We start from the raw sequence: 71,460 nt of genomic DNA, 5'->3' as shown, positions 1-71,460 counted from the left end.
CAGGAGCAGGTGCAGATGTCACAGGATATTTAACTCTGCACAGTTCAATTGGGAAAGGTTTTGGCATGAGCTGCCAGAGAGGTGGGATTTGAAATCTGGACAACCTGCCCTATTGTGTGCAATTTAAAAAGCACAGTCTCCTTGGTGCGTCCAAGGAGTGATTTGATCTACCAGCACTTCAAGGGGAAGAGGGATTCCTGATATCAAAGAGCCCTTTAATCTGGCAGAAAAGGGGCATGATGAGGACCAGCTGCAGGGAGCTGAGGCTGGACAGCTTCAGGCTGTGAAGTCAAGGTGCACTTTTTTAACTGTGAAAATAATTAATCTGAGGAGTACATTACCCATAAGGGCAGCCAGTAAATTAGGACCAGATGTTTTTCTGGAAAAGATGATATCACCTAGCCAGGGAATGCTCAAACTGCAAGGGGAAGAGTCCCAGTGGTCTCTGGGACTCTGGCTGTAAAGCCCACACTCCTCGCAGGAATATGTTTTATATATATATATATATATACATGTGCACATGTATGTATAGCTATACACATACACAAAGCCCCAGTTGGTACAGGCCAGCGTCACCCCAAGCCAAAGCTCTAGTACAGCATGGCTTATTTACCCACCTCAGTTTTACAGCAGTGCACAAGTGTATGGTCTGGACTTGGATCCCTTTGGGAGTTCCAAAATATCTGCATCATCCCCTGCCTCAAAACGGCCATCTCATCAGCAAGGGATGCCACAGCCCTGCGAGTGCTTTTCTTCCAGCATTGCCCAGAGCCTCCATTGAGAATCACTGGGTTGGGCAAAATCCTGCATTCACCCTCCTTCCCCGCCCCCGGCTGCTCACCCAGACCTCACAAAAAAGAAAAAAAAAGGAGAGAAAACAACCCTCCACGCTGCCGACAACAGCAGCAACCAAGCTACAGGCCCTTTAATTGATGGCTGCAGCAGAGGGACCCCGCTTGTCTGGCTGACTCCCTCACCCCCAGCTCCTCCATTCTCCTCCTCCCTACCCTTTTCTTTTTTCTGGTAGTTGTGGCCTCATCCTCCATCATATTTATTCCCTTTCTCATGAAACAAGGATACTTAAAAAATTGTTTTTGCTATATGCATGTTGTTTATCTTTGGGTATGTCAGCATCTTTGCATGAGGGAACATGGACGGCTCACTGCCCAGAACAATGTCAATGCAGTGGGGAGAGGGGGGGTGAGTCACAGGGGGAATAATGTGAAAGGGAAACGCTGCCGCACACAGGGCAACACAGATGGACAAAGTGCAGCGAGGCAGCTTAGTTAAAGGGCTGCATTAAAATTAAACAGAGACAGTGCTCATTTTCCAAGGCGACAAGGCGTCTGCAGGAGGGCTTCCTGGCCCTCGCGTGCCTGGTGAAACAAAACCCAAGCAAACCTTTCCCCACCTTATGTCCCCAGAAAACCTCAACTGGGCAGCCCACTTTCTTCACTCCACCTAAGCCAGTGGAAGCTGGCACTGAGGGGATCCCAAACTCCCTCCCCTGCCATCAGCTCATGTCTGTGAAACAGAGGCCCTGGCACACACTGTCCCAAGAAGCTTTGGATGCCCCATCCCAGGAGGCATTCAAGGCCAGGCTGGATGAGGCCCTGGGTTACCTGAGCTGGTGGATGGCAGCCCTGCCCACAGCAGGGGGGGTTGGAACTCAGTGGGCTTAGAGGTCCCTTCCAACCGAAACCATGCTATTCTCAGGGGCTTTGCCAAACAGAGGCCTTGCACCTGAGGAGGGCAAATGAAAGATGTTACCAAAGTGGGCTGGAAGACGATCTCATTGGCAAGAAACCCTTTCAGAAGCTGTTCATGGTTCTGCCTTTAATGGAGATGAATGAAAATCTGCATGTCTTGATGCATAAAGATGGAGCCATCAGCCTGGTAGACTCTACATAGCTACCCAAGGAAGGACAAAGAGCTGTGGTCTTATTTTATGTATTTTATTGTTGGATCTATATCCATTCTGCATACTCCTAAATCACTAACCAAGCTGTCAATGCAGATCCAGAACATTTATACTGCTGTAAATATAATTTAACCAGGCTGTGTGGCTGGACTAGTAACTCTGAAGCCCAGCATGACGTCCTGTAGGAAGACTTCCAGACTAGCCAGGGTGTCTTGTTGGGCACTGCAGGGTGTGGTGCCACAACTAGGACGTGAGTGCTCATTCCAAACAGAGGCTAGAGGTCAAAGATTTCACTTCTCTTAATTCCCTTTGATTTACCAGGGTCGACATGATTTAGAATACATGCTAGAAACTCATTATGACAGACTTATGGATATTACCCATGCAGGGAACATAAATTATTGCACGTTTTCTAACTTTAGTATAAACAACTCTTTCAGCTCAGCTTAACAGTTCTTCATTTCTGGAGCAAAGTATATTCAAAAATGTATGTAACTTGGGCATGTAAGCAGAAAAGTCAGCAGACCAGCTCCAAGGGTTGTCCTCAGACACACGAGCCCCCCAAGCTCCTGCCTCACGTGATAGAGTTCTGCATGTGCATGGCAGGCTCATCAGCCGGGAGGAGCTGCAGCCACAGGGTGTGCAGAGGGGAAGGTAGCAGTGAACTACAAAACTGTCCAGATAAATCAGAGAATTAGTCTGAAATCAGTGGGATGGAAATCACAGAAGAGCAAGCACAGAATGCCACAGCAAGGTGCTAGGATGCCAGTGCAAAGCAGGAACAAATTGGATAAAGAGCACTGCTGAGGGACGTGCTCCCAGTACCACAGACAAAAACTTTGCCAATGCTGTCATACTGTTTCAAAACAGACAAGCCTCTTGATGGGATCCATGAATAAGAGATTCATAGGACAGACATGGGAGAAAACAACCATGCTACAGTTGGCACCGGAAGATGCTTCAGCTGGACGCTAGGCACAGCACTCTCCAAGGGTAAACAAACTGGAGAGCGCTCCGAAATGCAACAGCAAGCATGATAAAAGCTTTAGAAAATAGTCTTTCAGAGAAGACTGAAAGAATTGAGTTTGTTTAGTCTAGTGAAGAGACAACTAAGTGGGAACATAACAGTCTTTTAGTACATAAAGGCTAAGGACTACAGACTCTAAAGGAGAAGCATGAGGAGGACTGGGTTTGCAGCAAGTATGTAGGCCAACTGAGCTTTAATAGCGAGTCTTTGGAACTATGGATACTGCAGACTCTCCTTCAAAGGCACACTTTAGGAAGGGACATCTATGGACCACTACCAAGCACCCAGAGATGTGCTGCTTCCCTGCCCTGCTCCCCACGTGACCTTGCAGCTTTACTTATAGCCCCTCTCTGACTTCTAGCAAGGCAAGAGAATAAGGTGACCCCCAGAATTTGTTCATAAAGTGGTTGCCCATTGCCTTTGTCTCCTTGCTCTAACTCATCACCTCCCCAAGTCCCTCTGCACGCTTGGTTCTCAGAAGACTTCCAAAGCTGATTTGCACTCTCTATTTATCTGCAGCAGACTTGCAAGACCCTTGCAGTGAGATCCAGAGGAGGTCTCAAACTGCAATGCATGTACCAAATAACACCACCTGTCACAAAGAGCATCCTGTCTATATAGACAAGGTAGAGGAAAATTACTTCCCATGTCTTGGGGTTAGAGAGGACCTGTGACGCCAATGAGAGAAATGGACCTGGAACAGAGAAAGTTCAGGAGGACCTGCTTGCAGCCTTCAGTTACCTAAGGAGGCTGCAGGGAAGGCAAGAGGCAGGCTCCACTGGGAGGTGCAAGGTGAGGCAAGAGGCAACAGGCACAGGTTGCAACAAGAGAAATGCTTCTGGAATGGAGGAAAAAAATCCTGTCTGGTTCAGCATTGGCATACATTTCACAAAAAGACTGTGAAATCCCCAGCCTCGGAGGATTTTAGAACTCAGCTGAACAGAGACACTACAATCTGTTTTTGAAGGTAGCCTTGCATTTAGCAGGGGCCCAAGGGTAGAGCCCTGCTGAGGTCCTGTCTCATGTGACCAGGTATATTAAGATATTCCAAATGGCACCTATGCCATTGGCAACTGCAACTGCACCACGCCACTGATACTTCATGCGGAACCTTCTCCACCATGCCGGACTTTCTTCACATGGACATTTGCCCCATGAGCCTTTCTTTGGTCTTTATGTTCAGCAAAGCTGGATCCCCACTGCTTGCATCAGGCTCCAACCCATTGTAAAGCACTATGTAATAACAACATTTCTTGATCGTGATTCCCAACAATAGCTACCACCCAAGTTCTTGGCTCAGGGCACAGGCCAATATCTAACAGCATTCGGTTCAGCCCAATATTATCTGAATCCCCACCCCCTCTGACTCCAGCTCCACAGCTTGGCCAGCTCTGAGCCCAAGCTGCTCCTGCCTGCAAACCCCAGGCATTCTGAGCGCTGCTCAGAATGGAGGGGGAGTACTCAGAGATGAACTTTTGACAGTGCAAATTCGAGGGAAGGCTGAAGTCCCTGCTTGTCTGTCACTGATTTATTGATGCCTCCCTAATTGCGGAATGCCAACCATACATGGAGATCTGCAGAAGGAAAGGACTTGGCTTGATGGAAAGAGAGGTCATCGCAGGCAAATCAGACACAAGCAACAAGAAATGTTTTGTTGTTTTTTTTTTCTTTTCTACTGCTCTGAATTTAATAAATGTGCATCTGCTGCGTTGTTTCTACATACAGAGTTCTCCCTTGTTCCAGATTTGGCCTTAACTCTTGTTGGTAACCTTGATCAACTGTGAGCTGCCCGCCTGCTGAGGGTATGCATGTGTATGAATGAGAGGGAGAGCCAGTGCTCATTTCCAAAGCAGACATTTTTCATCCTCTGCCAGCCATTTTTTTGGACAGAGGTATTTTTTTCCTTTCTTTGGGGGGGAGGGGGGTCATAATGTAAGCATACATTTGAAAATCATCTGCAGAAGGAAGATTTAATAAGCTTACTCACATAGTAATGTGCCAAGGAGATAATAAAAAAAGCAAAAATCACAGACATTTTCTCTAGACCTTATCTACAAATATGTGCGGGGGTTTCATTTATAAGTTAATCTTTAGCAAACACTGGAGAACAACATATGTTCATTTCTGAGACAAAAATCTGCAATTGTTCCTCATGGACCACTCTTACCACACATCTCTGTGTACCCTCATCTCCAGTTCTCTCTGGTTCTATTCAGCAGCTGGCATCTGTCACTGATTACAGCAGCATAAGGTTTCACCTCTATGGAGCAGAGTGGGAACAGGCTGAGGCCCCTGCATCTAACTGCACGCATTTCTCTGCTGGAATTTCACTCCTCTTGTTGTCATTCCTTCCTTCTAGATCTGCTCTTCCAGGCACACATCAACCCTCCTCCCATTACCCTCTCACGTACACCATACCTGTGAGATGGATCCTGTGTTCTCATCCCAGCACCAGAGCTAAGGAGCATTGGTTAATGCCATAGTAGAGAAAATGTGCAGTCTACTTTACACGTTGGTTTAACCACACTGAGCACTTTGAATCTCCCTGCTGTGGCATGGCAGAACGTAGCATCTAAATTAGGCTCTGCAACAGATAAGCCATTTCTGGGCTGAGGCTTCCAAGTCAAGCTATGGAAGCAACACTCTTGGTAAAGCATTTTATTAATACTTTTGCTAGAGAAATTTAACAGCCTAAATATGGCACTGCTTATAATGGCATATTTCGCAGCATGGGGTTATTTTGTTGTCCTCATGTCAAGCTGCTCACCCCTGCCCTGCTTGGTTACCGCACTATAGCTTGGTTTACTGACAAAGGTTTTCACCAGTGCAGACACAATAGTTCAAGCCTCAGTTGTAGTTCAGATAGAGGCAAATGAGCTTACCAGAGTCAGATTAGGCAGAGAGAGCAAGTCAAAGGCTGACCAAAGCAGAGAGCCAACACAGCTTTGGCATGAGCACAGCCAGCACTGAGGAGGGAAGATCTGCTCACAAGGCTGGAACAAGGAGCTCCAGGCTGTGTGTGGCAAGGTCTGTGCTGCGCAGCACCTTCCTGCGCCAAGCCTGGACTCCACGCCTGGAAATTTCATGCATTCCCCTGGCAACAGATTCACTTTCCAAAACAAAATGAAGTAAAACAGAATCATTTCCTATGAACGAATTTGGGATGGAATATAAAGCACAGGCGAGGAAATATATATATGACATATTTGAAACAGCAGAGAGAAAGATTTCATCTAGCATCCAGCTAACTGCAAAAGAGAGTCAGCAGCCCCAAAAAGAAAGCCATAACACACAGACACATTTTATGCTGGCCAAGGTGATAAAGGAAGAGCTGTAGGTACAGGGGTGACAGCTACTTTAGGATCAAAGGAAAAGGCTGAGAGGAAACCGTAAAACTAACTTCAGATCTGGATGGGGGAGGCTGTGCGAAAGGGAAAAACTTAATTAAATGTGGCAAACAATGACTATTTTTTCTGGGAAAGGAACAGTGGTAATTCTACTTCCAACGTACTACACCTGAGCAAACATTATCCAAAGATGGCCTCAGTTAGGACTACATCACCAGTGTGGAAATGCAGATCTAGCCTTCACTTCAAAGGCTAAGAAAAGTAATTGCAGGGAAGGAATTGGCTTGCCATTGGTGCTCAGTATCAATTCCATCCCTTGCAGAGTACCTTGAATGGATAGCTGCTGGGCATTGCTGAAGATACAACCATTTCATTCCTCCATTTTTTAACCCCCAAAAAAAGAATTAAAAAAAAAAAAAGGAAGAAGCTAAGAATTGAGGTATCACCAATGCTGAGGTGGATGACCCAGATCACAGAATTACAGAATTGCAGGGGTTGGAAGGGACCTCAAGAGACCATGGAGTCCAACCCCCATACCCTACAATACATCACACAAGTAGGCATCTAGCTGAGTCTTGAATCTCCCCATAGAAGGAGATGTCACATCCTCTCTGGGCAACCTGTTCCAGTGCTCTGTCACCATAAAGTAGTTCTTCTGCATATTAGTATGGAACTTTCTGTGATCTGCTGGTCCTGCTCTTTTTAATGCACTCCCCTTCTTGGCCACAAGGACACACTGCTGACTCATGGCCAACCTGTTCTTCACTAGGACCCCGAGGTGCTTCCATGCGGAGCTTTTCTCCAGCAGGTCAGCCCCTAATGCATGCAGTTATTCCTCCCCAGGTGCAAGACTCTACACTTGCTCTTGTTACACCACATCAGGTTCATCCCTGCCCAACCCTCCGGTCTGTCCAGGAGAAAGACTGAATGGCAGCACAGCCTTCCAGTGTTATCAGCCAATCCTTCCAGCTTTGTATCATCAGCAAACTTGCTTCCAGGTCATTGATGAAGATGTTGAACAGGACTGGACTGAGCACCAACCCCTGGGGAACACAGCTAGTTACAGGCCTCCAACCACTGATGACAACCCTCTGAGCTCTGCCAGTCAGCCACTTCTCAATTCACCTCACTGTCTCCTCATCTATCCCACATTTTCTAAGTTTCATAACAAGGGTGTTGTGGGAGACAGTGTCAAACACCTTGCTGAAGTCAATGTATACAACGTCCACTGAACATCCACTGCTCTCCTCCCATCTACCAGCCAGTGATGACATCATAGAAGGCTATTAGGTTGGTCAAGTATGATTTCCCCTTGGGGAACACGTTGATTACTGATAACCTTCTTCTCTCCCAAATGCTTGGAGATGGCATCCAGAATATTTTGTTCCATCACCTTTCAGTTGTTTCAGCACCTTTCAGAGCATCTGCCAGGTGAAACACTGTCGTTAATATAACTCAGGGAGAAAACATGAGCATCAACAGTATAGGGTGATCCACAGGTCACTAGATGTAGGTTGCCCCCCATTGACAAGTAGCCTGCAAACCATCAAGCCAGGAAGCAACAGCAGATTCCAACCACAGCCCAGGGTTTTATAGTAAGAGGAGATTTTTTTGCAGCCATCTTGTTCCTGGGAGAAGAAAGTAGCAAGCTCTACATCAGTTGAGAGAAAGGAAAAGGAGTACAAGAAAAGGCCAGCTTGACTAGAATGCTATTGTTGGCCTCAAGAACAAGAAAGTTATGCATAAAGAGTGGAATCCAAGCTAGATTACTAAGAATTAGTATACAATTATAGCAAAAGCAAGGACAGCCAAAATCAGAAAGTTTATGGAAAAAAAAAAAAAAAAAGGAGCTGAGGAATTATAGACCAGTGAATTGAATTTCATTTACAGGAAATAATTCTGGAATGAATAATAAAAAATCTATTTGTAAGAAACTGGAATGTAACGGGATGAGCAAAAACCAATATTAGCTTCACAGTCTAGTCTTGACAAACCCATCTAATTTCCTTTTAAAACAAGGAGACAGACCTCATAGGCCAGTAAGAAGAAGCAGATGTTAGTATTTTTATTTGTTAAGTCTTTAGACACTAGCTTGCCTGAAATTCTCATAAACCAGCAAGGAATGCATGGTCTATTGATTGCAGAGCAAATAAAGTATTGGTACCCAGATGGTTGAGAATAGGACTTTGCTCTCCAGTACAGGAACACATTGAATAGACATCCACAGGTTTCTCTCTGAGTCTGACTCCCATCAGCTAGGGCTATGGACTCTGAACTGGAACAAAAATGATTAAATTCACCCAAAGCTGAAAGGATCTGCAAGTGCACTGAAGACAGGAACAGAACTTTTTTTTATAAAACAGCTTCATGAATTAGAGAGTCGGGAAGAAAAAAGAAAGGACACAGTAGGAATCCATGAAAGACTCTACACTAAGGAATAACTGACGACACAGATATGGGCATGGAACTACTGGAGCTGAGGTTTAGAGCAGATTAAAACCTGAGGTGTTTGTCATCATTGCTATACTCTTGGAAAAGACAAAAAAAAAAAAAAAAAAAAAAAAAGTGGCCTAATCAGATACAGTCTAGAAGAAAACAAGAATAATAATTAGAAATCTAGAGAATATAATCTGTGAGGAAAACCTGAAAGAACTGGTGAAGTTTAGCTTTAAGAAAATAAGACCAACAAGAATCACAAGATGTCTTAAGGTTGACACAAAGGGGGAAAGGTGCTGATCTGTTCAACTGGCCTATAATGGAAGTGTTAAGAAACCACAACAGGCTTAAACTGTAAGAAGGATTCAGGGTTGATGTTATGAAACTAAACAGGGGCAAATAGATGGAAGTAATGCATGAAGTATCCAGCTGTGAAGCCTCTGTGAGTGGAATGCTTGAAGAACAGGCTGGATAGCTGACAGGAATGACATAAGTGTCCAGCCTCAGGGATCTGGAGGGAGAACAGAGATTTCAGTGCCTCTTCTGGGGGAGGCTGAGGACAAGGGCTGGGAATGGTCGATCCAAAATGGAGGACCTTGCAACAACCATTCAGTGGGTCTGGCAGGTGGGGAAGTACACCAAGAAGTTTCTCTTTGCCCTTCCTCAGCCTGCACTCTGTAAACATCCTTCCCCCTCTGCACTTTCTCTCTGCATAGTCACATCACTGCAGTAGGTGCCTCTGACCTTTTTGCACATCTGAGGAGTGAGGAGAGCCAGTCCAGACTGCAGAGAGGAAAGGAGGCAAGAGCAGGCTGGAGAGCACTACAAAAGCTGAAAAGTAGGGCCTGCTGCTCCCAGTGCCATTGGGTATGATGGGGTGGGTGAAAAAGCTCTTGCTGCTGCAAAAAGAAGCTCCCTATAGTCAGAGCCACAAGTGGTGACAGAAGCAGTGATTTATGCCCACAGGAGGTGAGAAACCAGTGGCTTGCATTCACATTTTCTCAGTAACCAGCACCAATTTCCTCTGGATAAAGCAAGGGGAAAGGTGGCAAGTCTGGAACCCAAGGCAAGCATCTATGTTGTGTATGCATTACAGCATTGTGCAGATCCCAGTGTGAGGTGTTTGTTTTTATTTCTTTCTCACAACAGGCATTACAGTATATGTCAAAGACAATCTGCATCTCTAGTCTGATCTTTACAAGGTTCTTGCACTGGTTACAGGGCAGCAATGTAAACAGAGGATTACTGGTGACCATAAGGAGAGACAGGCAGAATAAACTAAGAGGCAGAGAACTAAAAGTTATCCTGGTCTGCATGCACTGCTGTGTTACTTCTGTTCCAAGAAATACCTACACTAATAAGTTCAGAATTGCACTCTGGGGAACCATGCTTTTAAGATTAAAACATATTATAAACCTGTGTATCATCCTTGGATGGCAGATTAGAGAGTGTTCAAATGCAAAGGTAAGTTGCAGGCATATCAGTGCAATCAGATGACCACCACTTTTTTTCTGTATCCCATCCCAAATGCAAACTGTAATCTATACTCCGCCCTGACAACCAAGCACTTCAGGACCTCTGAATTGTGCTTTCTGTTATTTGTGATCAAAAGGAAATTGTTCCCCACTGACGTGATAGCAGAGACTCAGCATTTCAGATGGTAAGTGATAGCTGAATCTCTGTGAACTGAGAGCTACAGCACACTCTTAAAAGAAAACAATAAACTCAACCCCAACATTAAATGAGAATCTAGCCCCTTAAACATTTAACATCAATAATGACCAACAGAAAATGTAGGGCAAGATGTTCAGCTCAACTAAATTTAGGTTTCAATGAAGGCAAAAGTACCGGCACATCAACTAAGAATGTATGTCAGCTAAGCAACCTGGCCCTACAAGCACACTGAGCTCCATCTGAATGACTTGCTTTCAATGGAAGAAAGATTAGTTTTAAGTGTTTTCCTGGCCTTCTGGGTGTTAATAGGTCATTCGTTGAATGGTAGTCTCACATTTGTTGCTAATTATTTCTACTAATAATTTTGCCTTGCATTAGCAACTCATCAGAAATGCACATGAAAGCACAAGCCTTCTATTTCCTTTCATGTTTCCATTGGCAAAAAACCACCATCTCTGAATATTTACTTTCATTTGACTGAACACTGGTGATGTGTACAGACCACGACAACCAGGAGACTTCACAACACATATGTGCAGCAGATTATATTCCTATAGCTCAAACCCTCTTCCAGCATTAACCAGCACTCCAGTTCCATAGCAGAGCAATGGTTTCACGTACGTAGGAGCTAGCTCAAATACCCTTTTTCTCCCACTTCTGCTTTATAGGCCACATCCAGAACACATCACAGTGCTGGACCTCCTGCTTCACCTTAGGCACGAGCACAGTACATTACATGCTGCATTACTACACAAGTTGTTGGCCTTGTCTCCTGTTGGGCCCTGTCTCCCCCGCAAGGATGCTCTCTGCCTATGTACCAAGTGTTCATGTAAACGAGCACATTCAGCCAAACTGCAGTGCATCCAGGGGGAAATGACAAATGCTCTCTTTGTAGCAGAAGTGGCCCCATTGTCAGAAATCAGAAGAATCATTTCCCGGTTACAGTAGCCTTCAGATACATTGTTGATCCAACTTCAACTCGCAAATAAAGACGCTGAGAGTGATATATTGGCTATTCTCTTTCACTGACTGACCACTTGAGAGCAAGAATGCAGCTCTTGGAGGCTAAACACAAGGGCTTGAAGAGCTCGGCTGTATTTTCTTCCACTTAAAACTGGAAGAGGTGAATAGCTGGTGAAAGTGGGGAGGAGATTGATGGCTTTGGAAACTGCAAGGCCCTCTCCCTACATGGGATAGCTTTGGTACAGCCAGCTAGCTTTGAGTCTGACCTTGCCCTCTCTGACTTGACAGCAACCTCAACCCTGACCTCGGAAAGACCAGCCTTCTCCCAGCAGAAGCACAGATTAGGGAATGAGGAAAAGAATCGAGTGGGGATCAGGTCAAGATAACTATTCCACAGGAGAGAACAGTCTTGAGGCATGTAGCACATGGGTGTCCTTCTCATGCTTTGGCACTCACTCATTATCTCCAGACACGGTCCGAGACTGACTGACTCATCACAATTGTGCTCAGTGCACCTTCTCACCTCCTCTGCTGAAAGCTCTTCACTGCACTGTGGATGTCGCGAGAGCAGTCAGACAACATCCCTGATGGAATGTTGAGCCCCTAATTCTCCAAAAGTCATAAAAAATCCCAAACAGGCTCTTTCCAGATCGAAATCTTTCAGTAGCATGGCCCCAAATCCATCTTGTAACTCTCTGCTTCCCCCTACAAGGAAACCAGCCCTTTTCCCAGGAATTCCTCTCCCCTGCTTTCCCTTTCCCATAACCAGCCATCCCTCACCCCCCTGTTTCTGTAAAACACTCAGCACACATGGCAGCTGGGGGGGAGGGACCGAGGGACTGGTGGAAGCCACTCAGATTTCACATTTATTTAATAGCCGTGGCTGTGCTTGTTTGATTTATCTTCACACATACGTTTGACAGATATGGTCTCATAAAAACTCCACAGAGTAAAAACACCAAAAAGGCCTGCAGCCATACTGTGTTAGCATGCAGTCTGGCTCTAACTCTGGAGCAAAGCAGAGATCAAGCTTGTTACAGCTGGCAGCAGTACAGAAACAGAAAAGCTTGGAGTCTGTAGCACCCAAAATGAAGCACGTTCAGCTATAGCTGGACATGGGCTCCTCAGGTGGTGTTAGTGTCTGCTCAGAAAACAGAATTCCCAATTCCCTCTTATCTTGGAATATCCCACTGTACTTTATATAAATTGCTTCATTCAAATAAACTTGCATTTTGGGGGGCTAATCTCATCCTTATAAACCTTGTGGGATACTGCTGTGTTCAGAATATCTCACAAAAGATTATGATACTTAATGCACTTCAAAAAAGCTTTCCCAAGCTACAGCATGGAAGTAGCTTGCTTTGCCCTTAACCTGTAAGGAACTTTGGAGCTTGCTGTATTTGAATTGTTCCAAAAATTCGTTTAAAAATTTAAGGTCTCATTTAGAAAGTTTCCTTCAAACTGACACAGTTCTGATAAATACATTTTCACTGGAGTGGAGCTGACTTCGTACAATTTGTGCACAGAGACTCTATTATATAGTTCAGGATACAGACTCTACAAAAGCACAACCTACTGTAAAATATGCATATTTCAGAGTATTTTTTGTTAAAGGGAAACACACCTGAAACTCTCCTTCCGAGCATCAAGAAAAGCAAAAGTAAAATAACTGTAAATGAAGTCACTGGAGTGTTACTGTTGCTCAAAGGTAGGATTCCAGGTGCATTCAGGTGGTGTTTTATTATGCATATAAATAACAGGCCCTACGCACCATGTCTGCAAGCTGGCAACACAGTCTGGAAGAAGGTGCTCAGAGCTGAGTGAAAGACCCTGTGTTCCAACCTGCTGCTGCAATGGCTGCTCCAATTCTTTGTATATTACTCCCATGTATAAAATAACACTCTTAAGACTTACCAGTAGCAGGAATATAGCACAGCCCCTGGTCTGTTGACAAAAGCAAATGTGAAGACCTGGGTATCAGCCCCATAATTATCTCAGCTGGTGAAAACCACTGAAGAAAATTAGTGGTAAAAGCTGTGACTGTTTCTCTGTGGGTAGATAAGATACCTGTGGTTCCCCCTTTCATTAGAGACGGTTTTTCCTTAGCTGTAGAAACATCATATTTTCTGTTTTAAGCAAATAACTAACAATCTCGCAAGCATCCCTGCCTTCAGGACAGGTTCTTCTGCTTTCCAAGGACTGTGCTTACTAGACAGGGATTACAAGGCTTTAGTGTTTTCTCCTCCTCTTGCTATGTTGCTGACTGATGACAAACTTCAGTCAATTTTGTATGTAGTAGGGACACATTCTCACACAGAAAGCCAGCTCCCCACTGGATACCTTCCTCCATTTGGGCAGAGATCACCTGCCCCCCAAAAAATCACTGAGATCATCTAGTCTAACCATCAACCCATAACCACCATGCCCACTAAACTATGTCCAACACAGCTCCTTTCAGGAAGAAGCCAGCCATTGCAAGAGGCAGTTCCTTCCTCATCTAGGGCCAGAACAGGGCAGAAGAATCTCCCTATAAAAGCTGTGGGTGACATGGAAGGGCACAGGGCAGGCACTGAAATGGCTGCATGCAAGTTCAGGCTGTCACAAGAACACGGGCTGTATCTCCCACATACAGAGACAGGAAAGGAGGCTGCCCTCCCTCTGAAGGCACAGGTACTGACCGGGCATTTCCATTCCTTCTTTTTCTTGTTGGATATGTATAGCGCCACGAGCAAAGTACTGACAAGCAGTCAACGAATTCAGCTGCTGGTTGGCTGTGCAGGACTTTGGGAGCTGCGGGGTGAAAGTGATGCATGGAAATTAAGCTAATTTTAAACTGCAGGCAAGAGAAGAGACTTGCTAGCAGTTACTTAAGAGAAGCTGCTGACTGTTTGAATACCATTAAGAAGATTAATGTCAGCCCGCAGAACCACTGAAAAATTAGGGCTGAAAGGGACCTCGAAAGGTCAGACCAGTCCATCCCTCTTACCCAAGGCAGGATCACCTAGGGCTCGGGCATCTCTGACAGATGTTGCCGAACTTGATCTTAGAGCTCTCTGCGCCCCAGGCAGTCTATTCTTTATTACCCCTGTCATTAGAAAGTTTTTCCTAACATCTAAATTGAGCCTTTCCTGCTGTGATTTAAGCCTTGTTGGTTTTGTTTTTTTTTTCCTTGTTTTTTTTTTTTTCTTTTTTCTTTTTTCCCTCCTCCACCACAAACGAGGAGTAAAGATTGTGTGCTTTTATGTGCTTGTAGAGTTCAGTTCTCCCCTCCTTTGGGTTGGGCATTTCAGTTCTTTCAAGCTCTCACGGCAGGTAATGGCTCCTTGGCTTCCAGCTGTTCTCCCTGCTCTCCTCTGTGCTGGATCCAATTACGCCACATCTCTTCTCATTTTCCATCACCTCAACACCGTGACATAGCTGACTTGCACTCAGCGTTTGATCCTTTTCCTGAAGAACTGCTTGTTAACCCAATACTTGGTCCTTGAGGAGCTGTGTTGCTGCTGCAGCATAAGACTTTCCACTCACCCAGCGATCGGCTGACGGCTTCTTCCAGACCATTTCCCCAGTTTGCCCAAATAATTTTTAATTCTAATCCAGTCCAACACCGTATCCACTTTTGCTTCATACATAAAAATATTCCCCCCCCCCCTTTCTGATAGAAGAATAAAACTTAAGCCTGACCCAGATGAGCAGCACCCTGCGAGGCCCGCAGCGCCCACCCCCACGGCGGGGCGGCGGCACGGCCCGAGGCTGCCCCCTGGCGAGGCGGCGGGACCCAAGGGCGAGCCCGCGCCGCCGCTGGAAGGCCGGCCGTTGCTGGAAGTTCGCCGCCGCCTTCAGCCTCAGAAGCCCCGTGCCTTGGGTAACAGGGCCTGAAGCGTCACTGGGTGGCTGCATTCAGTGCTAACCATAGCTTCTCTCTTTAAAGAAAAGCTTCCTGCCTTTGCTAGGCGTAGTAATTAGACTTCTTTCCCCACGTCGGGATGGGACTAAGGGCTGCAGTTGTGCTTTAGGGGAATGCATGAAGGCACCCAATGTCAAAGCTTGGAAACGGAGTGCTTTCTGCAGCAGTCTGTAAGCACCAAATGGTCCCCATGTCCAAAGGTATGTGTCACTGGTACAGAACACTAACAACTAGACTCATTAACTATGAGCAGGGAAAGGAAGCTCTAGCCTATACATTGAGAGGAACCAGTAAGAAACTAGAAAACAGATGAAGTCTTGCCTTGTTCTCACAGGAATACATTCCTCCAAACTGTCAAATTCCAGGACTCCCAAAAAGAATGGCTTCTATGATGTCACCCCCATCTCCCTCAAAAACGCTGCTCTCAGTGCCCTTGAGGTTGGGTCCCAGGCCTTTTCCACCTGGGCATCTCCCACTCTGGCTTCAGGCTCCCTGTGTGCTCCACCCTGTAGCTCCCAGGTAAAGCCAAGTCAGCATTCCCTCCAAAGGGCTGTCTTGATCAGGGGAAGAAAGAAGTACAGAGGGGATGAGCAGTCTCCTCTTGCTGTGTTTGAAAAAAAAAAATTAAAAATGGATGCTTCTAGTAAGCATGCTCCCACAAGACGGCACATTTTGTCATTGACAAGAACAGTGGTTGAAAGCCAAAATTTGTGGAAGGGTAGAGGTCACTCCTATGCAGGGGGAGAGGGGCTTTACTAGCCTTTCTGGGGGCAACACAACCATGAAAGTAGAGGAGTGATAAAAACTCAGGCCTTTCTAACAGTTCAGTAGATCAGGGTTGAGCAGCAAAGGTCAGGCTACCACGCAGCTTCAATCCCCCTCCTCCTCTTGCCCATTTGCTCTGCCATGAGAGCATTTCACGACACTCATGATCACAAGGTAGTAAAAAGGTAAGTCAGTAAAAAGAGCACACATGGCGCTGCAGCAGGCATGCAAGAGACAGAACCCAGCACTGCCTTTGCTCTCCTGATAAATCATCTGCATCAGTGCGATGGATGCTTTTTCCCCACACCCAGGCTCTGAGAGATTCTTTGAGCTCACAGATTAATCAAAACAGGCTGATCTCAGCTCGTTTCTTGATCTGCCTTAACTACTCACTCAGCAGGCATCCAAGAGTACCTCATGCCCCCAGCCCCACTCTGTGCCCATCCTGCCAGTAAGCACAGCTGTGGCTTGGCTGCCATTCCGTGCAGCCCGCAAGGAGCCCACCTGCCTAATAGGGATGTGCCTCCCAGCAGCAGCAATTAGCAGATGCCATAGAGGACCTGGACAGGCAGGCTGCACCCCTCCTAATTGACTGAAAGAAGAACAAGACTTGAACTTGCTCCAAAAGGAAGCAAAAGCTTCAGCCTCTCTGCATTCATCTACCTGCAGAGCTTGTCCAAACCCGCATGTAGGCAGCAGCTTGCAGACAAGCAATTTAGAGGAAACAGAGTCAGGCCAGCACAAGTCAGTTGGAGATATTGACCCTTCTGGCACTTTGGAGGCACACCTTGAGCTCAGCTTAAACATGTCTTTCTTCCCCTCTCTGGGGGAACTGGCCCTTCTTTTCCCCTTCTCAGCCATTATTTTCTTTAGAATGGCTCATTCCAGCTACAAGTCCACTGTATCCCTCAGCACTGTCTTTTCCAGGCTCTGCAAACCACACCAGGTAGAATTCTGTGGAAAACAAATTGGAACACCCACATCCCCTTCCACACTGGCAATTCTTGAGGAGAAACATACTATCAAATATCTCATTTCTGGTTTTAACCAAATAAAGATTTCACCAAATTTTTTCCAGTGTTACACAGGTTGCAGTAGTTCCACTACTTCAGTTTCACTACTACAAAGCAGTAGGTCAATAAAGAAAAAAAAAAAAAAAATTCTGTACAAAACAGCTATCCTCTCTCAGGCAGTGATGGCATCAAGATAGACCAGGAACTTCAGTGACCTAGAAGACTTTGCTGTCAAGGCATAGCTGGCACAAAAAAAAAAAAAAATAAAGATCAAATCAGGAGCAATTCCAGAGCAAGCAGATTGAGCAGGCTGCTTTATAGCCATCACTACGATGGTACATGCATGTATCACAGGAATGAGTTCAGGTGCTTTGTAGTGAATTAGCAGGAAGGAAGAATTATTTGCAAAAGGTATGGCATTGTGATCACATAACTGAGAGTTCCACTTCCAAGACTCTCACAAACAGAGGTTTTAGCTTAAAAGTTCCCTATATTCATCACAGAGGACAAAGACTGCTTAGCAATGAATGCAGACAGTGCCACAGAACAATGACAACTGCAGGTGCAAAGGAGGAATACTAGAGGCGCAAAGGTGCTTCAACATTTATTTTCCCCCAAAGAATCATAAAAGGATTAAAACAATTCTAAAAATTGCAATGCTTTATAATGCTTTACAATACATAAATACTAACTGTACTTCCCGCTTAGACTAAGCAGCAGGAAAGTCTTTTACTCAGGCCTTTATGTCAGTAAAGTGCATAAAGCTGTTTAATTTAATTCAGGTACAGAACAGGTGATAGGAAAAATATAAAGCGGAGTCATTCCAGTTTAGTCCAAGACTGGGAAATTCTCCTGAGTGGGATGTTCTGCTGCTGGTTGGAAGCCACATTCAACAGATAATGCTCACATTGAGTACAAATGTCTGCAGTCAGCCAGTTTGCCATGGTCCTTGTGTGACAGCACAGAGGCTGCGCTAGGCCGTGGGGCTCCAAAATAACAGGCACACTGGAGCAGGAGAGGAAAGGAAAAGAAGGCAAGGCAAATAAATCAACCCAGGTTTCTGTTGGAGGATACTGAATTTTTTCCACCCTTCCTCAAGACCTGATCCAACATTGCTAAATGATTTTAGCTAAGTGGATGGGTTCAATGGAGCAGTCATCTCCACGCTTGGGAAAGTTATTAGGCACCAGAACAACTTCATTCACTGAGACTTCTCTATTGTAATAATAGCCTAACGGTATTTCAACAGAAGGGCTAGCTAACATATCTGCGATTCATCCAAGGTTATGACTTACAGCATATGCTGTACAATGTTTCTTTGACATCTGGAAGTATGACAGTAACGCAGTCACTCAGAACTCTTCTGCAGCATCTGCATTGTGAGCCAGACCCAGTCACTGTCAGTGCTAACATCTGTAATGAACACTGGCTTGATTTTTGGACACTGAAGTACAAGCATTTGAACCAGAAACTGCTGTGACTATTTTGGCTATATTAGAGAACAATATCAGAGAAAGTAGATACCTGTTCAGCCAGTACAACATACACAAATATAGATTTGGAAAGAGGAAAACAGAACATACGCTTCCAGTTCTAGATATTGCACTTATTCTCACAATGTATTTTCTACTCAGACCTGTCAAAAAAATCATTTGGCAATAATTCTCCTCCCAGGGACAAAAAAAAAATTAAATAGAAAAGGTGTCTGAATGCTTGGAGAAGGACTGAGAAAACCATCTGCTGCATTACTCTTCAGTCAGTTACACCTTGGACCCTTCACATATTTCTGTTCTAGGTATAGATAGGGTACTCTTGGATTGCAGGGAAACACCCCCAGCTGCCGTGGATATGGAACACCATGAGAATTTGGGAAATTCTCATACAAATGAGTCTTCCACTAGAAATGTTCTGCATCTGACTGCAGTACTTTTTATGAACTGTAGATCAGTTAGACCAGTCATTCAGTATAATATTCAGTTGACTAGAACGAGACTACATAATGCAGCTGTATGCACAGGTAAACAAACCTGCTGACAAGTATCTGGTAACACGTTTCAAGGTAAAAGCACAATACATCTGTCCTAGCTTACCTATAACACTCCCATTGTTCTATTTCACGCAGCAACTCTGAGCTCTTCTGCTCTTGAGTAGCTGGGTCTTCTTCTCTGGAGAGTCTCAAAAGTTTCAAGAAGTGAAGCGGAAGATGTACACACATTCTGAAGGGCATGGACATCTAGAATCACAACACAAATCACCTGAGTTCTCAGGAAAACCTTTCTTCTTAGAAGGAAGATTGCATGGCATTTAGTTGATTTATTACTGCACTTAGAAGATAAACAGTAATGCAGTGAACTCCCTGACCCTCACATAAATAGAGCGCAGAATAATCCCAACAACTTTACATAGGATCAAAGGAAGAGGAACCAGAGCTGTTTCAGCTGACATGCCTTTCTTTCCTAGTTGTTTTTGCATCTTCTATTATTGCCTCTTTTCTTAGAAACAAGCTAGAGGGTAGATTTGAGGTACCAATGGGATGAAGGAAAGCTTCTTATGACTAAATGAAGTGCAGAGAAAACAGAAAAGAAAAAACATGTTTGTTGTAAAGACTAGACTTGCCTTGATGCAGCAGTCACAGCAGACGACACTAAGAAAAAGAAATACCCAGCATTATGTTTGAGAAAAGCTCAGTACACACAGGTGCTGTATTAAGGATGATTTATCCAGAGTCTCAGTTTGTGATTGCAGCAAAGTCACTTGAAGGCAAAGTGAACAAGTCTAGAGTTCTCTGTTCAGCCAGCCCTCCTATGGTATTTATAGTACTTTTAGGTCATCTGAAGCACATCATCATTTGTAGCTTGAAGGCTTCAAATGCAAGTACCATTTTCACTAACAGAGTTACTGAACTACCACTGGTTGTTTAGTTATTGCTTGTATTCAATGCAGCACTTTGCTGCTGTTTCAAATAGACTTAAATGAGCCTGGGAGAGCCTGAAATTTCTCTTTTCCTCTCCTATGAAGAGAAAAACTCTGACAAATCAGTGGATAATACTAGGTCCAATTCTTTCCCCAGGCACAAGGTCTGGAGTCCACTTTTCCAGTCCTGAATAGAAAGTTGTGTTAAAAAGGCTCTCCAGAACCTGCTCAAGCCCTTGACTGAAGTAAAATCCAACCTACAGAGCAAAATGAAGACAGTGATTGCTGAGAAGAATTGAGCGTTATGCTTGCACATTAAATTTGGGCATTGCTAGCTATTACTAAGAGTTAATATTGAGATACCACTTCCGAGGTAAGTTTTCCCATGTTCTTCAGCCTAGCTCGTGTAGTAAGGCAAAGCCAAAACGCTAAGGAACCCATTCCAATCCAAGGACTGCTACCATATGAATTCTGAGTATTCGCACTGCTATTCTTTTACCCTTCTCTCCATCCTCATTCAGTCCTTTCGTACCCACTCACCTGCTGCAGAGGTAACAGCTGTAAGGCCACTTAAGAAACATCTGCTTATGGCAGCTGAAACAGATCTGTGGAATGGAAAATATTGTGAATGCCAACAGGAAATATCTTTCAACCAACAGTATCCACTGCCTGCCAAAGAGCGAGCATACAAGCTAACCTTCTCAAGGCTTCAGATCCACACAGAATAGCTAATCCATTGAAGGATAGCAGAGACACAGGAATTAAAAGCTAAAAAGGCAAAAGAGGCCTTATTTGTAAGTCTGTGTTTTTATGATGCAGAGGTTTGGAGCAGCTGCCAGACAACAGGAGTTCAAAAAGAGGCTCTTGAACAAACAATAGCTGTATTGTGCAATAGCGTAACAGTAGCTAGTTAAGAGAGGGAAGAAGAGAGACATTCTTTGAGGTAGACTGCAACAATCCCAAAGAGATTAAGTCAGGGCAACTTTGAATCCAATCCTGAAGCAATAAGTGAGTCATAAGGAAGCTGATGAGTCTCTTGAACTTTATAAAAAGAACATTCATACACAGCTGGCAGTCAGAAGTGATATTATCTTGAGGAGCAGAGCTTGAGAAAGCTAAAAAAAAAAAAAAACTTCAACAGTGAGAACACAAAGGGGATAAGAGAGCCATTTTAGAATAAGCAGAGAGAAAGCAAATTAAAGCAACACTGGTTAAGAAAGGTGAGAAGGAAACAGGGATTCTTGTGACAGGAGTGGAATTATCATAGCTGCGCTAGTAGAACTCTTTGGCTCTGTGCACACTGCTACTTAAGTGAGTACAAGAAGCTGACCCCAAAGCCTAGCAGCATGAAATTCCTCACATCTGTGTTGCAAAGGGCTTTCCCTGAAGACATCTGCTCTTGAGGGGCTGGTGGAAGCAGGCCCTCTAGAACAGGCTGTGAATAAGTAAGCAGAGTGGGCAGGCAACAGTCCTGTGCTGTAGCATTCTCTACCTCCCTCATCTCTCTAGCCTTTATATTCATCCCTCAGCAGGATGGCTTAGGTCAGCACAACTCAAATGTTAAGAGTCTGAATTAAAAGCCTTTGAAATTCGGTACACAGAGAAGCAATCTGTATCTCTGTGAATTCAGAGCTGAACAACAACAGCAATCAGCTAAACTAGCATAGAAATAACAGATGAAATTGTAAGTGAAGGCTAAGCTGCTACTTAGGGAATTTACACAGCCTAAGCTTGATTAGAAGCCATCACAGCACAAGTATTAAAAGATCCTATACAGCCTAGGGACAAACTCAGATCAGCAGCATGAACAGGAAGAACTGAGGCAGAGTACCTCAGCAGTTCAACACTAAGAGATGAAACCAGGCAGCTTCTATCAAGGCAAGGACAGCACTCTACAAGGAGAAGGAAACATACCTTTGCTCTTGGAAAGACACCATCACTACTTCCTTGGGAAAAGCCTCCCCTTTTCAGCACTATCATTGCATATCTGGTTCCAATCAGTTCAGCAATGGTAGGTGATGGCCTTGTAGTAGGAAAGTAAGAGTCCTGTCCAAAGACAGAAGTTAAGCATCAGAAAGAGCTAAACACACACACACACACACACACACACTGTAAAAGCTATTCTCAAACCTCAGTCCCAAGAGGCTCAGCAACATTTCTATCCAGAACTCACTTCTGCTGATGGACTGTATATGTCGCTAGTAGAGCACACTTCAGGGAATACTGCTTTAGTTTTTGAGATTTTAGTAAAAAACTCAAGTAGTTTCCTGAACCTGCACTAGGGAAGCATGTCCTTTGCCCCCCCCCCCCAAAGCATTTAATCCCATCACCAGAAAACTCTCCTACCCTTGGATACAGACATAGCACAGATGGTACCTTTTCCTCTCCTCACCTATGGTACAGGTTCTCTTTCCACAACACAATGCTCTTGCCTTATCTTTCGCCAAAGACCCACTGATCCCACACAAATAGCAGCTATTTTTTCTTTCCTTTTCAACAAGATCACCAGTTTTTGTCTAGGTGGGGAGCCTTGCCCACCTGCATCCCCCACTATGCTGCTGAACAAAGAGGTCAGGGTTATGATAAGATTAGAATTTTATCCAGGGTGGGAGGAAGAGCAATGCAGCTCCCTCCAAGGACACTACAAGTTTTATATTGCCTCCAAGTGAAAAATAATATCCCAATGTAAGCTGAGCATACAATATGGCTTAAATAAAACCAACATAACATGTTCAATACATGTACACAAGGTTCAAGGTGCACACTGGAATCATCATCAGATATATTAGAACAGCTTGGCAGTTGATATACCAGACTTACAAATTTCTTGCTTTGAAGGCCAGTGTCTAAAGATTTGGACCTTCTTCTGTAAGGATGCAGCTGCTGCTGGCCAACATTCAGGACACTGTTAGGCTGAAGGTCTCCTAGCAGGGGTGTGCTCACGGGAGGAAGTGTATGATCTGCAGCAAGACCTGGGTAGAAAGTTTCAGACTGCTGAAAAAAAATGGGCTGGCAGCCTCTAAATGTTCCCCCAAAAGTTGAATAGTTAAGAGCATGACACTGCCTTCTGAAGACAGCTAGGCCTGCATCTCTCCTTCTCAAACTCCATTAATTCAGATCATAAAAAGCAGAGATTACTATAATTATGCTTGTCAGTAGGAAGTGATGAGCCTTCATTAGCACCATTTAGTTTAATATAATCAAGCGTTCTACTTCAACATTCAAAAGGCTCATTAAGTTTTTACTGTGAATTCAATTATGCCTTTTGGGATACGCTATCATTGTTTTGAAGCTGCAGGAGATGTACAAGCATCAGTCAACCGCAGAGGAATGGTTTTCTAAGGACACCTCCCCAGACTCATGATTTAGTGTTGGAGCTTCTTCTGTCAAGTACCTTCAAGTGATCAGAGAGCTGCAGCACAGTAAGCCCTAAGTTTATGGCAGCACAGTAGGCCACTGACTACTTTGTCACCACCTGGTTTACACACGTAGCAAAAACAGCACTGACCTGTGCTGCTGTAGGACACTACTGATGACCTGGCTGAGGCATGCTGGGTGCTGGAAGACAGCTTTGGAGTCATTTCCTGTAGACCAGAGGACAAGGTACTCTTAAGCTTGCTCAGACTATTACTAAACAAAACCCAGGATTCAGAATTGACCAGAAACAGTACAAGGCTTATTCAGAAGTAGAAGAAAGAAAGAAAACAACGTAGAATATTTAGAAACTTAGTGTTCCAAGAATCAATTGCAAGTAAATTTTCCCTAAACAGGAAGCTCCAGTCAAGCCAGTTAAGTTTCAGATTCATGTGTTATCACCTCAATCAAGCTCAATGCTGATTTTAGTCCCAAATTTTCAACGGGTCAGCAACCAACTTCACTAGATTTTTTACAGCTTTCAGAATGCTTTGCCATTTTTCTTAGTTCTGGCTCACATGTACCAACTGGAAAACAGTTAAGTGTACTAATAACTTAGCTCAAACCCAATGCTGTATGTAGAGAGCATAGTTTCTAGCTTCTCTAGAAAAGCAGAATAAAGTTACAGCCTCCACAGAGGTCTTTCTAGTTCACAATAATACTCCAGTAATACACCAATAGTTCTCAAGCTGTGAATATTCCTACAAGTAGCACATTCTTGTGCAAATATAGCTAAGATTTTCTGCTTTTATTAATTCATATCCATTTTCCTCAGTTAGGCAAATGCATTTCAGACAAATGCTTACAGAAAACAGATTCCTGTTTGTTTGCCAGAGCATCTGTGCTAGGCATAACGTGTTAGGGTTTCAGTTCTGTTCCATACAGTTTCTGACTGTGCTCAGACTGAATCCCAGAACCACACAGTCAAGATCAGGCTATGAAATTAAAGAACCCAAAGCCCGCATAGCCCAGTTTACTTAAAAATGGTGCTCCTTCAGTTGCTTCCCAGGCAGAAGAGTGGGAATTCACCAGTAAAGTTGCTTCCTGTAACTAAATCATGTGAAACGCAAACACATCTAGCATCAGTTGCCCCACTGGAAGGTAAAAATAGGAGTTTGGCTAATATGCGCCACAATTTCTCCTATATTTATCAAGATTTTGAGAATACCTAGTTTTAGTGACAACAGCAGACCTTAGAGTTATAAGCCACACTCGTGTCATAAAAAGAAGTGTTTAAGCATTACATGAGTTTCTGTAGAGTCAAATACTCCAATGAACAAAACAGTATCATGTTTGTTCACTTTTGAAGAACAAGACTGCTCATGCTGAGATTTGAACTTGATATTCTAAGGTACATATCTGCACAGATACAATGCTTAGAATAGACTGTTTATACTTATTCAGCCCTTTCATTTAAAGCCTTACCTGAATTCCTGATCTCGGATGCTGTGCTCTTGTGTTCACGATCTGAAGTGCTGCACTGGCATCTAGGGATGTTAAAAAAATGTTATTCAGAGATTTCAAGGCAACATTTGGAATTATAGACATTTCTGGGTGGTGTGAGGGAAGTGAAAGAAAGAATACACATGCAACAGTAAGTATTATGTTGTGGCAAGAAAGTAACACACCTTATACCCACATATCAGAGTTTGATATTTACCCTGTTATTTAATATTTCAGTTTTAGGAAATTATTGAAATCCTGCTTTCCAAGTCAGTTGACAAATTCAACTCTCTATTTATAAAAATCACAGTTTGAAACATCTTCAAGATGTAATAGACCACAAAGAGCTTTCTAGAAATATTCTTATCATTTACAAACAAAGTTTGCGTTCCCTCCTCCCTTACATTATATGTTATGCAATATTTTTATCAAGCACACAACTGAACTCTGGTGACTTCAGTTGTATGCTTGATAAGGTCACTCTGTAGCAGATACCTTTAGGCCTGCTCCCACTTTCCCTTGCTGATGACGATTGCAGCTTCTGTGGTTGCTTAATTTCTGCCATGAGCTGTTTGTGTAAGGTAGGCTCTGATGGAACACACTCTTTCAGCTTCCGCTCCAGCACCTGCAGGCAGAGCATAGCACTGCAAAGAGCCACTAGCTAAAGTGGGGAGACAGTGGTGACAGAACTAGAGCTTCAGCAAGGGTACTGCTGTACAAGCGCCTCTCACTCAAGAGGGCACTGAGCCCTCTACATCATGCCTTCCATACCTCATTTCTTGTCTTTTGAGGCACTTGAGAGAAGTTTCAGATAACGTGTTTGTTAAAGAACATTTCAGCAACTTTCAGATTTGAAACAAGGCTAGATCAAGTAGTATAGGAGTACTTTCAGGACCACAGAGTGCTCCAGCTAGAAGTAGCAGCAGTGGAAATAGACTGATAATTTTTCTCTGAAGATTTGCCACCTCCCATTTTCCTAATCCCACGTGTTCGCAGCAGGTTCTGCCCAACAATTAATTACAATTTAGCCATCTCCTAAATCCAAACCAGTAGTTAAAACATTAAATTTGTATTCCCAGAAACCATCCTGTCAACTCTGAAATTATCTTGCTTTGCTATCATTAGATACAGCACCAAGTCACCTACAGGTTTTAGATGAGGCTTGGGAGTGGCTACAGCATTGCTGGAGGTTTTGCATTTTTGCTCGATGTTCACCTGAAAAAAGCAGAAATGGTGCTTGAGCAATAAGTTTCTCCACAGTTTTCACATCCTTCTCATTCAGAGGCACAATGAACAACTCAAAAAAAAAATGAGAATAAGGAATGTGGAGAAGAAATTTAAAAAAAAAAAAAAAAAAAAAGTAGGAAAATGTAGAGTGATTAAGTTTGCTTAGAGGTTTTTGGAGAAACAGCTTTGCCTATGGCAAGAGATGATCAGAAGCCCTGCACAGCCCTTTGGAGCATGCATAGGAAGCAGACAGCTCAAAATGCTCTAAGAAGCTACTGAAAAAAATGTTGTAGTCATATTTTAAGGTCAGGACTTGATCACAATACTTTCATTAGTGATAACTCAGCTCCAAGGAGGAGAGTTACTGAATAGGTTAACATAGAACATAGAAGACCATAACAAGAACCGTAGCAGCAGGCAACTATATGCATAAGCTAGAGTCCCAGAGACTGGTTTACAGCCCCACATAAAACTAGGAACAATAGCAAGATAGAACTGCAGTGCAGGTATTCTTGTGAAGCAGATTTTTTCTCTCATCAAGGCCTGTGTTTGATGTAGAGAGGACAAAAAAATGTATATATACATGTACAACTTGACTTATCTGCCTTGTCCACTTATTCTTACTTTGAGGCTATGCCATTTTCTTTCCCTGTGCATACAACTGCAGAATACATGAGAGTGCAGTAAAATACCACTAGCTGTCCTTTAATTTGAAAATTAGACCACTGTTTGCTACAGGAGCTTTAAAGTAGCTTTGCACATGGGGAAATCCTTATTTAAGAGACTTCTCAAACAAAGGCTGAAACAGTAAGTACTCCTTTCCTTCTCCCAGCATTTTTGACAAATGCGCTTCAAATTGAAGCTTGTGCTTCTTGTCAACCACAGGGAATAAAAAAAGAAAAAAGAAATCAAGAGCCAGTTCATCCTGCCACCTTCAGTCACGTTTCTGTACTACATAGTGCTTTACAATACATAGCAGTATCAATGAAATGAGTAGCTGTAATGTATTTTCTCCTTTCCATTACTACTCATGTATTTCTGAACAAATTAGTCTCCAGATAAGTGTTAAAGCCTTATCTGAAGGCTGGCGCCACAATCAAAAGTGAGAGTTAGAGTTTTATGAGTGTTGAGCTGAAGATTTGAATCCCCCGCACTCTAGGAGTGCCAGCAAGGAGGGAAAAAAATGCTGATGTCTAGCACAACTAAGCAAACTTTTCACTTTAAAAATATTGGTCTTTATTATAACTGGAGTTGTGTCTTATGTTCTGCCAAAATGTCTGTTTGCAAAACACACCAATGCCACAAAGCCTTATGCCAGTGTTTTAGATCTGCTCATCATTCCCAGCTCAAGCTTCAGCAAGTAAACAGCATCACAAACCTTCGGAGGCACTCAGTCATTTTTATATCTGTGCATCTTCACACCACATCAAACATTGCTGGAAGCCTTTACCATTTGAGTCAGCACCACAGCTGCCCTGGAAGCAGTTGAACTTTTTTTTTCATCCTGCCTAAGCTCCTGCAGTAGCTCGCATACACTCCTACAGGCCTCTGCCTTAGGCTGAGCAGAGCACTAACTCCACAGTGATTTTACATTTTCATACATCTCACAGCAGCTAAGGCAAGAAATCCAGTAAGAGATGCCAAGGACGGCACAACTCAAGCAGCCTGTAAAGACAAGTGTCTTGAGTACAAAAGCATGAGCAGGCAAGAGTTTCTTTAATGGAGTTGTTTTGTGCAAGGCAGCTTAATTGCACTGGAGAAGGAACTGACTGACACCTGGAGGGGAAACAAGCTTGCTATCCAGCTTCATAAAAGTTTGTCTGCCCCAGATTAGAAAGGTACTGGAAATGAAGCATTTGGTTGGATAAACATAGGAAATCAAATATTGAGCTGTAGCTGAGAGGGAGCTCTAAATACTTTTGGACTGGATGTACCTTTGAGAAAGACCTGAAGAGTGTCTTTCAGTCAGAACAAATACTGTTTGGAAACCAGTTGGTTTCAAAATTGTCCTCTGACTGTAGTCACTCACCTTCCGAAGTTTGTACCTCTTGTGCCGAATATCATCTAGAAGTAATTCATAAGGGGAGTAGGTACATTCTTTCAGAGGGACAGGACGCTGTGGTCGCTCAGTGGCCTTCTGCAGCTTTACACCATTCTGCAGTTCACGGATGACACTGGGCCACAGGGATGCCTAGGAGAATCCAGTGAGAAACAAGTCAACATCTAGCTAGAACTCATGGAAGAGCACTCTCTCCCTCTCTGTTAATGGGACAAACTGAGTAACTGAAGTCTTGCAGAAACAAAGTGTGTTCTCAACAGTCCCCTTTAACCCACTTGAAGATTAGGGCATAGTACCAGGTTTATCCCTGATTTTTGTCATCAACTTTATGAATGCACTTCATCAAAACACACTTTTTGTTACCAGGTATTTAAGACTCATCTTCTTGAAGTACTTCCTGCAAGCATTCCATGTACCAGAAGAGTTTTTGTTTTGGTTTCCCCCTCTTCTTTCCTATCTTCATATTATTGCATTCTAGGAAACACTGAGAATGAAATCCCAAGCCTTATGATTAAAATCCTCTGAACTTTTGGAAACCAAGAGTTGAAAAGCCCACAAACTCAAAGAAGACAAAGAGAAAGCAATCTCTAACAGCAACTTATGTTAGTGGTTACAGCCTGGAGACATAAGCTGATAACTCCTATCTTCCCATCCAGTTCCTGCATTAATACCTGTTTCCACAGGATGCTCAGGCATGTAGGATAGCACAACAAAAGTTAAAGGCAGGAAAAAAAACACACAACATAATCCACTCAATAGCCTGTTTAGACAACATTGTAACGGAAGAGCAAAGTCAACAGCTTATTTAGTTCCCAAAGGCAAACTGAATATGAAAGTGATTGTATTATAAACAGTAAAGAAGGAAGCAACATGTTTTAGAAAACTGCCTCAGAACAGAACTTCTGATTTAAATTCATATCCATCTTCCTTTTACAGGATGAAGTGCGTTCTCTCAAATTATGCCTTCAGATATCTTGGTATAATAGCAGAAAAATTTTACGTATACTCTGACTGGTAGGCTGCCTTTGAGGAGAAAGACATTTAATTGGATTGCTTTAGGTGGGTTTTGCAACAGTGGTATCTCACTTCAAAAAAAAAAAAAAAAAAAAAAAAGAACAGTCAGATGTTAGCCATATACTAGCTGTATCTCCTTGACTAACATAATTTACTGTGTAGGAGAACACACACACACATCTCTTAAAGTCCTACCAAAGAAAGAGCTAAGCAAATAGATTGGTGTTTGTCTCCTATTCAACACTAAACACTTTCCATTCTCTTCAACATCTTAAGTGGTAAGATAGCTGTTCCCAAGAGATCTTGGTGCTTAGATTTCAAGAAGATTGTCTTGTGACACATATGAATCAGCTCTGCTCAGACAAAACAACCCTGCATGATATCAGGTTGCAGTATGTGTTTCAGAAAGCCCATTTCATAGCAGTCAAGATGGAAAAGTGTGGTCCACAGACAGCACTAACTGCTTGGCACTACATAAGGCCTCAGCTCCAATCTGGAATCCCAGAAATCGGCACCCTGGTTATTTTAAACTCAAGAGTTTGTCAGAGTGATGCAGTGAACTGGTGCTGAGGGACTTGGAAACTAGAGGCAAAGGATTTGCAACAGACATCCTGCTTTTGGAATCCATGTCTCCTGAAGGAGCAGAGGCCAAAAACACTGGCCTCCAGGCCACACGTCAAAGCCCATGTATTTATTCATGTATTCCCTGCAGAAAAGTGCTACAGCAGTTGATGAGTTTGTGGTTTAAGATTGCTTGCCAGCTTATTTTAATAGATCACAAATTTGAGAATATGCCCAAACACACATTTCACAAACATTTTCATACGAATAGTTTGAGCACGCTTCAAAGCAAGTGCTATTTAGACAAAAAGAGCAAGTCCACAAGTCTCTCGGGGCTTGCCATTTGTCTCCACAGACTCCAGACTACAGAGCATTTGTTTATGCTGGGCAGAGCTCCAGCCAGAAGAGCTATTTGTTTCTGACTGAGCCCTGACTGTGTAGGGCCTTGGAAAAGAGTAGAATAAGTTACTATCTCTGCCCCAAACACATTCCAAGATCTACAGAAGGACAGAACGGAAGGACAAGTAACACAGAAAACAGAAGGTAGGAGCTACATCTCCAGCCTCACCCTACTTCATGCCTTTGTCGAGCTGCTGGAGCTCACAACCATAAGGAGGGATGGAGTTACTTTCCTCCCCTCCAGCCCTGAACTAACAGCAGACTCCACGTGATTAAAGTGATGCAGTCCATCTTACTCTGACCACCAACAGGAAGTCTTCTGGGAGTTGTTAATCCAACTACAGAAAGAAACAGATTCCTTTTGACAGGTATCAAATCCTGCCAAGAGATGGAGTGTGGGACTCATTTCAGTAAGAAACAGCATGAATAACTACTTGTGGACACTTATTCCAAAGAGTGCCTCCAATTTCACTTCTAGAAGTGGTTTAAGTTGAACCACAAAGAGGCTCTTTGTGCAGAAAAAGCATCCACATGAGGTAAACACATGAAATAGCTTAAGTTCAAGTTCACATCCCAGCTTGTTTTGCAGACAAGTCTTTAACTACTTAAGTTCTTGAACAATGTAACAAGTGTAATTGATGTTCAAGCTCTATTTTTGTTTGTTTGTTTAAACAAAGGAGTCACTAGGAAGCCTCAGAGAGCAAGGGTAGACAAACAAGCCCAACCTCCTCTAATGAAGGAATGAAATCCCTTACCCACTGTTTTTCCTTCTTCTGCACGTGGGTTTCCAGCAAATCTTCCTCATCCATTTTTTTTAGACTCTAAGAAGTGAGCACAAGAGGTCGTCACATCGAGCTGTCCACTGCTTTCCCGTTTATCCAGTATAAATTATTAATGGTGACTCGAAAAGCTTAGAGGCCCCAACACCCAAACATTCACGATTTACAATAAAATAGTGTGGTGCAGAGAAATGTTCCATATCATGAAAACAGACCATCAGCTAGGTACTCCATTTCTAGTGCAATGGAAAGATTATAACTAGATCAATTTATGGAGGTAGAAGGCATAGTAGATAAGGGGTGATGCAAAATATACCTCTTTGGAGGTCTGGATGATGGACACAAGCTTCTGAAGTTCAATAAATTCAGTAAAAAGACTCTTACAGGTCATTTTGTAATGACTGGTAGCCTCAGAAGGCATGGACAGGCGATGCTCACAGGCCTGAAAGAAGTGGAACTGTTTAAAAGAAATCTTGAAATAAAAACACATGCAGGTTGAAGAAAGCAAAATCCTTTTTTTCCCCTCAATCAGTGGTTAAAAATCATTTTCCTCATTGTTCCTTTGTATCTTTTTGTTTATTTTACTGTAGATGCAGAGGAGCAAAGAAGTAAAATGCCAAATCTTATATTTACAATAACTTCAGTACTTGTGTGATTTATATATCCTGATCTCCACAAGCTGTGCTTTGAAATAAGTACCTGGAAGGGAAAGCTTCCAAACCACAACAAAACACAGCAGGTGGAGTCACTTGTCATCTCATTTTCCCCCTTGGCACCCACCCTGCTTAGACCAGGGCTCAGACGATTTCTTGTTTTCTTAAATTATGGCTGAGAGGAGGCTATTAGTTTGAGCTGTGGCATTCAAATCCTCTTGCAGCAACCAAATATTATGGACAAGTGACTTGTTTCAAGATCTGTAGTCTTCTAGGTACTGAACACTACTGTTGGAGACTACATATTGAAGAACCTTGTAGACAGAGCTGTGAGAGCCATGTTCAGATTTCCTCCTTAGTTTCTTTTCCATAGACATTTGAGTGTACCTTAGAGGTTTTAAACCTTCCACCTCTGACAGAAAAGCTACACCTTCTCCCCATCCAACAAACTGCCCAGCTACTCCCCAGAAACAGCCTGTCAGCATGATTAGCCATCAGCTCCTCTAAAGCAGCTGTGTTTACTGAGCAAGAAGAAGAAAACCTTGATAACATCCTGCAGGGTGACTATTGGCTTCATTCCCTCATCATCCAGTTTCAACATGAGGCAGAGCAGTTTATCCAGCGGATCACTCAGTTCTCGCTCAACTTGGCTGTCAATTCCCCAGTCCAGAGCTTCATAGATCACCACTCCCAGGTACTCCAGCAGCTGCAGACAGAAGCCAAGGAAGCGGTACAACTCCACAGCCCTCATTTCCCTATTGCTGCTGCCCCACAGGGCTGAGCACATCTCTCAGGGTGAGAAGAGCTCAAAAAGCAACTGACTGCTCTTCAAGTAGCCTGCGACACTCCCCAGTGAGCTATGTTAAGCTTTTAAAAGGCCTTATCTAGAACCTCTAAATGATGACACCAGGACAAAAAGCCTATACGCTATTCCACAGTAGCAGCACTAGTGCACGCTGTTTGTTTCCCAGTCCCAAAGTCTTACTGGAGCTCACTCCTAACATTTTATTTCATTTTTCAGATTACAAGGGACAGTCACACCCACAGTAGCCAGTAAATGTAAATACCTTTACAGTTTTAGGCAGCTAGATGCCTGCATCTCCCATGCTGACTTTCTACATGGCAGGATTATATCTGCACGTATACAAAAGCAAAGACACAGGCTTACCTTGTCCTCTGACTGCTGAATGCTGCCAGCATCTGAAAAGGAAACAAGAGGAGGTAGGGCAGGATGATCACTGCACAGGCATTGATCAACAGTTTTTAGATAAACAGGCTTATTTTTCAAGAACCTGCCAAGCAGTGCAAGATACCCTTTATTTACTGTGACCATTAGCCCCAATTTAAGTACCACTGGTTAGTTTCTTTCCTTTGTTAGTACATATCTAATCACAAGGAAGGCAATGGATCTTTGTCTTCATTCTTTACTACTCGCTCTTGTCCCTGCAAAGTCTAGCAATGAACTCCACAGTCAGAAAAATTTTATCAGAAAAATTAGCAGGCATATCTGCATTACATCTTATATATAAACCTTTAGAATAAAGTACAGACAGAAGAGCAGCCTATATAGTGAGAACAACCTGAGCATACAGAGAAGGGGAAAAATAAAAAGTTTTTATCCGCTTTGTCCCTAAATTTCAACCAATTACAGAAACAACCCCTGGCATCCACAGCTACTTATTCTCTTACCAGACTTATGATACACCCGGAAGGAAACAGTGCCATCAGCATGAATAAAGATGCTCCCAGGACCTTTTATGAATACAGAATGGAGTGATGGGTACAGCCCTTGGGCTAATTCTTTCATTCTGCAGCAGCACTGAAAGCAAATAGCCCAGGCTTGCTCTTCGCTTATAGGGTGCTCAAAGCACCTCAAAATCTCAGCTAGAGAGACCTTTGCAGCCCTCTGCTCACAGCATGGAGACGCCATGTTCATTTTTACAACTCTTTGCTAGACTAGGAAGCTTAACAGCCTTGTTCCCAGGACAAGAGAATGCTCAGGCAGCAGCCTTTTATCAGTTCTGACTTAAGGTTTGTTCCCTCACACACTCTGCCACACAGGTGTGAACACTAATGCCAATTTTACTCTAGCTTTTTAAAGGAACACCACTTAAATGTGCATTTGCACAAACCTCTTTGAAGGAAAAAACAGGAAGCATTTAACAAATTGGATTCTAAAATAATGAGATGGGTCAAAATTTGTACTCAGTTTAATGTAGTTGTCTACAGCAAATATATTAATGGCAATGCTAGTAGGTGAGTGAACATTTATCTTTGACTCAAGTGTGAGGAAATAGCGATAGGACAAGGGGGAATGGTTTCAAACTGAGACAGGGAAGGTTTAGGTTAGATATCAGGAGGAAGTTTTTCACACAGAGGTGGTGACGCACTGAACAGGTTGCCCAAGGAGGCTGTGGATGCCCCATCCCTAGAGGCATTCAAGGCCAGGCTGGATGTGGCTCTGGGCAGCCTGGTCTGGTGGTTGGTGACCCTGCACACAGCAGGAGGTTGAAACCAGATGATCATTGTGGTCCTTTTCAACCCAGGCCATTCTATGGTGCTATGAAATGTCTTGAAGTGCAGCCTCATCAATGTTGCATACAGAAAGGCCATCACCTCCCTGCTGCTGCTGGCTGCACATCTCTTGATACAAGCCAAGAGTGCAGCTGGCCTTGGCCATCACTTGGCCATCACACTGCTGGCTGATGTTCAGCCAGTCGTCAGCTAACACCTCCAAATCGTTTTCTGCAGCACAGCGTTCCAACCGCTCTGCCCCAAGCCTTCAGCCTTTAGCTTGGCACTGCGAAGGGGACCATGGACTTGGGCTGGGATCAGGCACCCGAGTGTACACTCAGTCCCTCTTCCCCGCCCCAAATGCCGACTGCTGCTCACGTGAAGCACATCGCCGTGTTTTGTGTTGTGGGATCTGGGCATTGCGTGATGGCAGAGGACAGCCAACAGGACTTGTGTCACCGCCCGACGGGCTGCCGCCGCAGCGCATGGCAAGGGCCGTCAGCTGCTGCACCCTCCTTTCCGAGCAGCCCAAACGGCAATACTCCATGCGCGCTGGGAACGCCGGGGGTGACTGAGTGCAGACCGCACCCCCGCCCGCACGTCCCGCCCCGCGCAGCGCCGCCCCGCACAGGGAAAGATGGCGGCGCCCGAGGAGGCGTGGAACCGCGTGGACGTGCCGTGGCCCGCTAGCAGCAGCGCGGTGGCCGTGACCGCCCAGCACCCCGCAGGTCCCCGGCTCGGTTGCCGGGCCGCGCGGCCGGGATAGAGTGGGGAGGGGCGGAGGCACCGGAGCCGGAGAGGCCGCAGGGAGGGCAGGGAGGGCCGGGAGGGGGAAGGCGACCCTGGGCGTGCGGAGTCTGGGGCGGGGAGCGCGCGTGGGGAACGGCGGTGCGCGCGGCGGTTGCTGAGTGCCTCCCGTTCGCAGTGAGCTGCCTGCCGGCCCTGCGGCGGCGCTGCGTTGGCGCCCTGAAGCGGCTGTCCGGGCCGGGCCTGGCCGCCGAGGGACGCGTCTTGCGGGCCCTGCTCTACGTCTTCCACAGCAGGCTTCTGCGGCACCGGCCTTACCTCGCTATGCAGCAGGTGAGCGGCGGGCAACCTGCCTTGAACGCCTCCAGGAACGGGGCATCCACAACCTCTCTGGGCAGCCTGTTCCAGCACCTCACCACTCTCTCTGTAAAGAACTTCCCCCTGACATCCAACCTAAATCTTCCCTCCCTCAACTGAAAACCATTTCCCCTCATCCTGCAGTTACCTACCCTTTCAAAGAGTTCATTCTCCTCCTGTTTGTAGGCTCCCTTTAGGTACTGAAAGGCTGCAATGAGGTCACCCCACAGCCTTCTTTTCTCCAGGCCCAGCTCCCTCAGCCTGTCCTCATAGGGGAGGTGCTCCATCTTTGGATCACCTTCGTGGCTCTCCTCTGGACCCTCTCCAACAGCTCTCTGTCTTTCTTGTACTGGGGGCTCCAGACCTGGACACAGTACTCCAGATGGGGCCTCACAAGAGCAGAGTAGAGAGCGACAATCACCTCCCTGTCCCTGCTGGCCACCCCTCTTCTGATGGAGCCCAGGATATCATTTGCTTTCTGAGCTGCAAGAGCATAATGCTGGCTCATGTTAAGCTTTTTATCCATCAGAACCCCCAGGTCCTTCTCTGCAGGGCTGCTCTCAAGGTCTGCTCATTGATTCCTAGGATTCCTTCAGCCCAAGTGCAAAACCACGGATGGTTTGTGCACACCATGCACTGGTCCCAGAATGGGCCTGGGACATCGTGCAAAGCAGAGCTCTATTTCAGCTGGTGTGTCTTGGAGCCTCATGCTATTTGATTTATTTGGGAGGTGGGATGTTTGTGTGTGGAAGAACAACTGCAGGCTGTTCTGTCGGGCACTGCCTCTCCTAAGGCAGAAGCTTAACTCTTCAGCAGTTCTGTAGTAAAGGGATTGCCATAGTCTTCCAACAACTATGCTGAAATAAAACAGCAGTCGTTCTTACCTTCTTGATTCATTTGTTCTTTATTGTTTTTGAAAGACTGGTTACATCCCAAACACATTCCATTGTTAATATTTCAGAAACCTCTGTACTTTATCCCCATCATGCTGCATTATCACAGAGACACAGAATATCATGGATTGTAAGGGACCCATAAGGATCGATGAGTGCAACTCCTGGCTCCATGCAGGACCACCCAAAAATCAGACCGTATGCCTCAGAGCATTGTCTAAATGCTTCTTGAACTCCATTTATATGCTGCGGGAGAAACCATGCAGTGCCAATGAACATTGACCTGCTCCTGCTCTTATTTCCCTGTTCACAGTAAGGTGATAAAGGGGTCTCTTCTGCACAGTGCAGATATGGGAACATGACTGCATCACACAAACCTGCAATTTGCTATTAAACTGATGAGGGGAAGGTGTCACTTAAAATACTGACTGCTCTTAGACAAGGGCATTTGTGTCTCTCAGAACACCAGCTGAAGGACTTTCCTTTTTTTTTCTTCTTTTCTTTTCCCTTTTTTTTCCTAGGTAGAACAATGCTTGAAGCGCCTTTGGAAAATGAACTTGGTGGGCTGCATTGAAACCCTGGCAGAACTGATTCCCAGGTAGGTAATACTACCCATTGATCAGCCTACGGAACTGAAGGAGGAGATGCTAGATCACAGACATCTCCTTGCCCTTGTCTTGTCACAGGAAAAATAAAGCCGAGGCCCAAGCGGAGTGCTTAGTTCCCAGCCAGCCTATGCTGGAAACGGTGGCCGTGAAGGTGCTGGGAGGCTGTAAGCTCATACTGCGTCTGCTAGACTGTTGCTGTAAAGCATTTCTGTATCCTTTTTTCACTATGTAAACATTCTTACAGCTCACCGGCAGCACTTCACGAGGCCAAAGTAAGGTCTGCTGTAGGCTCTGTGTTGCTGGTGGACTCCACTGTGCAATTCATTTGTGCATGTTGAAGATTCTTTGATAGCCAGACATGTTATTTTCAAGTTATTAGGTAGGAACCTCAGGCTGTTGGCTGGCTGCTGTTCCAGCCTTGAGAAACCCAAAGTTTGGATACATATCTCCCAAATTATTCAGGATATTGCCTTGTGAATTGCCTGTAGTTGGTGTGTTCAGCAAGTTTCATTACATACTGTTTATTCTTTAACCTTAACTGGTGTAATCTTCAGCTTGTCTGTTAAACATCTCTGTTCAGAAGAATTCATACTTTTGAACACCGTGGCTTCAGGCTTGTTGAGCCGGCTATGGTTTGTGTATTTGAGTTTGCTGTCTTTTTGACATGCCTGTCAGGGAGAAAGCTTGTGATTAGAGCATTGCTGCTGAGTGAGCTTTATTCAGCTAGGAGGAGAGAGGAAAAAGATCTTATAAATCAGAGATCCCTCCATCCTTTTGGACTCGATTCTAGCACCTGAAGAGTTGTGTGAGTGGAGAGTGCTGTTTTGGAAGGCTTTGTTCTTTGTTCATCATAAGCTTTTTGGAGTGCTAATAAAAACACAGCATTACTGCTAGCCTGCCAGACACTGACATCTGGCACTCTGCAGCAAGCAGTACATCTGCCTCATGCTGACATGGAAAGGCTGTGATAAAGTTGCTCACTAATAATTTTCCTGGAAAATCATCATTCTGGTCAGAACTGAGGACATAACAGGACTACGCACAAGAACTTGCTAAAATTGTTTTTCACATAAGAAATCTCTCTTTCCCCAGCAAACACAGAGCATCAGTGCTAGCACAAGTGTCTTGAGTCCACGTGCACTGCTTATTAGAAAGACCTCTTGTGAAATGATTTGTTCATGATGTGAGAGCCTGCACTCTACAAAGCTGTAGGACCAGTCACATCAGTCCTGTGCTGTGGTTATGAACGTGCCTGAAAGATGGAAGGTGTTTTGGCAGGAGAGGCTCAGGCTAGTATTAAAGGAAAATGTGATGGAATGTAAAGAGAAGGGCCTCTACTGAATGGAGAACAAAGGGAAAGGGCAGTTTGAAATGTGATTTTTTTTATAATCAACTCTTCCCCTTGAATTCAAGGCAATTATTCAGTGAGTATAAGCACAAGTTCTTGCTGGGGGAGAGTCTACACCTATGTCTTCTCCCTTCAGGATTCAATACAGGTGTGTACTGCAGAGCCTCATCTCCCTGTATGGCGTGGTATCAACATCACTTCATCTGGTGTCTGAGACCCAGCAGATGCCTTACATCAAGGGATTTACCTTCCCTTCTGATATCAGTAGCTTTCTTGGAGTTAACCTTTCTTCTGAGGTGAAGAAACAGAAAGCTAAAATGCTTACAGCAAAAAGACCTACCAGCTGGCTGAAGAAGCTCTTCCCAACCACGTCAGAAGCAGTGTCAAAGGTTGGGAAAAAGAGAGGTTTTGTGACCCCTGCAAGTGCTGTGAAAAACCACAGCATCCCTGCGGATGACATTGGAGAACCCGTTCTGGCAACCAGAGGCAGCAGAGGTAAAGTCTTTTGCCACAGCGCTACTGGTTTCTGAGATCTGAGACTGGCTACAGCTTTGTCTAACAGAGCCAAGCACTTTTACTACCCAGAGTGTGGTTCTGGTACTAACTCCCCTCTCTTGTCCTTGGAAGAGGATGCACCCTTGATTTTATAAAGCTGTAGATAATGTCAGTACTGGGGAAGAAGGAGAATTGTTTTTAAACAACACAGCAAAGAGAGAAGCAGGTAATGAATGCTGCGTACAGGTCCTGTATTTTCTTGCTTATGTATAATTGGGGCCCAAGAATGGCAAGGGATGCAAAGTCCACACGAGTAAGTAACATAATATAGGGGGCACGTAGCCCAGAACTAGCAATCCTCTCTTGCAGTCAGGCCTATGGTTGGCAGTGACAGTCAGGCATCCGGATATGTGCATGAAGCTTTTATACGTGCAAGCTCACCCTTACAGCCACCTGTAAATCTGCATCTTCTTCATCCCTTGCTAGTTACCATGCAGGATGATGAAACGCTTGTAAATGCTGAGTATAGGCATGAGTCTGCTGAGACAGTGGAGAGCTGAGAGCTCAGCAGGGCAAAGCATTACAGTGTCTTTGTGCAAGATCCTAAAACTCTTTGCTTAATGGGAACTCTTCTCTTTCTGTAGGGAACCACCTGTGGTTTGATGTGAAGAGTTTGCTTAGACCATCCAGACCTCCAGTACAAAGGGTTTGTATGCCACCATTTTACAGGAGTTTGCTTTTCTGTTGGCTTTTTTTTTTTAATTTGCTCTAAAGAGCCTGGCACTTGATACCTGTATGATGGAAGACGTCCCCTTTCCTTGCCTTATGTTACTCATCTAACAGGTCATTCTGTTATGAAAGCACTTGTTGGTTTGTCAAATGAAGTGACCAGAGAGGAACTCAGTAGACAGGAATAGAAATGCCCATGGTGTGTCTCTCCTTAAGAAATGCAAAACACAGTGCTTTGCTCCACTCCAGCAGAGGATCAGACACCTCATGTTTTTAGAAACCCAACTATTTTTGTTCTTTGTTTCAGGGTAGATGCACGACATCAAAACCTTTGAAAGAAACATCAGTGTCACTTTCCTCTTCTGTGGCAAAATTGCAGCATGCTGGGCCTTACGTACAGATGTTTCAAACAGCTGCATCTTTTGGTGAGCTGTCAGAGGCACTCAGAAAAGCTATTCTGTGGTGCAAAGGCAATAAACTCAAATCAGCAGCTTATTTTCTGCGCAGCAAGTTGTTGAAAAGCAATCGGCTGCACCACGTGGAGGCGCAAGGATGCAGGTATTTTTCCTGAGTCTGGGGGTTCTGGATCTGACTTTCTATAGTTTAACTTCACATGTTTTGCTACAAGGCAGAGAAATACTGTGGTCTAACCTATTTTTTTGAGCTTGAGCACGATCACACCTTCAGGTCACTAGAACTGCTGATATGAATACTCTGTTTAGCTTCACTTGTGAGAGGATTTAAAAAGTTACTAAGTGCATGAATACATAATAAAGAGGGGGGATGAAAATGCAGCTTAGATTATGTGCATGTATAATGATGCTAGATGATGTAAAGGGCATCAGATTTCTTGAGAATGCTATGGCTACCACTGTACAAGATGCTGTTTCATTTCCTGGGTATGACAAATGAAATGGTAAGAGAATGCCCATATCTGTATCTCTGAAAAGATCAGAAGTAACAGTAACAGCTGTTAAAGTTCTCTTTTGTACATCTGCCTTTCTCTTAAGCTTGCAGAAGAAACTGTGCTGTGTCAAAACAACGCTCTGTAAATACCTCCTGCGTGGCTCACAGAACACACGCTGGCCAAGGCAGTACCGTGGGGCATGGTTCTTTCAAAGCAGGGCAAAATTCTCCAAGTGCTCAAAGAGAATTCTGAAGACTGTTCAGCAAAAACATTCTGAGCTTTTTCGGGACCGTGTGAGCAGTGTTTCACCCATCGTGAGGCCTTCAAGTTGGAGAGGATATCCCATCATTCATACAGCCTCTGTGAAACAAAGTACAGCAGGGACTCCTAAACAGCTGCTGTTAAAAGAAAGCCCCAAGTCTGTGCACAGAGATTCTGAGAATGTGGATATTGATTCTATTTTTGCAGTAATGGGTGTCTGATTCTGGACTGGGAAGAAGAAACATGTCTCGTTTTTCTAAGTAGAACTCGGAATGCCTCTAAGTGTCTTGGTACCTCATACACCAAGTTCTGCTAACAAAGGAATAACTATCTTATTTTTTTTTAAGGTGTTTTTTTTTTCTTTTTTATGGAACAGTGTTCAAAACAGATGAGTAATCTTTATCCTTTTACCCAGCCTTGCCCAGGGACTGCAGCTTTGAGTTACTTCCTACTCAGTGCCTTTTCCCTTTTGCTGGGACCACCTGTTATTTGTGCTGTGCATTCAACAGCACTTAATTACCACCCAAGGCAGAAAGCTGCAGCTGATCACTTGCTGCTGCTCAGGCCTAAAGATCTGCCCCTTCTCCATAAAGTGTTATAACTCCTCTCTTACTGTTTGTACAGACAACAGCCTTGACTTGCAGTGTTTTCACCGTTCTATACTTGTTATCCTTGTCCTGAAAAGAAGTTAACCAAATCCTGCTGCTTTGGAAATAGGGCAAAGCACAGCCAGAGCCTGCAAGAGTAAACCTACCTTTGAACAAGTCCTCCAATGTCCTGAAGTCTTTTCAGTGTGCAGTTTTTGCCTGCTTGGCAAAGCAAAGTGTAGCTATTCCAGCACATATTTATTGCTTGCTCTAACACCATTTCACATGCTTAGTGCTTTCCATCAGGCTCTTAATTACCTGGTGATCCTGATCTTGGGGTTATTTATTTGAAAAATTTCTCTGAATGAAGTCAAACCAGCTTTATAGCTGAGCATCTGCCCAACAGGGGTAAGGAAGGGGTCTAAGAGCAAGTAAATCTGGAACAGGTTAATTTCAGTTCTCTAAACATACGGTAGAGAACAGCAGAGCTATGTCTACTAGGACAGAAACTGCACTTCAGAGCCCATGAGATGCTAGAAGAGCTCATACTTTTTTATGTGCCCTGTCTTAACTGGTCAATATAAGTTCAGTCTCTGAAGAGTGGGCACAGACTGGAGCTGTTTTATTCAAGGATTATATACAGAGCAGAATTTTGAATAGTTTGGGCTTGAAAACTTCATTCGTCCAGTTAACCAAGATCTATTTTCCAGGTTTCTTGTCAACAGAATACCTAGCAATAACCAAAGTAAAGAAGAACTTGTCACGGGCCTTCTAGATGCCAGATTCAACAGTCCCACAGCAAACAGACTTCTCACCTTTAAAGAATCCTTAGAGCTCATTTCTCAAATTCACAGAATGGTATAAGAACACGTTAGGAATAACACGTGCAATCAGGTAACACCTGGCTGCTTTGAATGCCTACCACAAGAGGTTGAGAGGCAGGGCAGATATCCCAGCAGCAATGATCTCCACCTCAAATAAACCCCTGAAAGCAACACACGTGACATTTCTTCTTCTTACAGGAGCTTACAGCATGCCCCCGTGAAGCCTGTACGCAGCATCAGGATCCATAATTTGCTTCATCAAAGGCCTTTCTGGCACGTTTCAGTTCTTCATTCATAGTCAGAAGGTCTTTAACTCTGGCAAACTTCCGGGGGTCCTTCCGGATTAGGAAGACAATGTCCTCAACCTGTACACGGCCCTGCCGTCCAATTGACATGGCCTTATGTGTCTGCAAGAGAGAAAAATCAGTGTTCCTCTACCCCTTTTAGTTTTTTTCAGATCTCAATCCCACTGTATTCCCTGTCATTTTTAACAGTCTAGAAGCAGCAAGTGCAGGAGGTGGGCATTGCCATCCAAGTCCCAGAAGAGCTTACAAGTGCAGTACCTCATATGCGTTGGGTACCACTCTACAGGAACGCCTTTGGAACTGAAGCCGGACTGGGGAGGGAACACCTGATCTGCAAAGTGCTTGAGGAAACAACAGCATCAAGCAGAATCTGCATGCAGTGTGCAGTACCTGCATCAGAGGAAAGTCTGGTGTTCTGTTGAGGGTAGGCAAGGCTAACTTCTCATGAGAAGAGATCCACAAACAGTACCACTTATTTTCTGTTCTTGTTTATCACAAGTGCTCAAGTAGTACCCATGTGTCTGGATCAGCTTTAGGGCCCAGACATCTGCACTTATTTTATGGCATGGGATTGCATTCCCATCTGTGTAAAGGCTCTGAGAGAACACACGCAGCGGACAACCTTTCAAAACTGAGCCATTTGTCAGCAGAACACATAATGATGCCACAGGGCGCCTCAAAGTCAGCTGTAGATTTTTTCCTCTGCTACTTAAAGGCTCCAAACTCTGCCCTAAATCCATGTGCAATAAAGTGCATTAATTTTGTCTTAATATTCAAAGAGCAACATCTGAGTTTAGATTTCTTCCTAGCTGGAACTGAGTTTTTGCCTGGAATACCGCTGTCATTGAAGCAGAGGGAGCCAAAGCAGGCTCCCTAGATCAGGTTGCACAGGTAGGAGTCCGGGTGGGTCCTGAACATCTCCTGAGAAGGAGACTCCACAACCCCTCTGGGCAGCCTGTTCCAGTGCTCCGTCACCCTCACCGTGAAGAAGTACTGTGCACATTTGTGCAGAAGCTCCTATACTCCAGTTTGTGGCCATTTCCCTTTGTCATATTGCCACACACCACTGAAAGGAGTCCAACCTTGTCTCTTTTCCTCCCGCACCTTAGATATTTATAGACATTGATCAGATCCCCTCTCAGTCTTCTTTTCCAAAGCTGAACAGAGCCGCCTTCAGTACACGACCTCTGGCTGACTTACCATTTCTGTGATAAATTCTATCACCAGGTCCTCAAGAATGTCCACAGATTCTGTGTAAGGGTTCTGGTCATCCCCAAATCCGTACATCATGCATCTTACTGCAGGAAGATACACAGCGTGAGGCCTCTGTCTGCTCAGCACATCAGCAACGCTCCCATCCCGAGCTCCCGCCCAGACACCACAGCAGGACGGTACCCACTCCCGGCAGGCAGGAGTGCAGGGAACACGTAGGCAGAAGCCAACAAAATCCCAGCAGCGCGCACGGAACGGGATGTCAGACAGCAGCATGCTGGGCCGGCCCCGCACCGAACGCTTTACCGGCCACGGGGCAGCTGGCACGGCGGGTAACGCACCGCCGCGGCAGCCCCCGCCTGGACTCACGTTCTTTAGAAAAGAGCCTCTTCCTCTTGCCCTGCCCGCCGTCCAGTCCGCCGCCGGCTTCCTCGGAGTCCTCCTCGAACTGGAGGGGCACAGCGGAGGAAGGAGGCCGTTAGACGGGGAGCCCCCTCCCGCCCTACGGGTAGACGCGTGGTCGCTCGCCCCACGCAAACAACCCGCAACCCCCGCCGCTCACCGGCGCATCCTCCTCCTCGTCAGCCATGGCCGCCACAGCCTGCCACCGCTTCCGGCCGAGGACGGAAGACCTTCCGGTTGCTCCGTCCCGCCTCCCACGGGGGCTGCCATCTTGTTGTGCCAAACCATTCTCATAGAGCGGTTTCTTCTCCTGCCTTGACCAGTTCTTGCACTTGAAGACCTGCCGGCTTCCCTGAGTGTCTTTGCCCTTCAGAAACGCTTTCCACGGGATCCCGCGTAGAGTTTTCTCAGTACGTTTATATCACAGATTCTATGTCCAGGATCTGCTGTGCTCCTGACGCTCAAGATCCTTGCTGAATGGTCTGTAGCACTGGTATCGCAGTGCTGCTCTTACTGGCCTCTTCCTTTCTCCCAAAGCTTGCAAAGAAGGCACGTTTATCTCTGCAGGGAGTGATTAGGAGACTGCTAATACAGCATCTGCCTCTGGTTAGCAGTTGATTTGTGACTTTCAGGTCACAAGCTGACAGTTCCTGTACACTTGTAGTATCATAATGAGTATAAATCTAGGGAATCTGCAGATAAGAAAAGCAGTGGATATGCTAAATCAAATCTCAAAATCAATTTCAGTCTCTGACTTTCATTTTAGGAAAAATAGTATTGGAGTATCAGTGGAGCTTTCTTGCAGGTAGCGAGGCACTGAAAGAGCGCAGGTCACTTTGTGACAAGGTTTTATGGAAAAGGGATCTTAAATAAATGCTCCAAATTCCTTTTCAGCATGTCAGTGGCTTGGGCAAGAAGGCACAAGCTTTTGCTGATGCATAGGTCTGTCCAGAAAAGCTGAAGATGAAATTTGACAATATAAGGCAAGTGCTACAGTTACGGTACCTAGTTCCATACCCTGTCAGGAAGAGGTTCTGCAAAAATCCACTCCTGTTTCTTTTTGACTCCGTTTTTCAGCGTGATTTTGGGTAAACTCCTCCTCCTACGTACATGGATCATGGCAGATTACTTGAATTTCACAACTTGAATTTCAGCACTAAACAATGTTCTTGTGGAGAATGTCACTTTAAAACAGCTTTAGGACTTTTCCTAAATGATGGAGTAGCATGTGGAACATTACCACTGTTTTATTAAGCAATGTGACATAGACAAAGTGGCTTTAGGTATCCTGCTTGCTAGGCTGTGTCAGCATTTGTGCTTGGAGATACCTTTCAGGCAACCTGTTGCGCTTAACAGAACAGTTACAGTTTAGGGAAGAGTAATGGCTGCTGGTTTGCATCATGGGGAATGATACCTTGGTAACTTAAGCTATTCAGAAGATTTTTCTTTAGGAAGCTGAAGAAGAGGAAGAAAAAGATGCAGCTGAGGTGATGACACTGGAGAAACAAAACCAGTAGAGTCAAGAAGATGGAACACAGAAGGATCTCAGGTAAATTCAAAGGAAGTGAATACACTGCTTTCAGGTGTCTGAGATTGAACAGCCTTCCCCAAGGCAGTCTGTGGCTGCTGCCATCTGGAGATACCACTTGCCTGAGGGCAGCAGTCCAGCAGCACTGTGTTCATCACAGGAACCACTGGAGAACAGCATCAGCACAAATAGTCACGTGGTGCACAAATGATACAGTGGATACAATGGATTATTAGAATACAAAAACATCATCTTCCCTATTAAACTAAATAGTTTATGGCTGTTCAATAATTACCTTATTGAGCACAACAGTTTTCTATGCTTATGTAAGATTTGAGTAGCTATATCTGAAGTAGTTAAAAATCAATTATTTAACAAATGCTTGAACAGCATTAAATTAGTATTAAAATAGAACAGTGCATACAGGCTTAACATTTTGGCTAATTCAGTAAGAGATACAGTAGTTAGCAAACCCAATATTAAAAATCACTTGTGCACGTAAGAGAAGGGTACTTCTTTTGGTGTTGATACAGCTGGCTGTAAATTGATGAGATGGCAATAAAACAGATGTTACATGGAATGGTTTCAGGATCTCTCCTTCAGTTTGCTGCCAGGCCCACCACCTATCAGCGAGTGAACGAAAGAGAGAACTTCTATGTCCACAGCCTCAGAAAATGCAATTCTTCATTCAGCAACACAGCATACTCCTGAGAACTTGGCAAGAAAGTTTACTTGCCAGTGTGTCACAACTGTTTAGCCAAAGCATGCACTAAAATGCTTGAACACGTAAATCCTGCTTAATTTAACTTGATTTTATTTACTGTCACACCTGTCACAGAGGCATCGATTCTTGCACACAACAAACTGAGGCCTTGAAGATTACAGCTTCTTTGACTACAATGATGCCTTTGAAAGACACTGGTTTTAAGATACTAACACATGCTTATTCCTGAAATGTTGACGTGCACGTCAACATCTCTCTAGATCCTATTGTATTTATTTCTAGAATCAAACGCCCACAGGCCAGTTTGCTTTGGAGCATTTTGGGATTAGAAACAAAACAGTAGAGTTTTACAGGCTTGATCTCTACTTACATGTAGAAACTGGAGATCCACATCTCTCTACAGTATTCCTCACCTTTCCACTTCCTACATATCTGCTGGAAACAAACTCTGCTTCAAGTCTAATCTGAGAGTTACAAGAAATTCCTTAATGTAGCAAACAGTAGAAATACCACCTTCAAGCCTCAGAGTGGTTTATGAAAGAATTACCTTGAGATTTAAACACTTAATGTAAGTTAGCTTGAACAACTGCATACACAGAATTGGCAGTCTTAAGACAGGATGAGTCCCAGGGCATGACACAGGCACTTACTAGCTTTGGTCTAAATTCCTGTGCACAACTACTGCTATTTAATGGCAGTTCTTTTTGTAGATTCTGTACAAGCTCTGTTTTCCCCCACATTGTACTCTTAGGTACAGCGGTTGTGGGACCTCAGTATTGTGCTTCAACTCCCAGCACAGGACAGATGCAGGTAACAGACCCATCTCTGATAACTCAGCTGAGGGCAGCTGCAGAACTTCAAGTGGGATTTAAAACAGAAGGTAGATGCAGCACCGAGTGATGATAAAGTGCAGGAGGAGAGAGTTCCGCTAGGTGTTGTTCATTTATCACCACTGTTTCAAGCCAACCGGAAGGCAGATCCCATAAAGTAGGTTTCCTTTCCTGCATCCACCAGGAACAAGGACAACTGGACGTACACAAGCGAGGCATGCTATCGTGCTGAACCTATGGAATGCACAATGCAGAGGAGTTACAAAGGTGCAAAAATACAAGAAGTTTCCAAAAAGCCTTTTGCAAACAAAGCATTGACTGTTTTCTCTCTGGATAGCCTTAGAGCAGGCAGGGTGCCCATGTGCTAGTTTAAACTTCTAGATGTCATTCAGCTCAACAAGGCAAGTTTAGTTCACTTAACATACGGCCGTGGTTTTTTTCATTTCTAAACTAAATGCTTTTTTATTAATGAGATTACTGGGCTACCTGTAGTATTCTAAATACTGGTGCAGTGAATTTTTGAATGTTTACCTGAAGGGAGATGGAGTCCTTTATTAAAACCTGGCTTCTCTGGAAGTTCTCTGATTATTTATTTTTCCTCCACTGACACGAATACATAGGTTTTGTGTAGTACCCAGGATTCATTCACAGTGCAAATGTCTTGAATTAATGAGTTTATTAAACAAAAAGCTTACCTTTAAAAACATTACTTTAGCCAAAAATTTATACAAGCTTATCCAAAAATAATTTTGGTGCTTCAGATTCTTACAACAAAATTCCAGACCTCTAGTTTTGGTACCTTTTGTTCCAGATGAGCTGAGCAGACCAGGAGCCAGACTTTTCAGCTGGCCTCTACAGTAGGCAGGTTTCCAGTAACATGGGCTACAAAACACCTTAGCAAGTGGACTCCTGAAAACTCCACAGAACTGTGGAAACAAAGGGATGCTCAGTGCCTGATGCTGCGTATCTAGGAGCAAGACAAGCAAATTCAACCACTGGCTGCATTAAATTAAATTTATCCCCACAGTGCAATACAACATTAATAGAGTAAGCACTTCTAATGTAATCAATGATAGCTTGTTACTGCTAGCACAGTTCCAGACAAAGGTAGCTTGGTCAGCGCAAATCATCATCCACAAGGAACAGCAGCAAGAAAAAAAAAAAAACCATTACCTGACTAGGAATAGCTGAGGAAAGCAACCCTGAGTTTTCTCCTTTACAAACTTCTGGATCCCCAGAACATTCTTTAACAACAGTCCCTTGGAAGCTCGGTCAATTTTTGTTAACACCATCTGTATGGATCCAGAAAGAGAAGACAGAGAGGAAAAGAAGATGATTTTGCTGCTAGCCTGGAACATCTGGAAGAGCTCCTGGGGCATTCTGCAAGGCAGGCAGAAAATTCTGGGTCATAGCTAATTGGGAGAAATGGTATAATACAGTTTACCAGAACACCACCACAGCCTGCACAGGCTTAGACCTTTTCATGTTCCTTGAGCTGAGCACTGAAAAATTGTCAATAAATAAATTTCAAAAAATCCCTCAGATGCCCCCAAACAAACCTTGGATCTATTTTATTATCAATAAAGAAGGCAGAGTGGATGGTAGGACAGCTTGCAAAAGTTCAGGTAGGAGGTACATTCCTTTATAGTTATATGCTAAAGGTAATCTAACACCAGTCAAGTTTTCCTACTGCTTCCACCTTCTCAAGAACAAAGTATTACTTACCACATAAGGAATCCCAAACTCCTCCAGCATCTCTACTGCAATAAGATCTGTGCTCTGGATTCCTACCACAGCATCGACTAATAGAAAAGTCCTCTTCAAGCTGTCAGAAATACAGGCAACAATAGTCAGCACCATTATTTTATCCTGCTGTGCTCCTGCCAAAGTCATAAGCAAGAACAAGAAATGCAAGATTTGGAGAAAGAAAAGCCAAGAAAAGCCATGCACGGCAGCTGAGAGTTCAGCATGGAGCAGCACCTTCATGTCTTCTGCTGTTCGATCTGGCTAAGCATGAGTGAGTGACTGAATAAGGGTCACCACAGAGGTTTCCAGGGAACAACTTCAGACTCATCAACATGACCACTGAATGCTGCTAGCTCTGTGGAATTTTATCTTCTGATTACACGAATCTGCAAATTAGGCATTCATCTCTCATTACTGCATTGAGGTATAGTGAAGTCCCTTACTTGTGCCGCTCCTGCAGATAAGCCTCCACCATATCCACAAAGTCTTTTGGGGCACGGTAGCCATACCCTGGCATATCCACCAAAGTGAAGTACTTCCCTACGTTGAAGAAATTCATCTTCTTTGTGTGGCCCTGGGGAGAGGATTTAGAAAAGAAGAAAGAGATGCTAAGATGGGCAGTTAGGTGATAGCCTGAAAGTGGTCTCTGTTCCATACCCCGTACATAAGCTGTCATCTCCTCCTCTTCTCACAATCCTCGATGGTTCTACCTTTAAAATAATCAACCAAAAATACCTTCACAGGTATCTTGGTTCTTTTACAAAGGGTTCTTTTACTCCATGTGCCAGGTGTGTTACGCACTAAGGCTGAGGAGCTATGCTACCTGCGTCCCACCTTTCTCTGTGCAAAAGCCAGGCCAGCGCTGGCTGCTCTCCTTCTACTCGAGCCTTTGCCTCTTCCTCAGTCACACCGCCTGGGTTACCAGCAGCTTTTGGCCCAGAGGGACAGAAGTTACAAACGGCACTTACTGGAGTTTTTGACACTCTGACCTCCACTTCTGGAGCCAGCGAGAACAAGGCCCGGATTAACGACGACTTGCCCACGTTGCTCCGGCCGATGAAGCACACCTGTGCTAGAGAAGAGCGAGCACTTCCACACCGACCTTCAGCACGGGGCGGCCGGCACCCACCGCCGCTTTTGCAGCCGCACGGGGCACAGCGGGGACAAAACCACAGCGCTGGGGTCGCCAAGCCCACCCACCCGGCCTCCCCGCTGTCCCGGCCGCGTCCTGACCTCGGGCCGCGCGGTCGTCGGGGCGTGCTCCATACGCACGGCGGAGCTCACGTAGTCGATGGCGTGACCGCGGCGGGAGGTGAAAAGCATCTCGGCGTGCTGCAGCGCGGGCAGCCCGGGCTGGAACAGATTGAAGGCCGCCTCCTCTGCGCCGGGAGCCAGGTTGCGCGCCAGCCGCTGCAGCGGGAACATGACGCCGTCGCGGCGGCTCCGCTCCAGCTTCAACACCTGCGAGAGGCCGGCCAGCGGCAGAGGAGAGTGGCCATACGGACCCCCCGCGCGGCTCCGCGCCGCCCGCAGCAACAGCATAGCGGCGGCACTGCCCGGAAGGCGGCGGGCGGGGCGGGGCGGGCTCGGCGCTACGCAGCGTTTAACCCGTCGGTGTCCGAGCTTTTGGCTTGCTTGGGCCGCGCTGAGTGAAGGAAAGTTGTCTTGAGCTGCGTATACTTCGGTTGCTCCCAAAGCAATGCCTCCGAGTTGTATTCGTGGAAACGACAACGGATACAATACAGACAGTAGATATGTAGAGATATCTGTATTCCTGTTGTCCCCAGTGATGCGAACAAATCATAGACTAACAGAGAGAAAAAGCTTAGGCTGCTGACCAGGCTGGCCGTGTGTGGATATGAAGGAACAGCCTTTAGGTAACCATAGAATCGCTCAGGTTGAAAAAGACCTTAAAGGTCATCAAGTCCAACCACTATCTAACCACACTGTCCTTACTTTAACAACCCACGGCTAAATCATGTCCCTGAGCACCACATCCAAATGGTTTTTAAACACATCCAGGGATGGTGACTCAAGCACCTCCTTGGGGAGCCTATTCCGATGGAACAGCCTCTGACAGCTGCTTTTTGTAGTAGGCGTACAGGCAGCAGTCCAACACTGCCCTTCTTAGCATTTGGGAGTTTCTGTGGCCATGGCATCCAGAGGCTGCATGTGACACAATCCAGTGATGCTGAGGGCTCCTTGGGTCACACGGGTCACAGTTCCGAGGTTTCCATTGTGTGAGATGGCTCCTGTTCCTTGAAGATCTACAATGTGGTATACAGAATTCTCTAGTGATCTGGACAGAAAACATGTCAGATGGAGATCCAGGCGAAACGTTTATTTGGAAATGTGTAAAGCCAGTAACACTGGAAAGCAACAAAGGCCATTTCTGAAAGTAAAATGAAGTGGGTTTTTGGAACCAACCATCCTTTCATTCAGATAGAGCAGGCATGTCCCACCCACAGCCCGCACACGGCCCGGCACAGCTCTCCCTGCAGCCATTCCCTGCCCCACACCATGATGGCGGTGCCTCTTCCCGCCAAGCGGCCCGGCCCCTCAGCACCAACGGGACATCGGTGCGCTGTGACCCCATCCGGGCTGGGACCGGGACATGGGGCGCAGTGCGGTGCCAGCTCAAGTGGTGGACAGTGGGGTTATGCAGTGTGGTACACTGGGCCACCACAGTCCTCTGAACAGCCGTGCTTCTGTTTTGATACAAAGATTTGAGAATGCGTTTCAGGATGGCTGAAAAAATCATCAAATTTTTAGTTTATTTGCGGTTCCATTTTCAGTACATTACCTGTGAATTTTCAAATGGAATGTATAGAGTTGCAAATAAAAATCTGATCACGTCCTGCCACCAGACCTCTATTTGCCCTTCTCTTCACAGTCACACCTTATTCATGTCATCGCTTTTTGGCGGTATGTACCTTTATGAACAATTATTTTCAAGGATGAAGCACAGGAGGAGTAAAATTTCATCAAAAATCCCTATTAAACACATGGAGAAATCACTGAGAGTTGCAACCACTGCCATCGAATCAGCCCAATCTGCTGGTTTCACAAAAACAAGGTCATATATCCCACTTGTTTTATACTTTTGCTGCTCTCTTTTCTGATATGTTCTAATAAAAAACATTAAAAAATGAAAGAAGTTTTGTTACTTACATTCACTAATTATATTATATATTTTATGGTGGGCTCTCCAAAAGTAATGCCTCTTATTTTATTATGTTGGCCAACAACACCAGAGGTGGATGTTGCTGGTATGGCAGTAGAGGTGGAACCTTCCTGCCAATATTTCCTTGTGTTTCGTTGCCACGCGACAGATGGCAGCAGAGGGGCAGTGTGACAGAACTGCATCTGGCATGGGAGTGTGGATGAAGCAAAGCTGTGCCACCGAGTTACTTCATGCAGAAAAAATGGCACCCACTGACATTCACTGATGCTTGCTGAACATTTGTGGAGATCCAACAGTGGATGTGAGCACAGTGAGGCAGTGGGTGGTACGTTTCAGCAGTGATGACAGTGGGGCACCTCCGCTGGTGCAGGTTTTGACGAGTGTGATATGCAGGGCAGGCTCCTGTTCATTGCTTGCAAAAATTCATAGCTAATCTGGTGACTATTTTGAAAACTAGTGTTTTGTTGCTGAGAATTTGCTCAATCAAATAGTGTTATTGTGCTCTTTGTATCTGTTGTAGTTTCCATGGATATAATTAGGAGCCATTACTTCGGGAGCAACCGACATAAATGTAGCCTGGAACAATTCCCCTTCATTCCGTGCAGCCCAGGCGATGCAAAAGGTCGGACTCTCATGTGATAGGAGGAGCTTCCCAAGTGGTTGTTGTTGCTCGCTATGCCCACGAGATGGAAGTGAGGGTGCAGGCAGTGTGTGCACATGGAAACACCCTTACACGGACGGTGCTGCGTTCCCCAGGACTCGAGGAGGCGTTTGCCATTTGGTGCCCGGGGGTGAGCCAGCCGGCGAGCAACTGCTCCGCAGTGCGCTTTGGGACACCGGTAGCTAAAAACAGCCCTTGGTACATCACTAACTGGGGAGGAAATGGGAAGGATAAGGCCACTGCTAGAGGCGTGATGCATGCACAAAGTCCCCCCAGGACTCCTGCAGCATTGAAGAAATGACACAAAGGAAGCAGGGCACCTTGCAGTCATTCGCTGTACTTTGCTACCACGAGAAAATCAGTCTCCCAAACCACAGAAGTCTGAACTGAGGCGGAGGAAACAGTCTGAGGCTGAACGACACTTAGAACCAGCTCCAAAGATGTGCTAGAGGCAGATGTAAAACAGCCCGGTCAGAAGCTCTGCTGCACAGAGCAACTACCTGTGACACACCAATGATGCTCGTGCCACCTTATTACCATTCTGTGTGGCTCCGGTGTTAAAGGACGACAGAGGCTGACCTTCCAAAAGTTGAGAAACAGCAGCCAGCCCCACCACTGGACCCCCTCCATATTGCACTTTCATGGCCTTTCCCTTCATCATAGGCATGCAGTAAATTGCTGTGCTGTGAGCAGCTTGTAATTCAAACTGAAAAAATGACATTAACTAGGAGAATGTGAACCTCTGCTTCCAGTTTTCATGGCTCAGGCCATGTTTTCTTCCTCTGTCCTTTAGTGCTAAGCTCTGTCATCAAGAGGAAGTGGCTGAAGCTCCCATGCTAGAGGGATATCTGTGTTAAATATGTTAAATATTTAAGAGTGTTAAATATGTTCTTTTCATCTTGGGCTCGTGTCTAAACATAGTAAATGCTTGTTGCACATGACCTTCAAACCACACAGCAGAGGCTGTACTGACCAAGGTAGCTGAAATTGCTTGTCAAATATTTTGGAAACAAAACTGCAACAACGGCAGAGATGAAAATTTCAGTGTATCGTGACTGTTGGCTATTCTAAATACAGAAACTGTGAACACAGGAAGCCCAACTTACCTCTTGAACTTATCCAGATTCACCTTTGAGTCATCAATGGGCGCTATGCCCCTTCTCAGCTAACACCTGCAATTTGGAGGAGGGACGGTGGTGAGATATCTGCCTTCTTGCCAATGGTTTCTTCATCTGTGGATGCTTTGTGTCTGTTTGACCAGAGGACCAAAGCCCTTTCAGGCAGGCACATTTCAGCACAGCCATGGACATCTATAAAATAGATGACTGCTGTGGGGCAAAGAGCTCTGTTCCCTTAGGAACAGGCAAAATAGGCAGCACCTCATTCCAGCCCGGTGGCTTCAAGCGCTGGGAAGGCTAACACTTTGGAGATAAAACTCCATTCACTGCATTAATTTCCAAAGAGGTTCATCTTATATCTAGGTAGGTACCTTTGCTGATATGACAGCAGGCTTAATCACATGGGCAGCCTCTACTTACGCACCTTCCCTGGAGGGGAGCAGGGACTGGCAATACATTTTAGAGAAAAGATCTTAGGCTGTTTGGTACAAGAGGAAAATAGAGTAGGCTGGAAGGGAAATGGATTTTAAGAGGGTTTTATTTGGCTTTTTAATATGCCGAGCATCCTTTAAGCAGTAGGATAAGAATAACCTTGCCCCCATTCTTGATGATAAAATCCCCACTGTTGGATAAGAGCCAGACTAAAAGTCACTCTGCTTGTACTTTGTGCAACCTCTGCTACAGATTTTATCTTCTCTAAGTAACATTATGCAAAAGTCCAGAAAACAGAAAGCAAATACCAATACCACTTCCTTTACGTTGACCAATTCACTGCACAGGAAGAAGCTTCTTGATATGAATAACCATCAAGCTGTAGCTACAGTCAGGGGTCTGTATGAGCACAGGAAGAGCAGTGGCTCTAAGTGCTGCGGATCCCTAGCAGGGGAAGATGGGGAACTCACAGCAAGCTGGATGGTGCAAGAAGCCTGCATCACCCATGAAAACGAGAGCTGCTTTGGAAGTGGTCAGGAGCACCACATGGACCGTTGTTCTGCTCACCAGCACCGCAGTCACAGGAGCTACAGGTAATTCTGACAGTATTTAGGGATCAAGTGTCTATGAAGGGCTGAGAAGGAAGGAGCGGTGCATCACAATGATCTTTTTCTCAATTCTTCTTCAGATGGGGAAAAAAAACCAACCAAAAAAAGTAAGGGAAAGGATCTTAGAAATTGCCAAAGGGAATTTCTGATGTTTTCTTTCAGCTAAATGTTGTATTTACTCTTCTACTTCGTCATTTTTCATTTGATGGTGCCATAATCAGGGAAATCGGTTCACATAAGTTTTCGAGTGGCAGGAGAGAATTTGACTCTTGTGGTTGACCTGACTGGGGGGGTTGCTCATATCTACCACAGAACAGGAGTCAGTCTTTGTTGGTTCTTCTCCTGTACTGGGCAATGATGCTGAGGGAAGGGAACTCCAGGAGACCTTCCCACGCCAATGGGCTCAGCCAGCCTTTGCTTCCAAGTCATGTTACTTATCCATCGGTTTAGGGAATGGGCTGTGCAGAGGAAAGGAGAAAAACGAAGGACCGACTTTGGCAAACACAGCCATGAATTTGGCAGTTGGTTTCTGTCTAAAACGAGACACACAGCTCTTGGGCTGGCGGTGACAGGACCTCACTTCAGAATGTAATGGTGCTGACATTTCCCCGTGAAGCACGGAAGAGAACTCCAAGGCCATATGTGACATCTTGATCACTTTCTCATATCTCTTTTTCCTTCCTTGTCTCCTCCAGGAATTAACAGAGTGTCAGCACACCTGGGTCATAGCGCTGTGATGACCTGCCCTAACAAAACAAATATAACTATGGTAACATGGAAAATGAAACCCAAGACTGGAGGCGAATGCATCTTGGCACACCTGATTAATAGTAACAAGACAGAAAAAAACAACTGCAGTGACAGAATAAACTGGAGATCCAGACCAGACTGGGATCATGCACTTCAGATACAGCAAGTAGAAATGGCTGATGAGGGAAATTACACCTGCGAAGTGGTAAATGCAGATGGGAATTTCGATGACCCGTATCACCTGACTGTGATAGGTAAGGGTCTCCTTCCTCATTTCCCTGTTCTCCAGAGGACCGTGTCCAGGCCTGGGCAAACAAAGCTATTCTCTATGTGCACTAGAGGAAGTGTGGTAAGAAGAGGAGCTTTCTCATGGCAATAAAGGGTCATGCATTTCATTTAGAGTAACTCTGTTTCTTCCCTTTCGTTATTTGCCAAAACTCTCTTACCTTCTATTGCCGCTTTCTCCCCTATAGAGTTATAAATTATGAGTGTGAAGCAATTTAGAGTACTTTAAAGAAGGATTCTGAATGAGCACACTGATATCCTGCAGTCACTCAGTAACAGCTGCTTGGGACTAGTCTAATTCAGCCCTGTATTCTGGGGTATTCCCTACCTCCATGTCCAGGAATACCTCCTCTCAAGGCACGTGGCTGTAGTAGCTCACTTGAATGTAGAAGAATTGTCCAGAATGAAAAAAGACATACCCTTGTCTCTTGTGGCTTTGGAGCACATTGCTGTGATGAGATGGCACTTCCAATTCCCCTCTTCTCACTATGATCCCTTTGGATAGTCGATAAAACCTCCTATCCCACTGCAGCAACCCACACGCATCTCCCCCCTTCCTGGTACTCTGCAGTTTCCCCGAGAATGGCTCTGTACTGCGATGACCACGGGAACCCTGTGTGCGAGGCTGAGACAGTGAAGCCGGCTGCTGAGATCTCATGGGTCCCACAGAGCAACTCCACACCCAGAGCAGACAGTCACGGTAACGGGACAGTGACAGTTCTCAGCAGGTTTGCAGCACGTAGCAGCGATGGGAAGAATGCTACCTGCATCGTGTCCCACACAACTCTGAACGAGACCAAGTCCATAGACTGCTCCTCACGTAAGCTTCCCTTTGTGTGCTCAGTTTCCTGTTTAGCCCTCTGTTCCTGCACTAAGACGTCAGTGACACTGGCATGACTGCAACCATGCAGCCGAGCTGAAGTTTCCAGTGAGAAATTTGTTGGGGTGGGGAAGGATAAACAAATGTGCTGTCAGAATTGAAAAGTGCTCTGTGAAATTCTAGGCAAGAAGATAAACATGGTACTCTTCCTTTCTAAAAATAAGGCTGAAATTAGTCTTATTCAGAAGTATACGGCAAATAATATTTTCTAGAAGGCGTGATTCTGTCAGGCATGCAGTAAATGGTTTGTGAGGTGCACTTAAAATAACTGTTTCTCTTTAGACCGCACTGCACGGTTTCATCACTGTGTCATCAGCCTTGCTTGTTTGCTGGCCTCCTTTTTCCTTTTGGCTGTTCTTCACCTCTACATATTCTGTGATGCCAGGTATGTGCAGGATGTGATACATATAACACCCCTCTGGTCACACCTAGAGAAGTTTACGAGGGCTTCTGGTGCTATTTCACATCATGTGCAGTCATGTCAGAATCTGTCACAAGTGAACCAGCTCAGCACATGTTCATGCGGGTTTATCAGAGATAGGTATCACAGCTGCTCTTAGAATTCGTTCATTGGTGCTAGAGACCCGCCTCCTGCTGCCATACTTCTTCCAGTAGCAAAAATACAAAACAAATGGTCAGTTCAGTTCCACTGATAGAACAGTTCCGCAGATAGAAAAAACGGGATTTCCAGGCTATGAAGATTAAATGACAGCAAAATATCTTCCAGAGGTTGGGTACACACTTTTGGACAATGTTGTCTTTCTCAAACAAAGGTAAGGAAGGCAGGGGTCATGCAGAAATGCAGGAAGTGTTGCACAAGATCAGAATCAGTTTGTAACTGTTTCAGAGTTCTGGCAGCAATCTGGCAGCGTGGCCAGTTATCAGTTGTATGCTGCAAGGTGCAACTGCTATGCAAAGTTACAGTACAAACAAGTAATGCAGAAACAAAATGAAAGTATTTTCACTTGAGGTTACAGATATATATAATCACAGATATAAAGCCTGATGTTTCTGAAATTCCCCACCAAAAGAAATAAATAGGAGGAGTTCTGTTCTTGCATTCCAGGGGCCCAGAACTGCATTTCTCAAAAATATCTTGGTCCTCACATTTACAGTACTGATGTTTAGTTTTCAAGAAAGAAGAGGAACTCATAAAAGCCAAGGCATATCCATGTGCATAGCTGTCCAAGGCTATTCCTAACTCAGCACCTGAGCAGAGATGAAAGAAACTCCCTATATGCCTCAGTCTCAGCAATGTGAGATGTCACCGTGAATCACTGTGTCAAAGCATTCAGGCACATGAAGCAAACATCCATGAAGCAGCCAATGTAACTGTGCAGAAATATGATATGCAGGGCAGATCCTAGCTGACCTTTGTCAGCTTTCTCTTTTATCCTTTCTCTAAAGTAACCATAGATGTCATCACCCATGCAAGTATCCTTTTTTTTTTTAAAATAAACACAATAAGAAAGTAATTCATGGTATATAGAAGGAAGTCACTCAACTTTAAGTACATCACATCCTCATATTCAAGTATCCTATTTTACTGGCTCAGAAGAAATTTTCTTGCATACTAACAATAGCAACTTTCTCAAGATGGTTATGCAGGGACTGAAGTTAGCTTCAGTTTGAGTGGATTTATTATTTTCATTGGAAGAATTCTGTATTTCTGTATAAAAATGACCACATAGTGAGCCATCTACTGGAAGACTGTGTAGAGCAGTGGCTAGTGAAGACTGAGGCCAAAATGCTGTTGAGTACTTCTGCCTTTTCCTTGTCTGTTGTTATCAGCCTGGCTATATTATCCACTAGAGGGGGTACACCTTCCTGGACTTTTCCAGTTGATGTGCCCACAGAAGCCCTTCTTACCCTTCTTTGCGTCCCTTAGCAAATCCACTTTCAGTTGGGCCTTGGCCTTCCTGACCTCATCCCTACACAGCCCAGCAGCATCCCTGTTGTCACTGCCTGTGCATTTTCTTCTTGCTCTCCAGTTTGACCAGCAGGTCCTGATTCAGCCATGCTGATTTCTTGCCTTCCTTTCCTGACTTCCTACACTTGGGGATGGAGAGCTCTTGTGCCCTCAGGAAAGCTTCTTTAAACACCTGTCAGCTCTGCTCCATTCCCTTGTCCTTGAGAACAGATTCCCAGAGGATTTTGTTGACTAACTGCCTGATGAGCTGGAAGTTGGCCTTCCTAAAATTAAACTTCCTGATTTTACTCTTTGTGTATCTGATATCTCTCAAGAGTGTGAACTCCATCACTGCATGGTCACTGCAGCCCCAGCAACCTCCAATCCTGATGTCACCAATCAGTTCACTTTCATTGGTGAGCAACAGGTCCAGCATTGCAGCTCCTCTGGTGGGGCTGTCCCTGGCTTTCCCTGGGTGTCAGGCATGCCAAGTACATCTAGACAGACAAAAATAGGTATAAACCATTTGAAGACACATAATTGCTTGCTCATAAATCCTAATAACTTGGAAGATGTATTGTTTTCTCCTTGAATAGCAAACTAGCTTGGCCTCCATTTCTTAGCTGATATCAGTAGTTTATTTACCACTACTTTTCTTCTCCTCACTTTTTTCTGGTGCAGCTGATAAAGTCCTGTAAGTCACTTCCTGGGCTGTTTCTGGCCATGACATTTGATGAACACAGCTGATGATTCCATTCCATGCTCACAGACACAGCCTCATTGTGCCCATCTGCTGTCACATATGGCTGTTTGGTCACAGGAGAGCTTGAACTTTGTACAACTGACGCACAATTCAAGTAAACTCGGAGACAAGAGAAGAATAAACTCACTGCAATGCTAACCAAATTACTGCTAATTCACTGTGGTAACCTAACTGCCTTATCAAAAGCCAGCAGAAAACCACACTGACTTTGATATTTGTAGTTATCCTGGTAAGTTTCCACAGTGTGCATCAACCGACTGCATGCAAGTAGTATTCAGCTAAAGTGCTTCTCTGCAGCATCTGAACAAGCTCTGGGCATGTGTACATACAAACCCACATGCAGACACACAGCTGCTCCACCAGTGGTTGTATTTTACCGTAAGAAAACCTGCAGAGCTGCAACTCTGCTTGGCTCTTACTAAGTAAATTACAGACAAACAATACACAGATAAGACTTCTCTTTTTTCTCTCTCTTCATCAGCTGTAGGACAAGTCAACATTTTAGAGATGCCAACAGAGTTAGCCCCTATGTTAGCAATATACCACCAGTGTCAGCAGAATGCAAGATGTGAATCTGAGACTTGCTGTATTGTTTGGGGCTAGCATATGGTATTTGACTTTTGCCAGAAAGAAAAATAACTAGCATTCTTTGCTGCAGTTTCCATTCAAGCAGCTCAGAGCCTCTCTGTCCTCCTTCAGAGATGAAAGAGATCAAATTCTTACAGTAGAATCCACAGGATTATATGATCAACCTTGCCACCATTCTTTGGTCTATTTATTCTCAAAGCCATCACAAATCCTTCTGCAGGACTGAGGATAAAGCCACCCAAGATTTCTACATTGTGAGTTTCAGTCCTTCTCCTGAGCAGCTACTGGAACAACCTGGAATGTTTTGTCCTTTATCTCACCAGATGCCAAATATTCTCTTTGGCACGTTCACTACACAGTGAGCTTCGGCAAGAAAAGATTGTTTGCCTTTTTTTTTTGATTGCCATTGGTTTTTAATATACCAGTTTTAAATTATGGTTCTTCTTATATGTAAAAAAAAGAGGAAACAGTTCTGACAAATTCAGAGACAACACTAACTTTCCTCATTGCACCTTTACCCCTAAGTAAGTACTACTCTAAATATCAGTCCTTCTGCAGCACAGACACGCTACTGAGACCGCAAGTTGACCACAGACCCCTTTCTTTTGTTGCTTGGTGAGCCTATCCCAAAGTATTATGTAAAGCCATCTCACATCCTGTTCACTTGCAAGAACTCTCAGTGAGCTCTCCAGCATCACCATCTGTAGTTCTTCCATACAGCTAGTTCTGAATTGCTAGTACAATTCTGCTCTTTTCCCTACTAATCCTGTTTCAGCATGGTTGATGGGACACTGGGAGATTGAAAGATATTTTCAGTTCCCCAGAGTATTTCTGAAGCTTGGTATGAGGATATAAACCCACGCCTGTCTCGCTGACAAGCTCTCACACCAACCTGTAGAGTACCCTGCTTTTCTTCTGTGTGCTATGACTCATGCAACCTGTCTGATCTACCCCAAGATTGCCATAAGGGAGGAAGTACTACAGCAGTGGTGAGGAACAGCCAGGGAGGGGACAGGGCAAGTGAAGCAGAGGCTGCTTGGTTCTCTCAAATGCTGATGGTGCTCCAGCGTGAAAGCGATGCTGTGTTCCAGGTGGAGGCAGTTTCTCTTTATAGGGGCAATGAAACTGCAGAGCAGACTGTGAGGGAAGGCATGACTACATTAAAAGAGCTCTTCTTGTGTCTAAAAACGAATGAACAACAGACATTTCTACTTAACTCTGCTACTCAGAGGCTCCTCTATCTGTAACAGCTGCTTTCTCCAAAAGCAGTTTTAAAAGCCCTGTTGTTAATTTTCCATCTTTGGATGTGTTCAGGCATTGGCAAAAGACCACATTGTAAAGAAAAGATGTCAGCTGATATTGTTTTGAGAGAGGAATAAGCTGGGATCATGCCTGGACACTGATAATACCTTGTCATTCCTAGAGGAAGAACGTTTTGTTCCCGACCCCTAACATCTAATGCAAAATATATATTCACCCAGTTGTGTGCAAAGAAGGGACAAGCAGAAGCCACAGTCACTGTTATCTATCTCCACATGCTTTTCCATACTGTCAGCACAGGAGGCTTGGTGCTGTGAAGAGGGATCTCTAGCAAGGACCAAGGCTGACTACCTTCATGAGTATCTAGCTATTAATGCTGGAGGTCAGGAGAACATGCAACATTTGCCTTTGCTGTCAGACTCAAGCCTAGGTGGCACATCCACATCAGACAGCAGCTTGAATGGAAAAAGAAAAAAGAATGGAACAGAAGAAAATTCACCACAGGAATTACGGAAAAATGAGACCAGGCAGGAATTTGCTCCCCAGATTTCCTTTTCATGATGCCGGACAGCAAACTGGCAGCAGAGAAAGCGTCTGCTCCGCTGCTGGGCTGGGTTGGGGGAAGGAAATAGAGAAGGATGTGAGCCTCTGGTGGTGGTTTTGTTTCTGTTTATTTTGTTGTTCTTGTTTGTTTTTTGGAGGTGAAAGATGTGTGGGAAGGAAGCGGCAGAGATCAGCTTAGGAAATGTTTAGCTTTTCTTAGGAAAACAGCTAACCCCAGTCAAGAGGTTCCAAACAACACACCGACAAGTACTGGTTACTTTTATGGGGCTTTTTGGTGATTGGTATACTTTGATATTTTCCCTGGGTCTTGAAGGCAGTCTTCAAAACAGTTCAGATAGATTTTAAGGGAGAACACTGTGATGGCAAGCTCACAGCTGAACCTACTCAAAGAAACGCGTGTAAATTTGTGCATCTTCTTGACACACAAGGCTGAGAATGGGAGTCTGGTTTGAAGCAGATGGCAGATCCAAGCAGCTGCTCAGCCCGTCAAAGCACAGGGCAATGCACAACCACCAAGACACCTTTACAAGGATACCAGAACTGGGCATCACCCAGAAGGACACTTTCTGCGTTAGGATAGTGAATACATTGACACAATTGCTCTCACTGGTTAGGAGAGCACTTGTCACCATGATTACCAAATGACAAACCAAACCAAAGAAAATCCTAAGACCACCAAAATCCACACATTTAGCAGTTAGATGGTTTCCATGTTTGGAGGAGAATAGCTGTGTGTGTGCTGTGGTTTTCGAAGCTACGCTTATACATCTGTCACAATGCCCTGTCCTCACACAAAAACTTGGCACCAAATAAAACAGATATTCACAAACTGCAAATCCATCCAAGGTTCAAACAAAATCAACCACAGCAACAATAACAAAAAACAAACAAAAAACCCACAAAACAAAAACAAAAAAAACCCTAAAGCCCCCCCAAAAAACCCCAAAAACCCCAAACAAAAAATGCAAAAAAACCCAACCAAACAAACAAAAAAAAAACAACCAGTAATGAACAGACCAGAGAGAAATTTTGCACCAAGGGCAGAGCTGAGAATATATTTATGATGGATATTGAATTCATGAATATTTCAATTTGTTCTAGCACAAAAGCCTCAGAATTAAATATTGAAATTTAACGTGTAGAAGTCTACATCTTGACTGAAGTCTAACAGTACCAAAAAAAGATGCACAGGAAATCCTCACAATGAGTCAAGTGCTGTTTTGGCTCAGTGAAAACTCTCCTTCCATCCTAAAAGTTAAATGCTGCTATTTGCTCAACACACAAGTCGGTGATGAAAGAGCTGATAGTGTATTTTAGAACTGTTACCTTGGTTGTACACAGAACAAGCAGATCAGAAAGAATATTAGCATGTCTGTACTGTCATGCACCAAGATATGAAAAAAAAAACAGATAAAATATTTGAATATTCACATGGGAATGTATGAAAAATGGCATTTTCAGTCTACATTTGAAAGAGAGCAATAACAATTTGAGGAAGAAACTTTGGTGGCAAACACCACAGCTGGGGCTTAGAGTTGCCTGCACGTAGTTCTGTGCCTTCAACCAAAAGGTTCAGAGGAAAGAAGAGGAGACAGGTTCTCCCTTGATTCCCTCACATTTGCATAGATGCTTAATTATTTTGCATGCCTGCTCATGTCACAGCAGCCAGGTATTGCATTCATTTGACACCTGGCACTGTGCTGGTGAATGCAGTCCTGGGTGAGTTATGCTCTGCATTTGCAGTCACTTGCAATACTCCTCTGAAGAATGGTACAGCCTCCAATACTTGAAGCACCTGAAATTGTCACATAACTCCTGAATCTAGGAGCTTATTTTAATTGGATCTTTCTTTTTCTCTTCTTCAAATCCAGGTATTTCCTCACTTTCATCTGCAGCAATAAAAGAAACAACAGCTTGTATACAAGAAAAGTAATTTTCTACTATTCCTACATATTTTAATTGCAATTTTTAATTGGAATAATGTTTTTTTTTGAAAGAAATATATGGATTTTACCACAGATTTTACTGGAGTAGGGATAGTAAACATTTTCCTTTATGACACCAGAGGACACCAAACCTGTTCCCTTCAGAGAGATTCAGTAGAAATCTCCCACTGTAAAATCTGGACTGTAGGAAAATATTAGTACACAGCAAGTGTTTGCTTTTGGGTAGAGCTATGAGAAAATACATGTGTACCTGCTATCCTGATGGAAGCTGTTTGTCTATACCTTCGAGACATTAATGGACAGTATACATTTCATGCAGAAGACTGCTTTAAAGACCAGTATTTCTGCCTGGGTGGCTTTCACAGATTATGCATTTGTTAAGAGTAGCTAGCTTATAGACAAAAAATTTTTGACAGAGCTAAGGAGTGAAAGTTGGAGTGAGGTGAAGACAAGCATCTTTTTATTCATAAATGGATCTTTACAATTTCTCAAGTTTTTCTAACAAGCCACAGTTCCATTGGGCAGAACATATTTATTCTCATTCACTCTAGCAGTAAGTTTCTGAGTTCTGAGTTCAGCTGAGACAAGCTGAAAGCAGTTATCAGGGGAAGAAGAGTTATATATATATCATAACTATTAGTCTTTACAAAAACTTGCTGAATTTAGCATCAGAAAATCTCTTGTTAAGCTTGTACAGCTTAAGACTGAAGATGAACATGGATTTCTGTGTAGAATATTTGTGCACAGCTACTTCAGTCAATGAATTATTTTAATCCAACAAACCAGGAAAAACTCGCAAATAAACCATAGACATCAGAAAGGACTTCAGTCCAGTCTCTTTTAGGTTTGCTGCTATTGATTCACGAATTCCACAAATGCCACAGAGAAGCTGCAGTGATCATTCTCCACCAGTGCCTCACAGCCTTACATTGAAGCAGCAACCTCACTGCACTCTTGTGAGTGACCAGGCAGAGCATGAGAGAAAAGAAGCCAGCACCTTTTATATCAATTCCTTTTTACATGCCAAGCCACAGGTTTCACTCTCCTCAGCACCAGCAAAGCTCAGCATTACTCTCAGGATACCACACGATCACAAGCAAACCAGTGGGTCTCCACAGCCTGCAGATAATCCATTCCTGAACTCCCTTAGAGGAGATTAAAAAGACTAGAACCCAGAATGGCAGACGTCACTCCGAGTTCCAGCACAGTGCCTATATGTCAAGCAAGTGAAAAACAACCACACTGAGCTATCACCAGCACTTCTAACACAGCTGGTTCCCCTGCAGTTTCTTTTCTCCTACATACCCAGCTTGTCTCAGCTGCAGTCCATGCAAGCATCTGCCCAGCCAAAGTTGGTCAAAATGATGACACCCCTTGTTGGTTGTTTCTGGACAGCCTTTCCCTCTGGTCTGTATATGTGTCACATGGTCATTATGTGCAGACTGTAAAACAATGCATGTAAGCTATTCAGTGCTTGTCAGGGCCTTTCCTTACATCTGATGGCTTAATTTTCAAGCCAGTACATTTTTAACATGATTCTCTTTGTCTTTTTTTTTTTCCTTTTCTTCTATTTTACTTCTCAATGTAATGTATACTAAAGGTACAAAGTGAGCAAGAAGTAGGAAGAGCTTTTAGTGAGAAAACCAACAATTACTTCTAAATTTCCATTACCAAAACAGAGATCAGTAGGTTTCAAGTCTTCCTCTGCCACAATGCTTAGTTGCAAGACAGCAAATCTGTGACCACAGGTTCTTTGTATTTTACTCACTGTATCTGTCCATCTGAGGATTATGAAAAATCCTCCCACGTCCTCTCAGTGTGTGAGCTCCCCAGTGATCTCAGTTCTACCTACCCTAGGTTAGCAATACCTTGCTCCAGAAGCACCCCTTAATCTTCTGTGTGTGTTCTCTTCTATGTGTGTTACCCACACCATAAGTCTTTGAATATGTATATGCTTATAGTCAGGAAATTACAAGCAATTACCTGCTCAGCAGCAAACAGGAAGTCTGAAATCTGGAACAAAGCTGATCTGAGCTTGTGCTACAGACACAGTGGCACTTGAATCTGTAATTCCTTTCTTCCACGTGATATGACAATGAAACGGTTTAGCAAGCTTTGGCAAATTCTCACTTTGGAAAAGGATTAAATAAAAAGGAGAGGCAAAACAGAGCCTAAATTATTTATCTAAAAATGAAATGCTTCAAAATATATAAGTAGTTTACTTTGACCAAACTGTACTGCGGTGTTTCTTGTTTGCTTTTGTTCTGGTTCTTAGTTTTTGTGAGTGATCTCTATGTAAGTACTGTGCAGAAGCACGGCTGGGTGCCTATAAGCAGTTGTGGTATGATCAGCTCTTAAGAGTATTTCTCAGATCCATTAAAGAATGTTTCGTACAATTATTATATTGATAAATATTACAATTTTGAGCTGAGATTATCTGTGGTAGATGTCTGCCTCACGTCAATATTTGATTTTTTCCTTTAATTTTTCATTTAGATCAGTAACTCCTAAGAACATTTTACTAACACCAGAAAGCGTGGGCAGCCTTTTATTTGAAAAGACATATCTTACATCAAGGGATTGATATACGGCAGCACTTGCTTTTCTGACAGTGCTGTGCTGTGTTGAGTCCCACCAATGCTTGGTCACTCACTCTCTCATTAGCAGTCTAGCTGGAGAACAGATGTGAGTCATGTTTGATACTGATGCAGTCATTAATTTTGACCCTTCGTTAAAAGAGACTTGTGCACGGCCATATGCTTTTTTTCTTTTTGAAGAAAAGTTAGTTAAACCGACTGAAAGGTACCACCTAGACACACAGGTTTATATGTGTGGGCAGTACAGTTTCTACACAGTCTATACCATACAGACCAGCAGCGTGGTATAAATTACCCATCAGAGCAAAAACCCTTTTTTCCTTCTGCAGTGAAAAACGAGAAACAGCACAAGAAGCATTTCACGTGAGTAAACTCAGGGTGCTATTAGTTCTTTGTGGTAACATAACTGAAAGCCACACAAGCAAAACATGTATTTTAAATTAACACGAAGATCAAGTTCACAGAGTGAAAGTGAGCCTGCTGCAGTTGAAAGGTACTGCTTATTACAGAGCCGTCCTTGCAGCACAGCAACCTGAGCTCACATCCACTCATGCAGAGTAGGCACACCTGGTATTGCTCATGCACAGGTGGAGCCGTTCACTGTTCACAAAAAGAATTGACAGTTCACCACCTACTTTCCTCTCTCTGACAAAAGTTAGTAACAGAGTGCTCAAAGCAAAGGGCACGCTGCTTATTTTATGATACCATTCTTCAGCGTTCTCAAACATGAGACTGTGGGCTTTGCCATGATTTCAGATATTATCAGAGAAATATAGTTTGTTTTCAGATATACTTAGCAGCTTGGTCTGAGTACTAGCCATATTTACATTTTAACCACCAATCTTATGTTATCATTTATGTTTATTTCATGTGAATTAGTTTTCTCTGAACTGAGTGGCAAGGCAAACTGTAAAAAATGCATGGCAGACTTTTCCCTGAGAGACCCAGAGATTGCCTTCAGTTTTTCCCTACCAAAAATGTCCAATAAACAAGCTTTGAGACTTAAGCGTTAACAGAAAGTTTTATTTAGGACACAGCTAACACCCAGCTACAGACTTATTCATTATTACTACTGTAACTCATTACAACTTGCCAGTCTGTCCTAGGGCATTATGCAGAAGTCCATCCACATCACTTTAATGTGCACGACATCCTCATGGAGTCTGCTGACCAAGGCCTATGTAGTTCAGAAGTTATCTTTAATCTGGTATCTAACAATCCATCACTGAGATAAGCAGGTGCTTTTGTCAGTACTTTAGAGATGGGGAGCAATGAATAGAAGCATATGGTACTATGCAAATAATTGGCAATTGATAGAAGTGACAGTAGTAACAAAAAACTCCCCACAAAAAGGAGTTTTCTCCAGCAGAACTTCTCACTTAAGTAAGAATCCCATGGACAAGTAAGGCTGATATATGCTAGCTGCTCCCTCAGGCCCTGTGTTTATTCCTTGTCATGCTGCATGGATGGCATACTCTAGGACATGCCAGATGGATGGCATACACTAGGACAGACTGGCATTAGAATAGAATTGGTACCAATTCCTAGCATACAAGGAGCATCTCCCTCATTCCTCAGTTTCTCTTCAAGGAGGTCTCTTTGTATGTGGTTCAGAACTATGCTCCCATTAATGGCCAAACGCTTCTTATCTGGAAGAAGGCATCAACAGTGCAAATGTAGAAAGACTTATTTTGTCAGCACTTTGCAGAAGAGTTGGGGAGGGGCTGGTAAGACAGGAGCATTTTCAATGCTCAATGAAGGATATGTTTCTGCCACCAGCTCAGAAAAAGAATGCTCTCTTTTAGATGAAACAAGATAAGGAAAGACTCCTATCCCATCAGAGCTCTGCTGCAGGGGTTATCAGCTGCAGATCAGCCCTGTGAGGAAAGGCTGAGCAAAGTAGGTACAGGGGGTCCAGCTCTGCAAAAAGGCATGGACTGGAAGCTCTCCAGCTTCAGCAGCCTGACTGCAGCTGTGAAATGAGTCTAGAGTAAAGCAGCAGCATATCCAAGCTAGAGATCAAGCAGAAAGCAAAGACCTAGGTTTGGGTTTAAATGGGGACTCCTGTCCCATTTGTGAGTAGAGGCTCAGTCAGGGCTCCTGGTACCTGTTAGTGCTCCCTGAATCCAACCACTGCAAAGGGCAAACTAACTGTGCAGGGATGAGCTTCATTAAATCTGCTTAGAAGTCTGGTTCGTTTGCTGCATCTAGATTTACATACAGTGCAGTCACTGTTAGGGACTGTAATGTAGGCATATCTACAGAAATGGGAGAGAGCAGATGGTGTGAGTCCTGCATCACTGTGGTAGCCACAAAATATATTGTTTCTTGTAGCACTGTAAAACAGGCTGCATGTCACTCACAGCTACCAGCAAGCAAGAGTGTCTTGTTCTGAAAGGCAGTGCTTACAATGAGCACAATACTATAGTTTGCTTGCATCCAGACCTTCACTCAATTGATTCTTGCTTGTATTGGTTTGTTCTTCCCTAGGATAATAATGAGCCTGGAAAGAGATCTACACAAATCTGTGAATAAATTAAAAATCTACAACTTCTAGTCTGCTCAACAGTGCAAAAATATCTACTTGCTGAAGTAATTTTGGTGATGGGGGACTGTCCAGTGCCAAATACTCAGTCTAGAGTTGCAAATGTTCACAATATAGGTGGTATAATGGCAAAATAATAGGACTTGCTTAATCTTCACTTACTGCCACCCGTCTTCCTATCGAAAGGCTGGCTGGACCTATGTTTATTGTTACTACGTGTGGTGTTTCCACTCATGCACATGCACTTTTTCCTATTAAGTAGTCTGCTTAACACTTGTGCATCGGAAGGTTATCTTACATTGCATCAAATACTGTTTATTCATTTCATGTGTTGCCTGGTAATGTCATCAAAATGCAGTATGTTATGAAACTGGGCAAGCACAAGCAACTCTCTAAACCAGTGAGTCTCAGGTCTTGCAAGTGGGTAGCCCATTTCACTAGGAAAAATACTCAATTATGAAACTCCTTTACATACTGCCTCAGAGATGGATTTGAAAATCACGTGGATTTGCAGTGTATGTACATGGGAGTATTTCTGTAAGAGGAAGAAAAAAGCACGAGAAGAACCTGAATGAGAAAGGTTGAGAGCCCATGCATGAATAGCAGTGCAGGATTATATTTATGTGAGGTACTGGTAAGGTCTTTGATGTTGTCTCCTGTCCACTTTCTGTGATGTTTCAGATGTATCAGCAACTTAGTTGAGGAGCGTCACTGTCTATTGATCGTGCATTTTACTCCAGATAAATAGCTTTGGTTCTTTTCAGGATCACAGATTGAAAAGAGTGAGAAAGTACAAATAGAGGTGAAAATAATGTTAGAATTGCTCATATTTGCTGTCATGTGGGCTACAAACAACCTCAGCAAACAAATCCCTTTCTCCATGGAATGGGAAAAACACACAGCCCATTCATGTGCACTGCACTGAGAGGCAACTTTGAACTCAGCTGAATACTGAACTTCGAGAACAGTGAGTCAAATCACAGCTGTCAAGTGCATCCAAGATAACACAAGTACCTCCTTACAGCAAACTCAGTTTTGCTTATTTCATGTTTTGTGCCATGGCAGGAAGCAGTAATTCTCATGATGCTAACTGTCTTTTCTGATTTAATGAGGAAATTTCCTTAAAAAGTTTTTTCTCGTTTGTCTTGCTTAGTTCTCAGATGAAGAATGAGTTTACTTTTAGACAAAGATGAATCTTTACAGCATCTTTACAGCAGCAGTTACATTTTAATTAAATGCTTTCATTTAAATGTTTTAAAATAAAACGATGACCAGTCATTATGCTATACCTAATTCAAGTAATTACATTAGATAAAAGTCATAAAGTACTGCAGGCTTTCTCCTCAAGCTTTACAGGAAGTAGAACTTCAAAAATACTTTTAAAAATACAAACCCCGCTCCCCTGAACAAATTAATCTTTCACTTTGTGGTGAATAACATATTTCTTTCCATCCTAAAACATATTTCTGAAAGAGGGAAGTGTTATCTGCTTTGGCTGCAAGGCAGGGATGACTGACCAACTCGCGTTCTCTTTTTTTTAATCTACTGAAGTTACCCACAGGTTAAATGTACATCATCAAAACAATATAGTCTTACAGACTGGATAGTGAGGAAAAACTGATAAGGATTATCTGACACTATGTTTTGAAACATTTTGAAATGAAGCAATAGCTCAGTTTGCTGTGCATTCTAGATTAACCTGTAGACAGTTTTCTTCTCTAGAGAAAAGGTAACACTTATCTCTTTCTGCCAGAGTAGCTGAAAAAGTTAGGTGGACTGCAGGTAAGTTCAGTGGGAGAACCATACAACACAAACAAGATATTCCTTGAAAAGTCACTTCTGATCTGTCAGTGTTTATGGTGAAACAAGATCTTACCACATGTTTATCAGCACAAGACATCAGCCAGGGAGAAAAGTAGGCTGGTGAATTTGCATAAGAATTATTTCCCCACAGTGTATGAATGACCCACTTTATTAGGCAAAAAGTCCATTCTGAACGTGGGTAGCAGTGCAGGAAACCTTATTTGTATTTGGTGATTTGGATCACAACAGTGTATAACAAAATGATTTTTTGGGAAGAAAACTGCTGTACTCCTGCCGCATGTTTACTGACAGAAATGGCATTCATTAGTGAACTGCTTATCAGAAAAACCAGATGCTCTTTACAGAGCTCCAGTCATAAGATGCCATCATAATCAAAGGGCTCAAGGTTTTGAAAACCATCCCCAAGCGGAAAACTTAATACCCTCTTTTGGCTCATCAAAACTAGAGTTGCATTTCCTGGATTTTAATGCTGTTTCATTCTACATCATGATTTCAGCATTTTCTTCCCAAATAGCTGCTACAGCAGTTTCTAAAGAAAGAACAGAGCAGTGTGCGACAACATGTCATTTCTACTGCCCAAGTCATCGTTTTTGAGCTTCTAACTCACTGCCTTATTCACATTGCACTGGAGAGATGCAAATTTCACATCATCACTTTTATTCACCAATATGTACATTATGTTCTGAGCTGATTAAAACATAAAAACAAACACTGCAGCTACCGGAGTGATACTATCTTGTTCCTTTTTTCTTTTTTTTTTTCATCTGAAATGTTCTCAGTAGTACTAAATTCCCATATGAAGTGATTTTTAGAGTTCCACCCCATCTTCTGTACCAGACAGTCCTCGTTGATACAGGTGCAACAAGCAGGGCTGATTCCTATCCATATATCAGCATCAGAAAAAGACAAACTGTTTAGATTAGCAAGTCTACTCACCAGAGAGAAGACAATTTGTTCTCAACTTTCAACAAATGCACCTGGAACATAACATCAGCATTATATGTATATATATATGTA

The 71,460-nt window shown here is 44.0% G+C and overlaps 5 protein-coding genes across 5 annotated transcripts; 2 read left to right on the top strand and 3 right to left on the bottom strand.

Annotated features, from left to right (window-relative positions):
- Positions 1-19,543: 19,543 nt before the first annotated feature.
- On the bottom strand, positions 19,544-33,448 carry LOC306958411 (protein spire homolog 1-like; the record flags this gene model as incomplete). The annotated part of the gene is made up of 14 exons (XM_079549929.1): positions 19,544-19,694; positions 20,504-20,568; positions 21,878-22,009; positions 22,784-22,935; positions 23,472-23,547; positions 24,803-24,927; positions 25,316-25,445; positions 25,967-26,035; positions 28,077-28,238; positions 30,836-30,901; positions 31,176-31,301; positions 32,054-32,218; positions 32,681-32,712; positions 33,202-33,448. The coding sequence occupies 14 exons, from the start codon at positions 33,446-33,448 to the stop codon at positions 19,544-19,546; spliced, it is 1,698 nt and encodes a 565-aa protein (XP_079406055.1).
- A 1,215-nt stretch (positions 33,449-34,663) lies between these two features.
- RMP64 (ribonuclease MRP subunit p64) lies at positions 34,664-40,592 on the top strand (the record flags this gene model as incomplete). The annotated part of the gene is made up of 9 exons (XM_079549917.1): positions 34,664-34,754; positions 34,952-35,106; positions 36,545-36,621; positions 36,710-36,841; positions 37,186-37,263; positions 38,116-38,474; positions 39,119-39,180; positions 39,511-39,761; positions 40,214-40,592. The coding sequence occupies 9 exons, from the start codon at positions 34,664-34,666 to the stop codon at positions 40,590-40,592; spliced, it is 1,584 nt and encodes a 527-aa protein (XP_079406043.1).
- A 1,213-nt stretch (positions 40,593-41,805) lies between these two features.
- TAF13 (TATA-box binding protein associated factor 13) lies at positions 41,806-43,888 on the bottom strand (the record flags this gene model as incomplete). The annotated part of the gene is made up of 4 exons (XM_079546583.1): positions 41,806-42,189; positions 43,288-43,385; positions 43,669-43,747; positions 43,862-43,888. The coding sequence occupies 4 exons, from the start codon at positions 43,886-43,888 to the stop codon at positions 42,019-42,021; spliced, it is 375 nt and encodes a 124-aa protein (XP_079402709.1). The 3' UTR covers positions 41,806-42,018.
- A 3,736-nt stretch (positions 43,889-47,624) lies between these two features.
- On the bottom strand, positions 47,625-50,071 carry GTPBP8 (GTP binding protein 8; the record flags this gene model as incomplete). Its single annotated transcript, XM_079533374.1, has 6 exons — positions 47,625-47,709; positions 47,957-48,075; positions 48,509-48,608; positions 48,973-49,103; positions 49,498-49,596; positions 49,763-50,071. 6 exons carry the CDS (start codon positions 50,069-50,071, stop codon positions 47,625-47,627), a joined length of 843 nt encoding a protein of 280 aa, XP_079389500.1.
- Positions 50,072-54,381: 4,310 nt separating this feature from the next.
- On the top strand, positions 54,382-69,790 carry LOC306958393 (cell surface glycoprotein CD200 receptor 1-B-like; the record flags this gene model as incomplete). The annotated part of the gene is made up of 5 exons (XM_079549907.1): positions 54,382-54,517; positions 55,228-55,536; positions 56,139-56,387; positions 56,730-56,845; positions 69,773-69,790. 5 exons carry the CDS (start codon positions 54,382-54,384, stop codon positions 69,788-69,790), a joined length of 828 nt encoding a protein of 275 aa, XP_079406033.1.
- Positions 69,791-71,460: the final 1,670 nt, after the last annotated feature.

Source organism: Tetrao urogallus (assembly GCF_951394365.1).
Source record: "Tetrao urogallus genome assembly, chromosome: 1".
NCBI lineage: Eukaryota > Metazoa > Chordata > Aves > Galliformes > Phasianidae > Tetrao > Tetrao urogallus.
The sequence above is the reverse complement of the archived record's forward strand: the minus strand, read 5'-3'. Positions and strand labels throughout refer to the sequence as shown.